Source organism: Pelobates fuscus, chromosome 3, assembly GCF_036172605.1.
Source record: "Pelobates fuscus isolate aPelFus1 chromosome 3, aPelFus1.pri, whole genome shotgun sequence".
Lineage (NCBI taxonomy): Eukaryota > Metazoa > Chordata > Amphibia > Anura > Pelobatidae > Pelobates > Pelobates fuscus.
The window spans coordinates 272,032,154-272,104,242 of NC_086319.1; the positions used below are offsets into that span (position 1 = coordinate 272,032,154).

General features: G+C 46.2%; 1 protein-coding gene across 1 annotated transcript; it reads left to right on the plus strand.

Moving 5' to 3' along the window:
- The first annotated feature begins 19,379 nt into the window (after positions 1-19,379).
- Positions 19,380-32,669, plus strand: LOC134603000 (peptidyl-prolyl cis-trans isomerase-like). Its single transcript, XM_063448542.1, has 5 exons — positions 19,380-19,553; positions 25,284-25,314; positions 29,718-29,806; positions 31,383-31,555; positions 32,246-32,669. The coding sequence occupies exons 1-5, from the start codon at positions 19,488-19,490 to the stop codon at positions 32,376-32,378; spliced, it is 492 nt and encodes a 163-aa protein (XP_063304612.1). The 5' UTR covers positions 19,380-19,487; the 3' UTR covers positions 32,379-32,669.
- Positions 32,670-72,089: the final 39,420 nt, after the last annotated feature.

A 72,089-nucleotide genomic window follows, 5' to 3' on the forward strand; every position in this document is an offset into this window, starting at 1 on the left:
AAAACACCTGGAGAATGTACGGTTTCTAGTATGGTCTTATTTATCAGAGTCCCCTGTGAGTCTCCATTCCGAATAGTCAACCAAATTGTACGGGGTTGATACTCAGGGCTAAAACACTTAGGTTCTCCTGCTCCTAAACTGCATACACTATAATCTATGCCTAAGTATCTACACTTAGATACATGTCCTTTACACTCATACTGTGAATGCCAAATAAGGGTCTGGGAAATGTGATTGCCTGTTTTCGTAGTCTTAATGCAAACCTCGCAGCCTGGTGTGTTGGTACCTCTACCTTCCTGAATAATTAAAAACACACATATATACATTATTAAACACATCCCTCCTGACATCTTCTTTCTAACTCTTCGACCGTGCGATGGCACCTCAGCTTCCAGGAAGGTGAGGGCTGCAGGGAATGGAGTCCTTCTGATCCTCACTTTCCTTCACAGAGATCCCTTCAAGACACTCTGACTATGTAACATAGGCAGGTGGTCAGGCTTTATTATGGCCGTCAAAACACCTACTTGCTGATCTCTATAGTTACTCTAGATGTCCCAATATCTCCTCGTTACTCCGACTGAGTTGCACGCTTCACCCGGATCTTGCAGGGATTCTCAGGATCTGGTGTAGCTTGCCAAGAATCTGCTGCTGCTGGTTTAACCCTGGAGTGATGAATCCACGGAGTCACTTCGGCCACCTTTATAGCTGTTGGGGTAGACAAAAGAACAACATAAGGACCCCTCCACTTTGGTCCCAAGGGTACACTGTTCCACTCCTTTATCCAAACTTGGTCTCCTGTATGATAAGAATGGACAGGTGGACAAATATTCACCTATCTTGTACCCATTTCTGTACCTCCTCCATAGTTTTACCCAACTCTACAATCTGCTGCCGGGTAATTCCTTCTCCCAACTGACTCAAATCCCCCCTTAAGTTACTAAGTACAGGAGGTGGACGGCCATACATAATTTCAAAAGGTGAGAGACCCATCCTTCTGGTAGGTGTACTACGAATGCGCAACAGAGCTATTGGTAAAAGAACATTCCACTTGAGTTGGGTTTCTTGACACATTTTTGCCAATTGGCTCTTAATAGTTCTGTTCATCCTTTCCACTTTCCCAGAACTCTGAGGCCTATATGCCGTATGAAGTTTCCACTTAATACCAAGCATATGAGTCAGTTGTTGTAGGCACTGGTGAACAAAGGCTGGACCATTATCTGATCCTATAGAACATGGTAGTCCATATCGGGGTATTATTTCCCGCAACAGAAATCGCACAACTTCTCCTGCTTTCTCTGTACGAGTGGGACATGCTTCGACCCATCCTGAGTAGGTGCACACAGCTACTAGTAAGTAACGATGTCCGCCGGATTTAGGCATTACCGTGTAATCTATTTGAAGATCGGACATAGAGAGCCCTCCCATGTACTGGACTCCCGGTGGTTTCACTGGACCTTGCCTTGCGTTGTTTTTGGCACATAACACACATCTTCGTACAATGGCTTGAGTCAAGTTGGACAATCTTGGTATGTAGAAATGCTTCCTAAGAGATTCTTCCATACTATCTCTCCCGGAATGTGTCCCATTGTGATAGTTCTGGACAATTTCTACAGCTAGCGATGCTGGAATAACTATCCTTCCATCTTCTAACTGATACCAATTATTCTCCAAGTATTTTCCAGCTTCAGTCTTTAACCACTCTTCTTCTTGAGCTGTATGAACTGGAGTCCACTGAGACAGAGGGGTCGGTATGAGAGCAGCTATACACTCCACATATTCCTGTTGTCCCGATTCAGCGGCACGCTTGGCTGCATTATCTGCCATCCGATTTCCTTTCACCACATCACCATCACCTTTCAGATGCGCTCGACAATGTATGATACCAACTTCCTTCGGTTCCCATACGGCTTCCAATAGTTGTAATATTTCAGCTGCGTACTTGATTTCTTTACCCTCTGAGTTCAGTAGTCCTCTTTCTTTATACAAGGCTCCATGGGCATGAGTGGTTAAAAACGCATACTTTGAGTCCGTGTAGATGTTTACCCTCAATCCTTCAGCTAATTGTAACGCTTGTGTAAGTGCGATTAATTCTGCCTACTGTGCCGATGTTCCTTTTGACAATGGCCGAGCTTCTATCACCTTGTCTATGGTTGTCACTGCGTATTCTGCATAGCGAATCCCTTCTTTCACGTAACTACTGCCGTCCGTATAGTACTGGACATCGGGGTTCTGGATGGGAAAATCACGAAGGTCCGGTCTGCTTGAGAACACTTCATCCATCACCTCCAGGCAATCATGTTGACTCTCAGTAGGTTGTGGCAAAAGGGTAGCTGGGTTCAAGGTATTGACAGTTTCAAGATGCACTCTCGGGTTCTCACATAACATGGCTTGATACTTCATACGGCTATTGCTAAACCAATGATTGCCTTTATAGTCTAGCAACGTCTGTACTGCGTGCGGGACTCGCACGTAGAGTTCCTGACCCAGAGTGAGCTTGTCAGCTTCGGCTACCAGCAGGGCGGCGGCAGCTACGGCTCTTAGACAAGGTGGATGACCACTGGCCACTGCATCCAGTTGTTTGGACATATATGCAACAGGTCGTTGCCATGATCCCAAGTACTGTGTCAGTACTCCCACAGCCATCCTTCTTTACTCGTGTAAATATAAGTAGAATGGACGTGTATGATCAGGTAGACCTAATGCTGGGGCGTCTATCAATGCCTTCTTAACATCCTCAAATGCCTTCTGCTGTTCGATAGTCCACAGGAAGGGATCGTGTTCTGTGCCTTTTATAGCTGCATAAAGGGGTTTCGCCAATATTGCATAACTGGGAATCCATATCCTGCAGAAGCCTGCTGCCCCCAAGAACTCTCACACTTGTCTTCTATTCTTGGGTGTTGGTATTTGGCATACAGCTTCTTTTCTCTCTGGCCCCATTATCCTTTGACCTTCAGAGATATGGAATCCCAGATACTTGACAGTTGGCTGACACAACTGAGCTTTCTTCCTGGACACCTTGTATCCTGCCTTCCAAAGAATGTGCAGTATATCATATGTTGCTTGCTGACATATCTCTTTCGTAACTGCCGCTATCAACAAATCATCTACGTATTGCAATAATACACATTCTCCTGGGATGGACTTGAAGTCTAGTAAGTCCTGACTTAATGCTGATCCAAATAGGGTAGGTGAATTTTTAAACCCTTTGGGGCAATCTTGTCCAAGTCATCTGGCGTTTCGAGCCTGTTACAGCATTTTCCCATTGGAATGCAAAGATACACTGGCTTTCTGTAGCAATTCGTAGGCAAAAGAAGGCATCTTTAAGGTCCAAAACTGTAAAGTGAGTAGCCCCGCCCGGAATTAAGGCAAGCAGGTTATATGGATTGGGCACAACTGGATGTATACTTACTACCGCATCTTTGAATGCTCTCAAGTCCTGCACAGGGCGATACTCATCTGTCCCAGGCTTTTGAACAGGCAACAGTGGGGTGTTCCAGGGGGAAGTACAGAATTCTAGGATACCATACCTTATGAACTTATCCAAATAAGACCGTATGTTCTTCTTTGCATTTTGGGGAATATGGTATTGTCTTAGGCTCACTGGATAAACCCCAAGTTTTAGTTCAATCCGTATAGGTGGGATATTGCGAGCAAGTCCTGGTGGGTTACTCTCTGCCCACACTCCTGGTATATTAAACAAGGATTCATCACTCTTAGGGTTTTGGTTGGTCAACACTGTATAAAGTTGCCAGTCTTCTTCCTTCGGTATTGATAATGTCATTATACCTGAGGGACCATTAAACTTCAAGGATATCGTTCCGTTAGGAAGAAATGTTATCTGTGCTTGTAACTTCGACAACAAATCTCGTCCTAGAAGTTGGACTGGACATTCAGGCATATAAAGGAACTGATGTCTTACTACGTGGCCTCCCAATGTACAGAGTCGACTTTTAAGAACCGGTTTAGCAGCACTCCTCCCAGTTGCTCCTATTACAGTGATAGTTCTTCCTGAAGGAGGAGCGACTAGGTTAGTCACCACAGAATGTTCAGCACCAGTGTCAATCATGAAAGAACTCCTTTTTCCCCCTATTGCTACATCGACCATAGGCTCTGCTCGGCCAAGGGGGATGGAGCCCGGTCGGTATCAATAGTCCTCCATGACAGTGTCAGCCAAACCCACAAAGTCTCTATCTTCTCTTTCTCGGGGCCTCTGCGCTGCTGGGTAATACCTATCCCCATGAACGCTTCCTCTATTATTCCCATCATTTCCTCCAGGGCCTCCTCTTCCTCTCGCTCTGCCTCTATAATTATTACTATATCCTGCCCTTGTTCTATCTCTCTCATATTGTTCCCTCTGTGGACACTCACTTCTCCAATGCCCTTCTTCCCTACAGTATGCGCATTAGTTCCTACTTAAAGGCTCCCTATTCCACTTATTCTCGCTTTTCTCAGTTCCCCTATACACTTCCTTTTCCCTTCTATCTACACCCGCGATAGCTACTGCTAACATGTCTGCTTTCCTTCTCATCTTTCGTTCTTCTTCCTTTTTTGTCTCTGTCTCCCTATTCATTTAAACCTTATTTGCTATCTCCATTAGTTGAGTTATAGACATCCCTACAAACCCTTCTAACTTTTGTAATTTTCTCTTTATATCTCCATAAGCCTGGCTGACAAAGGCAGAGTTAACCATCCAGGAATTCTCAGGAGCCTCTGGATTAAAGGGGGTATACAACCGGTATGCCTCCAATAATCGATCATAAAAGGCACTGGGCGACTCATCACATTTCTGCAATACCTCAGCCGTCTTTGACATATTGATCGCCCTTTTCCCTCCGGCTTTCATGCCAGCAATAATGGCGTCCATATAAGCTCTTAAATGGGCCATATCTGCGCCATTAACATTCCAATTCGTATCTGCATTTGGATAATGGGCTGCGGCCCATGCTGCCGGGTTGGCCTGATTTTGAGTACGGGCCACTTCTTCAAGCTCTTTAATTGCCGCCTGATTTATCTGAGTTCTTTCCTCGTTATTGAACAATGTCATAAGTAATTGCTGGCAATCAGCCCAAGTGGGATTATGTGTCTGGATTATAGAGGTAATCAAATCTGTCATGGCTTGAGGTTTATTTGTGTAGGAGGAGTTATGGGTCTTCCAGTTGAATAAATCAGTAGTGGTAAAGGGAACATATAAATACGGGATCAGCATGTTGTAACTGGCCCTCACCGTTAATATGTGTCGGGCCCGGTGTCAGTCGGAGAGGCATTTGATAATGTCGGGGTTGGAATGTACCGGTCAGTTGTCAGGTTAGTATGGGGCTTCGTTGAGGAAGGTCAGTTATGGGTTCCGGTCGAGGGGTAGTAAGACGAGGGGAAGGGGACGCTTTTTCTTTACTGAAGGGAAGATCAGTAAGTAAAATATTCCAGGCTGGGCTGGGAGGAGCCTGACCAGGAACCAGAAATGACGCCAAATCTGGATAGGTGGGGTTAATAGGGGTAGGTACCAGAAGGGGAGGGTTTAAAACAAGTGGGCTAGACTCTGAGCTAGAGGAGGGGGTAGGTGGAGACAATGGAGCAAGGGAGTGGTATTACTAGCAGCACCTCCTCTTCCTCTTCCTGCAGAGGAGGAGTAAGGGGGCGGCATGGGGATCTCTGACTCAGGGGGCGTGTCCAGAATGAGCGTAATCACGGCCCTGGTGGACAAACGAGTTCTGGCCAACATGAGGCGAGATTGCTCCTTGTGGCATACCCTGATCCATTTTGGCAAGTCATTTACGGCCCGCTTCCAACAATTGATATACGGAAACTGGCTGTAAAGTTCAGGCCTACCCGATACAGCCACGTGTACGCGCTGCACCAGATTAGGATCAAGACTACCACGTGGAGGCCATGCAGCCACCAAGGCAGGCCATTCCCTACTACATAAAGTAGTCAGGCGTGTTGGGGACATCTTTACTCCAAAATCATGTACATTGTATCCCTTTTTAAAGTTCTTTAACATACATTCTAAGCGATCAATGGTCTTTGAATCCGACGCACCCCTACTTAGCAACGGAGCGTCGTCTCCAACAGAAGCAAAACAAACACACTTCCAACAGTCACACTCGTTCCCCTTGGCAACAGCACCACGTGGTACAGTTACTAGGCCAAACGCACACAACAAAACATACAGGGAATTCCCGTACACACACAGCTGTTACACCAGTCACTAAATAACTATTACTATACCTTTTGGCGAAACTATACAATCACCCACGTTATAATTCTCAGTATTTAAATTACCCGTCTATAACATGCCCTAGTAACATCGTCTTTACAAACAGTAGTTATAGTACGGTTAGCATTGGTTAAAGTACAATTTTAAAGTCACAGTTCAGTTAGTAATGGTTATGATGTTAAACATACAACATAAACGACAGTTATTAGTTGTTATTTACAGTATCAGTAATTATAATACATGGTTATGGTACCGTGCGCTATGATACAGTTACACACTATTCACACTCTCGCTAGACGGCAGAGCTCACGCTATCTAGCAAGATATACACTCTACTACAATAATGTTTAACGCATTTACAGTTTCCCAACTAATCTATTGGCCAGTACCTCGAGGGACTACCTAAAACAATTTACATCCGTTTTGGTTAGCCGTCGCTGCCCAAGCACCACATATAGCGAACTAGAGGGCGGAATTTACACAGAACCCTCTTAGTCTATCTACTCCAGTGGTAGTCAACCTTTTTCTACCTACCGCCCACTAATGCATCTTTTTGGTTGAAAAAATGTCCTTACCGCCCACCAGTTTTCGCGCAAGTGCGGAATATTTTTTTAGAAAGGAGGGCGTTTTAAAAAAAAAATAAATGTACGTACATTTATCTTTTTATTTCTACTTAATGCATGTTTATAATGTTTTTAACTTTATAAAGTTTATTGAGAAAACAATAAAGTAAATTGAAATTACCTTTACTAGTGATTAATGAGATCCTTGAGGTTGATGCTGCAAGACTAAATATTTGATATCTGGTTTGATTTTCGTAAGGAACAAACAAAGGTCTCCTCTTTCGTTGATATTTAGACGACTTCTCTGTTTGCGCATAATATGATTTCTCATCTGTCCGTCAGCTCCCCTCCTCTCCCTCCTCAATTCCCCTCCCCACCTTTTTTCCCCCCTTTTTTAAATTTTTTAGCCTTCCTTATAGCAAAGCCCAGTGAGAAGGCTGAGCTAGGTATCCTTACACTTACTATTACTTACTATAGCCCACTATAACAGACAGGCACACATACATACAGACACACACACAAGACACACATACAGACACACACACTAGACACATACATACAAACAGACAGGCACACATACATACAGACAAACACACAGACATGCATACAGACACACACATACAAAGACACACACATAAGACATACATACAAAGACACATACACATACAGACAGACACAAGACACACATACATACGACACACATACATACAAAGACACATACAAACACAACACATACATACAAAGACAAGACACACATACATACACACATATATACAGACAGACACATACACACAAGACACATACATACATACATACAAAAACACATACATAAGACACACATACATACACACACATACAGGCAGACACACACAAGACATACATACAAAGACACATACACATACTACTTCCTCCCGCGCGGTCTGTGTGTTAGCTGGGAGGCGTGACGTGCAGTCACTTCCTCCCAGCTCTGTGATGTAATCACAGGGGGCCCGGTCGCGCTGTTAAAGCACCCAGCGCTGACCGGGCCCCCTTACAATGCACATCCATCGGGTGGCCCTGACAGCATGGGTCACCCGATGGACCCCTCCATATGCGGCCCCGGCGGTTTGCCGCGCGGGCCGGGGCCGCAAGTGGTGATGGCGGTACCCGGTCGCAGGGGTACTGCCGGCTCGCACCCGCCCGCCTAATCTCTCAAAATTAGAAAATCCCTACCGCCCACCTGGAACCCTGAAACGCCCACTAGTGGACGGTAGGGACCAGGTTGACGACCCATGATCTACTCTATCAATAGTCTAGTGGGTTCCAAATTTACACGCCTTCCCACTTAGCCAAGATAGGTTGAGATCTAGCGGACAGAATATACAACAGACTCCGCTTAGTCTCCCGGTCCCTCCGACCTAGCGAACGAAATATACACCCTAGATACGCTAGTCTAGACAAGACACCGGTGTCCGGCTTGGGCTATTTACACAGGACCCAGCCTGACTGCAAACCAAGATTAAACGGGCTGACTACAGGGCGTTTAATTACGAGCGGTGCGCCTTCGCTCCTTCCCTCTACTGAGGGGGCCAATGCCATACACAATACAAACCCCTTATGGGACTACCGCACAATCGGTATCCAATACCCCTAGTGGGTCCACCGTCTAAAACAGTAGTCGTCTTACCTCCTCGTTCCTGAACCTGAGTTCACACTCATCGACGGGGGCACCCCAGCACTTACTACGTAGAGGCCGATGATCTCCTGGACAACAGACCAGTGGCGCCGAGACGAAGGGAGGTCCACGCAAAAGTTCAGGGGTGCAGCCGTAGGGAGCGTGGGCAAAGATAGACATTCTCATGCCTCTGCTCTCAGCTTCCGTTGAACGATGAGATTCACGGCCAATGCGCCAAATGATACCGGAGAAACTGATGGAAGCCAAGCACAGAGAGATGGACACAGGTTTCTTCTGGAAGGAAGAGATCTTTATTCGATTCACCGACCTGGACTCAGAGGGACTAATGTCACCAAAAACAGCTAAAATCTGAGCCCCAATCGTACAGTGTAGGCACCTTATATAGACATACAGGGAGTGCAGAATTATTAGGCAAATGAGTATTTTGACCACATCATCCTCTTTATGCATGTTGTCTTACTCCAAGCTGTATAGGCTTGAAAGCCTACTACCAATTAAGCATATTAGGTGATGTGCATCTCTGTAATGAGAAGGGGTGTGGTCTAATGACATCAACACCCTATATCAGGTGTGCATAGGCAACTTCCTTTCCTTTGGCAAAATGGGTCAAAAGAAGGACTTGACAGGCTCAGAAAAGTCAAAAATAGTGAGATATCTTGCAGAGGGATGCAGCATTCTTAAAATTGCAAAGCTTCTGAAGCGTGATCATCGAACAATCAAGCGTTTCATTCAAAATAGTCAACAGGGTCGCAAGAAGCGTGTGGAAAAACCAAGGCGCAAAATAACTGCCCATGAACTGAGAAAAGTCAAGCGTGCAGCTGCCAAGATGCCACTTGCCACCAGTTTGGCCATATTTCAGAGCTGCAACATCACTGGAGTGCCCAAAAGCACAAGATGTGCAATACTCAGAGACATGGCCAAGGTAAGAAAGGCTGAAAGACGACCACCACTGAACAAGACACACAAGCTGAAACGTCAAGACTGGGCCAAGAAATATCTCAAGACTGATTTTTCTAAGGTTTTATGGACTGATGAAATGAGAGTGAGTCTTGATGGGCCAGATGGATGGGCCCGTGGCTGGATTGGTAAAGGGCAGAGAGCTCCAGTCCGACTCAGACGCCAGCAAGGTGGAGGTGGAGTACTGGTTTGGGCTGGTATCATCAAAGATGAGCTTGTGGGGCCTTTTCGGGTTGAGGATGGAGTCAAGCTCAACTCCCAGTCCTACTGCCAGTTTCTGGAAAACACCTTCTTCAAGCAGTGGTACAGGAAGAAGTCTGCATCCTTCAAGAAAAACATGATTTTCATGCAGGACAATGCTCCATCACACGCGTCCAAGTACTCCACAGCGTGGCTGGCAAGAAAGGGTATAAAAGAAGAAAATCTAATGACATGGCCTCCTTCTTCACCTGATCTGAACCCCATTGAGAACCTGTGGTCCATCATCAAATGTGAGATTTACAAGGAGGGAAAACAGTACACCTCTCTGAACAGTGTCTGGGAGGCTGTGGTTGCTTCTGCACGCAATGTTGATGGTGAACAGATCAAAACACTGACAGAATCCATGGATGGCAGGCTTTTGAGTGTCCTTGCAAAGAAAGGTTGCTATATTGGTCACTGATTTGTTTTTGTTTTGTTTTTGAATGTCAGAAATGTATATTTGTGAATGTTGAGATGTTATATTGGTTACACTGGTAAAAATAAACAATTGAAATGGGTATATATTTGTTTTTTGTTAAGTTGCCTAATAATTATGCACAGTAATAGTCACCTGCACACACAGATATCCCCCTAAAATAGCTAAAACTAAAAACAAACAAAAAACTACTTCCAAAAATATTCAGCTTTGATATTAATGAGTTTTTTGGGTTCATTGAGAACATGGTTGTTGTTCAATGATAAAATTAATCCTCAAAAATACAACTTGCCTAATAATTCTGCACTCCCTGTATAGCTCCTCCTATAATCAGTTCCACCCACACGTACTCTTACCCAATCAACAGAATAAAGACTAAATTCCTGTTTGACCACATGGCTTGCCCAGCACAATGGAGGAGGGGAATACTCGTATATCCTGTATTCCTGCACATGCTCCGTACACTACTGATTGTATCGTTGCCATGTGCAACCAACCGACCGATACATCAGCATATGCACGTGCACATACCACGTGGCAATCTCGGCCTACTAAATTTATTTTTACCGAGATTCCACCACAATTATGCACAGGGCCGGACTGGCCCACCGGGATATCAGTAAATTTCCCGGTGGGCCGGGGCACTTGGGGCCGCACAGTGCAGAGTCTTCTCCTCCCCCCACCCAGTACATACAGTCATGTCGGGGGCTTGATAAGCTGAGGAGTGAAGGTCCCCTCTCAGCTCTAGATCGGAACTGTACTTTATGCACTCGCGAGCAGCAGGCACTCCAAAATAAACTTTGAATGCTGTTCGCGAGTGAAGCATAAGGAGCAGGGGAGGGAGGTAGTCCTGTCCCTGCCTGACAGCCTTCGCACACAGGAAGCATGTGACCTGGCAATCAGGCAGAGAATGGCAGCCCACGCGGGTCCTCTGACGTTTTGCTTCCTGTGTGTAAAGTGCTGGCAGGCAGGGAGAGGAGTGAGCAGGAGGCCAGACAGAGCTGCAGGCAGGCTGCTTTTCAGCCAGGAGCTGAGCACAGATCAAGGAGCAAGGTGGGCTCAGTGAGCAGTGGCACCCAGGTATTTTATGTTCATTTCCAAGATTCTTAGGGTGTGTGTATATTTGAGTGTGTAATTGTTTTTGAAGGTATTATGTGTGTCAGTATGGATTAGTGTGTGTGTCAGTATGGATCAATGTATGGATGAATGTAAGTGCCAGTATGGATCAATGTATGTGTCAGTATGGATGTGTGTGTGTGTGTGTGTGTTTCAGTATGGATCACTGTTTGTGTGTGTCAGTATGGATGACTTTGTGTGTGAGTATATGTCACTGTATGTGTGTGAGTCAGTATGGATCATTTTATGTGTGTTAGTATGGATCATTGTATGTGTGTTAGTATGGATCATTGTGCGACAGTGTATGTGAGTATGTGTATATGTGGGCATCAGTCCGTGCCATTGAGTATCCATTAATCAAAAATCTTTGTTTTATTTATTTTTTTAAATGACATGTTGAATTAAAAAAATTTAATACAGGGGCGGGGCCTGACAGCCAAGATGGCCGGTCGAACTTACTGAGAGCTCCAGCACCAGTGGGCCCAATTAAGCTCTTTCTGACCCACATACTGCAGACAGCAGCTCACGGTGCCCAGGAAGTGACACAGAATCGAACGAGGAACGAACGGATACCTGTCATGTCTCGATACGGTATGAGACTGTCAGCACCGGCCATGCGGCCTAACCCGGAGAGGGACCTAGCGCCTGGGGGAAGCAGCCGATCCCCCAGCGTGGAACACGTTCACTCCCGAGGACCCAGCACAGCCCTGCTACCCCCCCTATGGACCGGCGGGGGACATCCCGGTCCTCGCTGGGGACGATTACCCCCACAACTAAGCCTGTAACTCAACCGAAATGCAGTACCTCCAAGGCTGCCACCATAACGGAGCCTGAGCAACCCGAGGTGGGGGTGGAGAAACTGACCGATAGCTACACTGAACAAGTAGACTACTCGGCAAGGCTAGAAGCGATCTTCGAAGCTTTCTGGCACAAACTTGAACGGCGCACACAGCATCACCCTGCTAATACACATGGTGTCAGCTCCTCAAAGCACACACGAGGTCAATACAAAATGGCCGCTGTGCACCAGCCCCAGCGCCCACAGGGCCAACGAAGCCGCCCAACCCTGCACGGCAAACAGAGGCCCCAAGCACCTGCCCGGAGAGGCAAACCTCCCTCTGAACGAGGAGCCCGACAGGACCACAGTCAGTCCCACCGTCCGCACACCCTGAGGGACTCCAAGGAACCGGAGCCCCAGAAGGCACGCGGCCCCACCAAGCTGAGAGGAGCAACCCAAGGACCCGGGGCAGTGATCCCTGCACGAAGTGGGACAGGGAGATCAGACCGGTCATTGCACCACTGCAACAACCTTCCAAGTTACCTGATGGGGTTTGATCTACGTCGGAGCCCTGCACCGTTAGGGGGTTGCAGCGCGGAGACATCCCCAGCATGGCCCGCAAGAGGGGTCGGCTGACCGGCACAGGAAGCAGCCGCTCACAACACGAGCAGAGCCCAGAGACACTCAGGACTAACCCAAACCAAGATGCAGAGCGCAACCCCCAGAGAGATATGTAACGTTAAATATGTGCCACTGACTAATCAACATGTGCCCAAAATCACTATGTGCCTACGAGTAGTATGTTATATACGCCTACTTTAGCATGATCCTAATGTTTAGCTATTTGTTTTGCAATCTCTACCTAAGCTTATTGGATAGCACTATAATGTCTCACTCGCCCATTAGTCATAACTCCAGAGAGCTTGCCACCTGCCATTTTCGAGCCGACAGGTCAGATTGCCTGGCGTCTCATTTAAGCCCTGTGCCCCTCTCACACTTGCGACTCATACACACACCATATAGTGAAAAAAAAGTCAAGCGTGCAGCTGCCAAGATGCCACTTGCCACCAGTTTGGCCATATTTCAGAGCTGCAACATCACTGGAGTGCCCAAAAGCACAAGATGTGCAATACTCAGAGACATGGCCAAGGTAAGAAAGGCTGAAAGACGACCACCACTGAACAAGACACACAAGCTGAAACGTCAAGACTGGGCCAAGAAATATCTCAAGACTGATTTTTCTAAGGTTTTATGGACTGATGAAATGAGAGTGAGTCTTGATGGGCCAGATGGATGGGCCCGTGGCTGGATTGGTAAAGGGCAGAGAGCTCCAGTCCGACTCAGACGCCAGCAAGGTGGAGGTGGAGTACTGGTTTGGGCTGGTATCATCAAAGATGAGCTTGTGGGGCCTTTTCGGGTTGAGGATGGAGTCAAGCTCAACTCCCAGTCCTACTGCCAGTTTCTGGAAAACACCTTCTTCAAGCAGTGGTACAGGAAGAAGTCTGCATCCTTCAAGAAAAACATGATTTTCATGCAGGACAATGCTCCATCACACGCGTCCAAGTACTCCACAGCGTGGCTGGCAAGAAAGGGTATAAAAGAAGAAAATCTAATGACAAATCCTTCTTCACCTGATCTGAACCCCATTGAGAACCTGTGGTCCATCATCAAATGTGAGATTTACAAGGAGGGAAAACAGTACACCTCTCTGAACAGTGTCTGGGAGGCTGTGGTTGCTTCTGCACGCAATGTTGATGGTGAACAGATCAAAACACTGACAGAATCCATGGATGGCAGGCTTTTGAGTGTCCTTGCAAAGAAAGGTTGCTATATTGGTCACTGATTTGTTTTTGTTTTGTTTTTGAATGTCAGAAATGTATATTTGTGAATGTTGAGATGTTATATTGGTTACACTGGTAAAAATAAACAATTGAAATGGGTATATATTTGTTTTTTGTTAAGTTGCCTAATAATTATGCACAGTAATAGTCACCTGCACACACAGATATCCCCCTAAAATAGCTAAAACTAAAAACAAACAAAAAACTACTTCCAAAAATATTCAGCTTTGATATTAATGAGTTTTTTGGGTTCATTGAGAACATGGTTGTTGTTCAATGATAAAATTAATCCTCAAAAATACAACTTGCCTAATAATTCTGCACTCCCTGTATAGCTCCTCCTATAATCAGTTCCACCCACACGTACTCTTACCCAATCAACAGAATAAAGACTAAATTCCTGTTTGACCACATGGCTTGCCCAGCACAATGGAGGAGGGGAATACTCGTATATCCTGTATTCCTGCACATGCTCCGTACACTACTGATTGTATCGTTGCCATGTGCAACCAACCGACCGATACATCAGCATATGCACGTGCACATACCACGTGGCAATCTCGGCCTACTAAATTTATTTTTACCGAGATTCCACCACAATTATGCACAGGGCCGGACTGGCCCACCGGGATATCAGTAAATTTCCCGGTGGGCCGGGGCACTTGGGGCCGCACAGTGCAGAGTCTTCTCCTCCCCCCACCCAGTACATACAGTCATGTCGGGGGCTTGATAAGCTGAGGAGTGAAGGTCCCCTCTCAGCTCTAGATCGGAACTGTACTTTATGCACTCGCGAGCAGCAGGCACTCCAAAATAAACGTTGAATGCTGTTCGCGAGTGAAGCATAAGGAGCAGGGGAGGGAGGTAGTCCTGTCCCTGCCTGACAGCCTTCGCACACAGGAAGCATGTGACCTGGCAATCAGGCAGAGAATGGCAGCCCACGCGGGTCCTCTGACGTTTTGCTTCCTGTGTGTAAAGTGCTGGCAGGCAGGGAGAGGAGTGAGCAGGAGGCCAGACAGAGCTGCAGGCAGGCTGCTTTTCAGCCAGGAGCTGAGCACAGATCAAGGAGCAAGGTGGGCTCAGTGAGCAGTGGCACCCAGGTATTTTATGTTCATTTCCAAGATTCTTAGGGTGTGTGTATATTTGAGTGTGTAATTGTTTTTGAAGGTATTATGTGTGTCAGTATGGATTAGTGTGTGTGTCAGTATGGATCAATGTATGGATGAATGTAAGTGCCAGTATGGATCAATGTATGTGTCAGTATGGATGTGTGTGTGTGTGTGTTTCAGTATGGATCACTGTTTGTGTGTGTCAGTATGGATGACTTTGTGTGTGAGTATATGTCACTGTATGTGTGTGAGTCAGTATGGATCATTTTATGTGTGTTAGTATGGATCATTGTATGTGTGTTAGTATGGATCATTGTGCGACAGTGTATGTGAGTATGTGTATATGTGGGCATCAGTACGTGCCATTGAGTATCCATTAATCAAAAATCTTTGTTTTATTTATTTTTTTAAATGACATGTTGAATTAAAAAAATTTAATACAGGGGCGGGGCCTGACAGCCAAGATGGCCGGTCGAACTTACTGAGAGCTCCAGCACCAGTGGGCCCAATTAAGCTCTTTCTGACCCACATACTGCAGACAGCAGCTCACGGTGCCCAGGAAGTGACACAGAATCGAACGAGGAACGAACGGATACCTGTCATGTCTCGATACGGTATGAGACTGTCAGCACCGGCCATGCGGCCTAACCCGGAGAGGGACCTAGCGCCTGGGGGAAGCGGCCGATCCCCCAGCGTGGAACACGTTCACTCCCGAGGACCCAGCACAGCCCTGCTACCCCCCCTATGGACCGGCGGGGGACATCCCGGTCCTCGCTGGGGACGATTACCCCCACAACTAAGCCTGTAACTCAACCGAAATGCAGTACCTCCAAGGCTGCCACCATAACGGAGCCTGAGCAACCCGAGGTGGGGGTGGAGAAACTGACCGATAGCTACACTGAACAAGTAGACTACTCGGCAAGGCTAGAAGCGATCTTCGAAGCTTTCTGGCACAAACTTGAACGGCGCACACAGCATCACCCTGCTAATACACATGGTGTCAGCTCCTCAAAGCACACACGAGGTCAATACAAAATGGCCGCTGTGCACCAGCCCCAGCGCCCACAGGGCCAACGAAGCCGCCCAACCCTGCACGGCAAACAGAGGCCCCAAGCACCTGCCCGGAGAGGCAAACCTCCCTCTGAACGAGGAGCCCGACAGGACCACAGTCAGTCCCACCGTCCGCACACCCTGAGGGACTCCAAGGAACCGGAGCCCCAGAAGGCACGCGGCCCCACCAAGCTGAGAGGAGCAACCCAAGGACCCGGGGCAGTGATCCCTGCACGAAGTGGGACAGGGAGATCAGACCGGTCATTGCACCACTGCAACAACCTTCCAAGTTACCTGATGGGGTTTGATCTACGTCGGAGCCCTGCACCGTTAGGGGGTTGCAGCGCGGAGACATCCCCAGCATGGCCCGCAAGAGGGGTCGGCTGACCGGCACAGGAAGCAGCCGCTCACAACACGAGCAGAGCCCAGAGACACTCAGGACTAACCCAAACCAAGATGCAGAGCGCAACCCCCAGAGAGATATGTAACGTTAAATATGTGCCACTGACTAATCAACATGTGCCCAAAATCACTATGTGCCTACGAGTAGTATGTTATATACGCCTACTTTAGCATGATCCTAATGTTTAGCTATTTGTTTTGCAATCTCTACCTAAGCTTATTGGATAGCACTATAATGTCTCACTCGCCCATTAGTCATAACTCCAGAGAGCTTGCCACCTGCCATTTTCGAGCCGACAGGTCAGATTGCCTGGCGTCTCATTTAAGCCCTGTGCCCCTCTCACACTTGCGACTCATACACACACCATATAGCATAATCATACAACACATGTCTGAGTACCTCACATAGACTGCCTTTGTGGCTCTACCATCCACGTCCTACATAAACTCTAGCTTGATATGTCCTGCAAGTATCATTAATGAATAGGGCTCTTGCAACACCATGTCACAAGCATGTCTATTATACCACAAAAATGTGCATCCCTGTAATGTGCCTTGCAACGAAAACTGATACCTACCCTGTCCGTTATGTCTGTTGCGCTGTCGTGGCACCACGGACCAGCCTGTTATTCTTGTTACAACAATTCCTAATCAGCGCTGACTTCGATGAAAGTTAGACATGGTCAATATTAAGTTAATGTTTCAGCTAAACAGACTAACAGATGTCAATACGCTAAGTTACGCCTAAATAATCTTTGCCCTATCTCGCAAATCGGTCTCCATGCTAAAGCACGTTAAGCGAGATCCTTATCATCACCGGTAATATGCCTGTCTCTACAGAGTGAACCCAATTTGCTAGCATATACGCTAAAACCGTTCCTCTTATGTGGAAGTAATCTATTTAGTTCTAGCATGTTACTAATTCCCACAGTTACCGCATTAATTTAAACATGTTTGTAAGACTTATACACCTATACCGATGTAATGCGATACCTTAATGCTATGTCTTTTAAGCCTGATAAAAAAGAAAATTGTGCCTGTTAAGAATATACCCCGCATGCTCGCGTGGGGAAAGCCTGAGGATTGCCTTCGGGGTACCTCATGCCTACCTGTAATTTATGGGTGCACTACAAAAATAGAGAATTTTAAAAAAATAAAAAAATTTAATACAGCTTTGCTTTATCTATGTGATTTGTGGAAGTATTATGCATACATACATACATATGCACAAATGGTATTATATCACTATATATATATATATATATCTGTGTATGTATATATATCACAAGCATAATTTTATTAATTATTATGTTTATAATATATAATATATTCATGCATAATACACTTGGAAATTACACACACACACACACACACATTATATATATATATATATATATATATATATATATATATATAAAACGTATGAAGGGTTTGACATTTGCCAAAGGGTTTTTACTAATATTTTTAATTTTAAAAAGTGAAAATCCAAATTTCATAATTTAAACCAAAATTTAAAATTTGAAACAAAATTTCAACTTGGGTATAGTGACAGCTTGACTATTGTAGACTAAATTTTGCAATTTACATTTTTATTCACAAAAATATTAGTTTAGTGGATGCCTATCTCTCAGTCTTTCATTCCCTGGTATCAAACTACATACAACGAAGAGTGCGCTCATTGGAATGAGGACTAAGCAAAATAACATTTATTTAAATCAGACGTGAGCAGCATTCAGTCAATGTTTCATTCCCATTACTGGATCTCTCAAAATTATAAGGATGACACGTTGAAGTAATATGTTGCACATCGGATTAGAATAAAGCAATATTGTTTATTTTAAATCCTGTGAGCGCGCTCCTTCTTGTTGGTTAAATAATTGTAACTGTATATCGGTCACAGCTGGCACAATTAATAATAGGGCTGCTATAACATTTTTCCAGGGCTGCTTTTTATTCACAGTCTGGCCCTGATTATGCCCAGGACATACTTGAAAACGAGAGAAATCTCGATGTATCCATGCTGGTAAAATATTTTATAAATAAATGTGCGATTTACACAGCTAAATGTTTTTGGTAGCCATCAAGAGCATGTCTAGCATTAACATAGACTGCGATCTCCGGGGTCTTCGATTATCTGTGTGACTCCAGTCCACCCTCATTGTCTGCATTGTGCGCTCATGGCGCTCTGAGTGTCGAGGATGCCAGGCTGGGCCCTGCAATGCACATGGAGGGAGGGGCTGTGCGCCAGAGCATTCATCGCTGCTCGAACTGCGGGCGTTCTGTATAAAGCGCAGTACTGGTGCGAAGTTATTTTAGTGCAGCGATCAGCAGCAACATTCCATCGGTTTCCTTGGTGACCATTCTACTTATAGAACGCTGCTCAATATCTGCTGCGGCTGCATTATCCTCTATGCAGTGACTGAACAGCCCTGTTTAAATGAGCCATGTGCTGCCAACCATCAGGACCTACCTAGCAATCCTGACACATGGCAACCAGTACAGACAAGCGCACACCCCCTTTGTTCTTACTGCCCTTGCTAACCTTACACATGATGGCGGCTACAGCAGCTGGAGCGCATCCCCCGGGGTTAGCCATTGGCGGCAGGGGCATTGCTTAGCTCTGCTGCGGCACTGCAAGGGTTAATCACAGCAAATTAAGGGATTCAGTGTAAAATGGCCCGTCTGGCAGTGCTGTGTCAATTAAAGCCGGGTCAGACACCCGGGGTCACTCGGACAGGCAACGTGCAGAACGGCCAGGACCCAGAATGGTCACAGCTGTCAATCAATTACTGGACACGCCCACTCCGCCTGTCACCCCCGGCCCGTACCGCGCCTTCCCAGACCACGCCCACCGTTCTATTCCGCGCGGAATCCGCCCTCCCGCCGCTTTTGTGTGCAGCGATTGGCTGTCGGGGCTGTCAGTCAGTGCTGTGCGCGCCGCTGATTGATAGTGTGCTGAGCGTGCGATGGGCGGGGCCGAGCCCTTCATATAACAGCCGAGGCGGTTTCCGTATTGGGTTCTTTTCGGTTCATCTTTCGTCCCGAGTTAACCAGCGGGGTGTTCACGCTTTGTCTCCTGTGTCAGCCCAGCCCTCCCGAGACCCGCACCATGGTGGTCAAGTGCTTCTTCGATATCGCCATCAACGACGTGTCAGCAGGCCGCATTGTCATGACGGTAATGGCGGGGAGGGGGTCACAATGCAGCACCGGGAGCGGCCCACACACCGTGACAGCCTTCACATGGCCTCCGGGCACTTCCTGTCCATACCGGCCCTCGGGGGCCACAGTTAATACAATAACAATGCCCCCCTCCCCCAGCCTGGCCAGGCGGCTCACTGTCACAATAACTGTACAGCAAGCACAGTGCCCGGCGGGCTGTGGGAGGCTGTGCCGGCCGGGCTGGGGTAGCGGACTCCATCTTAGGATGAATCCTGCCATGTGTGATGGGCTCCTTCCGCCACAAAATGTCTGCCCTTGGGCTGCTGCCAGCATTCCCGCCCATAGCGGCTCTCTGTGTACCGTGTGTTGGCGGTAGGCTGGCTGTGCACTGCCCGCCGCTCGGGGGGTGGCTTCCCGGGTGTTTTCTAGCGCGTTATAGAGAGCTGCCAGGCCTGCCTGCGGCCATGCTTCATTGTAGAGCGGGTCCTGCATACCGCAGAGCGCCCTATACCTGGCATTACAATGCCGCCATCTACTGGTGGCCGGTAGAAGCGCGCACAATGGGCAGTGAGATGCAGCGACTAGAGAATGCCCTGGGAATCGAACATTAGAACCTCTGTTCACACTAATTGCTTAATACAGGGTTCAAGGTTTAACTTCAGATTAAAAAAAATTCTGGACTTCATATGCTGTTACGTCAGTCTAGTGTTAACACTATTTACACTGAAAGCTATCAATTGCACTGCATTACCTGGTAACGTAACATAAGACTAGCCAGCATGTCACGTCAAGCAGTTATCTGACGCTGCAGTGCAGCCCTGGCTCTTTGTGAGCACTGATGTTTACTATGTCGTGCATAGTCTGAACTATGGTGTCTTGTATATTTAACCAGCAGCTTTGTTTTCCTGGCACTAACTGTATCCCTTTAAAATGACTAGTTCAATAGGTAGGATGGCCTTTGAGTAAATCTTATTTCTCATCCTTGGCTTCCTCTGTGTATAGCACATCCTGCTATTATCTGCATGAAATGAGCAGTCTGTTTACGTTCACACATTCATAGGTCCTGCAAAGTTCCTTTTAACACCACCTACCAGATCTTAGAAAATGTAGCTTGTCCTGCTACATAAAGGCACTTGTTAGTGGCAAACTGATTTTGGAACTCTGCTATCTACTTGTATCTCTTCTGAAGCCTACACTTGTTCAGGTTATGTGCTGACCCCTGAAATCTGCATTGTCTTAACTATTTACAGGCCTAGTAACAGTGTAGCCAAACATGTTAACTTGCTGCCTGTTTTGCTTTTATGTATTTCACATTGGTCTTGCATACTGTAATCGTGTTATACAAGCTACTAAGTGTATCAAGCTAATATGGAACGTTCATTTGTAGTAAACTATGCTTATTAAATAGCTGGTGTCAAATTCAAGCAACTGCAGAGAACTGCTCAATAGGTCAGGCACTCTATTCAACACCTTGTGCTTTTTAAATAAACTCCCTCACTATTAATGCAGAACTAGGTGTATATTAACCAGTAAGTTACAGCCTGGGGTTTAATTTCAAGAGGTATTGAATGTCTCTAAGTATCACTTAAAATAGCTGAACATTGCACCAGGACAGTTCTCACTAAAGCCTGATCCTCTTCATATGAAATCATTGACTCTTGTTAAATTGCATAATTGAGTCCAATGGAACTGTTTGGTGTCATGCTCTTCAAAATGGTACAAAATGTAAATTGTAAAATCGCAGGATGGCTAACTAGAGCGTTTAACACCAAATGTAAACCTTGCCACTTATCAGAAATGTCAGGTCTCTACATATTTTGATAAGGTCTCTGCACCAAAACACTACATTAAGATGCAGTTTTTTTTAGTGTGCTTTAAATTCACTTATTGGTCTTGACTTTTTCACATCCAACCAGTGCAGTTAATGAAGCTGTATTAATAACTGGGTCAGTCACTGCCTGTTTAACAGAGCTATAGTGCTTGCAGGAAGATTAGTGAAACCATTCCACTCGCCATCAGCCACTTCTGTATTTCTGGCTTCACAGACTTGGCGTGCAGTACCATTTCACAATTGACCAGGAAATTCCCTGCTAAATGGATTCTCTAAAATGGGCTTGCTATAACTCTCTGAAGGAAAACTAGAGTAGGGATCAACTGATATTGTTTTTTTTTGTTTGTTTTTTTACCGATACAACCTGTGAACATTCAGGACAATAGCAGATAACTTAAAGGAACACTATAGTCACCTAAACTACTCTAGCTAAATAAAGCAGTTTTAGTGTATAGATTATTCCCCTGCAATTTCACTGCTCAATTCAGTCATTTAGGAGTTAAATCACTTTGTTTCTGTTTATGCAGCCTTAGCCACACACCCCTGGCTATGATTTACCGAGCCTGCATGAAAAAAACAGATGTAATTTACTTTAAATAATTATATCTCAATCTCTAAATTAAACTTTAATCACATACAGGAGGGTCTAGCAAGCTATTAACATAGCAGGGGATAAGAATCTTAATTAAACAGAACTTGCAATAAAGCCTAAATAGGGCTCTCTTTACAGGAAGTGTTTATGGAAGGCTGTGCAAGTCACATGCAGGGAGGTGTGACTATGGTTCATAAACAAAGGGATTAACTGCTAAATGGCAGATGATTGAGCAGTGAGGCTGCAGGGGCATGTTCTATACATTAAAACTGCTTCATTAAGCTAAAGTTGTTCAGGTGACTATAGTGTCCCTTTAACAATATTTTGTATAGTTACCACTTTGAAAAAAATAAACCATATCTACTATTAACTGAACATGTTTATAGCTTTTTGCAAAAAATGTTTTAAGTGGTAAAGGCACAAAATATACATGCCAGTCAGATTATTTTGTTTTCAACAATATTTAGTGTACCTCTCCCCTCCCTGGTGTCTCATTACCTCTCGTGGAGCAGACCAAGGTACAGGAAATGGTTTCCTGTACCTGGCTGCAAAGACAGCAAGTGCTCTCTCGGTGAGCACTGTACAGGTCTGCTCTGGTCCACTCAACCATGCTACACAGAGTGACTGGTAGGGGAAGCGCTGAACGCTTCCTTCCTGCTGGTCACTCAATTCTTGCGCCCTAATGCAGCTGTGTTCCACCTTATGGATGCGCTAATTCTGAATTATACAGGGAAACCCATGGGCTGCCAATCCACATGTGTACCGGAAAACATGGTGGTCTGCTAACCCTACAACTAAACTCTCCCAAACCACTTAATGAAGCGTCTGGGTGCAGTGGCCTTGTCTTAACCCTGCAAATGTTAAACTGCAGTGTTTACATTGTAAGATTATGTGCAGTTAGTTACGGTCTTCCAGACAGCCACAAGAGGTGCTTCTGCCTCAAGAACAAAGTGAAATTTGGTCCTGCACTTGGCAATAAGAGCGCAGTTTGGCTGTGCATGTGTATCTCCAATCAAGTGATCCTCAACCAATTTAATGCTTCCCAGAGTCTCGACCTTGAAATTGAGGAATAAATGTTTAGATATTGAAAAATGTATTAAAGTGATGTGGTCGGTCTCTCCAGCAGTAGAAGGGAACCTGTAGTACAGTGGGAGAGGGGGGTGTTAGTATTGTGGTGTTACTATTACAGGTTTTTAAACCTTCTTTGACAGTGTCTCAAATCTTGGCATAACCAAACTGCTGGCTAAAAGCTAGCCCTGACATGCAGATAACTTCTGCAGAAATGCCAAGTGCACATACAATCAAACTTCCTAGATGCCAGATTGCCATACGTTCTAGGATTACTCACCCAGAACATGTCACTGCACTGAATGTAATCTCTTCTTGCTTGCCTCTCCTGTTTTCACCTTTTCGGGTATTTTTATTTTTTAACCCCAGTAAATGCCACGTCTCAATGTGGTGGTTTTTCTTTAAAGGTTCTGGCACTGTGTAACAATCAGCAGTTACTATTTTGCCATGAGTTGGACCCTGGAATTGCAGCTCCTCTCTGCTGTATGCAGGAAGGATTCACCAATGGCAGGTGATGGTACTTTATTTCTCAGTGGGTGGCAAGGGATGGGGCTGAGAGTATCAGCATATCTGCTAAAAATTCATCTTACTGCAAATAAGGAGGCTGATGACAGCAGTGTTTAAACCACTGCAATACAGTGTTTACATTTCTGATCATTACAGGAACACTCAGATGCATCAGACTTTCAGTGTTGAAGTCTTGAGTTGTCAGGTGGAAATGTTTGGTTTTTAATGAAGATAATCATAACTTGATATAACTGTACTTGCTAAATCTCAAATCGTGTGACCTCAATTGCATTGATGGTCCTTTCTGACAGCCTTCTATCTCTCTTTAAATACAATTTGAAAGTATTCAATAGTTTGCTATGGTGGACTGTTTACAAACAATATGTAATGCCCTATTGCTTTAGCATTAGAAAATGCATTGACCGAGGGAAAGGAGGGCAAATAATTGTCTGTCCAATAATAGATAGAGAGATATAGAGCATCTTACTTTTTTAGATTTTAGAAATATGAACATAAACAAGCTAACACTAATTTATACCATAACCAAACCTGGGCAGAGGGTTCCTCATTCACCTGTCTTTAAAGGAACTCACATTCCTGACCCTAAAGTGTTAAAGCCACCATCTGCCCCTCCTTCTGCTATCCCCCTAAATATAGCAAAATCCTCCTTTTGTTCAAGTTGGCAGTTGCTGCCTCGGCCACTGATATTCCTCCTTGTCTGACAATCAGAAGTGATACTCTGATCCCATCACAATGCTTTCCCATAGGATTGGCTGATACTGGCAAGGAGGCAGAGCCAGCCAAGCCAAACATGACCCTGGCCAATCAGCATCTCCTCATAGATGGCACTCCCTGCATCTCTGAGGAAAGTTCAGGGTCTCCATGAAGATAATGGAGGTGCTGAAATGGCTAGGAAGCACCTAGAGTGGCCAGTGGAGATATCCTAGTCTCTGAAGACAGTGTTTACTATGAAAAAGCATGATTTCTACAATAAGCTGTAGTTCTGGTGACCATAGTGGTTTAAGATACAGTAAATTCCTTAGATCACAAAGTGTTGCTAGCAAGCTGCTTGCATAAATCTGGTCAACATGAATAGAACATGTCCCAACTTTTCTAAAGCCTCTAAGTCCCTAACCCATGAGGGGACTGGACCAAAAATAAATGTAAATGTTGTTCTGTCTTGTCTGCTAACTTCATGTCATTTTATATGGCTTGCCACAGCTGTCTGTCCCTTCCTTGATCACTTGCTGCCTCTGCTATCCTACTTAAACTAAGCATTGCTATGGAAATCCCACAAATCTGTCAAGTGGACTACCACTGCATTTGCAATACTCTGTAGGGCTCAAACCTGCCTCATATAAATTATGTTAATCGTGCCCTGGCCAGCCTTATAGGGTAGTGGGTAGTCTTCTTGCATAACTAGTGAAGCCAACATAACAGATGCCAGTGAATGACACTTCATGGCAATATGCTCTAAAGCAAAAACTTATCCTGCACCTGTGCATGTCTTTAATGTGTTTAAGCCTTTCTAGATTTGGGACATGAGGTCTTGAATGAGATTTATTCATGAGCTCCAGTTTGAAGCTTGGGCCACACAACAATCTAAACATATGTCCACTGTGGGCTTTCTTCACAGGCACTAGTCCTCCAGGTGCAAATGAGCACTGCTGACTTTCCTTGTACAATTGGCACTTATATTTATATGGTATATTGCTATAATGCTGAATTATTTTCTTTTTTCTTTCTAGCTGAGAGATGATGTTGTACCGAAAACAGTTGGTGAGTAACTGGCATTTGTTTCAAATTATTCTAACAGTCTCTAAACTGCTAGCAATAAGAACTACTTGAATGAAGTCATGCCTTACCTGGCACTCTTCTACCCTGCTGTGCTCTAATTAAACAGGTGGGTGTTGCACTTCTGCAGCAACCACCTCCAGTCCACCTGTGCTCTGTTTCTGTGATGTCCCCTGTTTGGGGACACTTCTCCAAAACAGAGCAACACTTCCTCCATGACACTGACACACTGGCTTAATTGCCATTGTCTGTACAACCACAACTCCATTCCTGTACTCCCTGGCCAGTGCTATTAGCACGGTCTAGATGCCATGGCACATGCACTGTGGATAGAGGACAGAGGCACATTCTGTGAGAGGTCTCCTCATTGCTATGGAGTGTCTGCTAAGGATTTGAAACAGATTAAGTATTTTTGTAGCTGTTTTCCTTTCCAAATCATAAATTTGCTAGTACAATGTATACTTGGCTTTTTTGTTTTAACATTTTTGGGGACGAGAGGGATTCCCTCTAAACCAGATGTACATGAAACGCTTGTCATCTTTTTTTTATTATTATATAAATTCTTTATTTTTGAGTGCATGAAAAATGATCCATATATGCTGGTAATGCCACAATAGCAGATACCGGCCATTTGAGGGTAACAGAAATATGGCAGAGTAAGACTGCACAAATTTTTTATTATATGAACAAGCTTGACTTTGGGTAAAACATTAGCAAGAAAGCATATAAACAAATATGGAAATCAGCTAAGCAGACTGCCATTAAATAAAGTGACATGTCTGAATATCTATAGCAAGTGGATTCGGCCCGGAGCTTGTTGGTATAGCAGAATATATGAAAAAACTACGCAATGTAAAAGATGTATGTTGAGCATTAATAAAAATATACGTTTGCCTGGTTAAACAGATGGCTGAAAACATGTTGGTGAGCCTGAGGAGAGGCATGTATGGCCCTGACATTGTCAAATGACTAGCATAATATATTAAAGGTGGCTAGGAAAAGAGAACAGACTCCCAATGACAAATAACCAACCTTGTGGACGCATATCTACACTCCAGGCACAGCATAAGAGATCACACCTCGAGTCGACATATGCAGAGCTACTGGAAGCCCGGAGACCGCTTCAAACACACATGACGACCCGTCACTATCGTTCATTTCAACGCTCGAAGGCCTTCTTTTATCAACATGCTAACAAAGGTGGGAGGCTACTGGCCAGGATGCTTAAAGGTCCACAGGGACTAGCCCAGGTCAACAGACTACGGCAAGCTGATGGCACAATTACACCATTTCCGGATAAGATCGCCTTGGAATTTCGGACATTCTACTCCTCACTGTATAATATCCCACAACCGATAACCAAATGAGATGGCGGATAGGAACGAAAAAAATGTGGAACTATCTCGAAACCTATGTGGGGACGAGATTGCAGTGAGGGGAATCTGAGGACTTGGAGGTACTGATCGCGGAAGTGGCAAAGCGGCTAAAACAGGTCAAGCGCCAGGCCCAGACTGCTTCACCCTAGAATATTATAAGAAATTCCAACACCTCTTAATCCCAAAACTTACTAATGCATTCAACACTCTCATCGAAGACGCTCAGTTCCACCAGGAGTCACTGGCGGCTTTCATCATGGTTCTCCCGAAGCCAGGGAAAGACCCCGAACTATGCAGCAGTTATAGACCGATCTCCCTAATCAATGTGGATGTAAAACTACTGTCCACCAGGATCAGAGGCCTGTAACGGAACTGCTGGCACCCCGACCGGGTACCCTCCGCTGACGGATGCTCCTAGTGCTTTCCGAGGTCTCCAAGCACTCCACCAGACACCATAACCACTGTAGACTCCCACGAACCGCCGCAGCTTGGTTGGGGTCTCGCCATGCTACCCACTCTGGACCCAAGACCAGGGTCTAGCTTCCAGTAGATGGACCTCTCCGAATTCCAGAGAGCAGGCACAGGAACAGCTCTTAGCAGAGCTCAGCGATAATACCCTGGGGAGTATAGTGATTATAGCAATCCCCAGAGTGTAGTTCTCCAATCCCCCAAACATGAGCCGAAACTTCATGAAGGTACAAGATGATCTGAGGTGCTAGCACACCCAGTCTGCTTTTATTTCCATCTTACACATAAAAGCCTGCCCACAGGGGCGGGGTAAAACAGCCAATAGCATAACGGTTACAACCCACAAGTTCCCTCCCCTCAGATAACCAGTTAACATAATTATTACAGCCAGGGAAAATACAGTTTTTATACATGTGCTATAACTTTAAAACCGTACATCCAATCTTCCCAAAAATATTCCACATATTTGGAATCAGCACACTTTAAACATACACCCTTCCAAAAATCAGCCAAATCCCCCCAGTGGATCAAAAGTTAGCTGGAGGTCCCTTTATGACCGACCGCAAGCACATTTTCCTGCCCAAAACAGTTCCATAGATTTGGGCTGTGCGGCCGGTCAATTTCATGCGAAAAAACGACCAAGTCCCATTTCGAACGGGACTTAGTCTCTGGAGCTGCAAGTTCAGTATGGAAGAAGGTAAGGGTCAGCGGTGTTCGGTGAAATGTGTAGCCGATTTCAGTTCCACAGAATCTTTAGCATACACCGCTGACCGCATTCGAATGAACAAAGATGGCCGCCGCCACGTGCAATTAACCTGCAGTAACCTCACAGCCTGGGAGGTAAATTGCCTGCACACTTTAACTTCTGGGTGGTCCGCCTGTGTGGTACTTGGTTCAGTAAGCCCTATTTATTGAACCAAGTGGGAGAGAGCCAGGGGCAAGTTATTTTACAGGTCTGTGGACATAGTCTTAAAGGGACATTGTTCACCAAAGTTACAAGATGTCCCCAGACGGTTCTTAAAGGGCCATACACACAATAAAAGTTCATACTTTTCAGGGGCCATAGTCTTAAAGGGTATTGTTACCCAAAGTCTCAATATGTCCCCAGACAGTTCTTAAAGGGCCAGCAGTCGCACAATAAAATACAATATGCCCAAATATAGTTCTCTAAACGTACCAATTTTCAATGGGCCATAGTCAGCAGGTAGGAGGCGGGCAAACAGGCTTCTCCAATGCCCAGTGGCGAGGTTGGTTTCGTCACAAGGCCTACTGCCGAATCTGGTCCACCCAGACCAGACGGGATTCATACCTGGACGTGAGGCCAGAGACGGCACTCTCAGGGTCCAATCCATCCAACACCCGGCAAGGCGGTCGAAAGACAAACTCCTATTGCTCTCCACGGATGCTGAGAAAGCGTTTGACCGGGTAAACTGGCCGTTCCTTACAGCTATGCTGCAGGAAATGGGCTTTGGGGAGAACATAATGAAGTGGATAGGAGTGCTATATCAGTGCCAAAGTAAGAGTGAACGGTGCACTTACCGAACTCTTTCAGATCCGGAACACAAGGACATTATCTACAAAGTAGTGGCGTATGCGGACAATCTGTATGCCACAACCGCCGTAGCTTAACTGGAGCCGCGCCGTCTTCCTTCCACCCTGAATGAACCTCCAGCATTCAGGACCGTGTGGGAAAGACCTCTCCTCCAAGGAGAGCGTAACAGGAACAAGTTAAGTGATTAAAGCTCAAGGGAGTATGCAGAGCATAGCAATCCCCATTGTGATATAGCAGTTCCCTCCAATAACGAGACATGGCTACATATTGAGGGTCAAGAAGAACTCTAGTTTAATTACACACTCTGCTTTTATGAGATTTCTCCCCTGCAAGGGAGACGCCCACATCCAATTAAACATTACCCAATCACACAATGGTTACCTCCCACAGATTCCCTCCTCTTAGCCTGAGAGGTAACCCAATTATAACATACAGTTTAAACATACATTTTCATAAATTTCTATAACTCCAAAACTATGCATTCAATCTTGTGTAGTGTGTATATAATGAATGCGTAGTGTGTATATGAATGCAGAGTTTGTGTAGTGTGTATAGAATGCAGCATGTTTGTGCAGTGTGCATTATATACAGTGTGTGTGTGTATATAATGGTGTGTGTGTGAGGGGGCATTTTTTTATTTTTTTTAATAATTTTTTGTTGTCCTTTGGTTTTACTTTGGACACTTATTGCAAAAGGTCCAGTGCTGGCTACCAAAGTGGAAATGGTAGAGTAATGAGACAAATATATTAAGCAGTGACAACATGACTAGTGCTTTTCTGGGTTTTACTGTGTTAAGTTTTGCATTTATTCAGCCACTAGATAAATGGTCCAGGCCTTCAACTGCCGTATCACAACTTAATCTGCTGCCATAATTGTCTAAATGTTCTGAGTAGGTGTTCAGAACTGACTTCTACAAATGTCTCTGCAACAAGTTTCTTTATCCTCTTGTAGTAATGTCTGTATCTAACTTTTTTTTTTTTTTTTTTTTTTAGAAAACTTCCGTCTTCTGTGTACTGGAGAGAAAGGATTTGGATACAAGAACTCCAGCTTCCACAGAGTGATCCCTGAATTCATGTGCCAGGTATGGTTGGTCTACAAAGCTTATGTGGTGCTGTAGTTCTATTGTGCTAAAACATGCACTTAAAGTACAGCCTTCTGTAGAGCTGTACCATCAATTTTCTTAGATTACATTACTTGGAAAACAAGCACAGAAACGGGGATACTGTGTATAGAACAAACCTATTCTGCGGTGCTTTACTATTACTGACCCATCTCACAGGTTCAAAACTAGAACGCTAGTAAGTGTTCATTAAAGACTTGCTGCCTTAACAAGAGCATGAGGAACCTGTTGCTAATACAAATTCATACTGTACTGGCTGTTAAAGGGACAGTTTAGGCACTTCACAACTTGATCTAAATGAATTTATGGTGCCAGGAAACTCCTTGGTCCACACTTGCCTCAAGGGGTTAAACCGTTTGTCAGTCTGCAGCAGCACTCTGCACTTCCTGAAACAAATGTCAGAAGCTGGATGCCATTTGCATGAGTTGAGATCTATGCTGGAAGCAACTCTGGGCTCAAAAAATGTTAAACTCTTGAGGTAAGTGCATCTGGGGGTCTCCTGGCACCATAACTTAATTTAGATTACATTGTGGATGGTGCCTTGTGTCCCAACTCGATAGGTTGTGACTGTAAACTTGTCAAGCTCAGTCTGTTGCCTTGGAGCTGCCCTTGCTAGCAAAAGAGTTGACCTTGAATAGTAACCCAGAAGCTTTCCAAATAAGTTTTAATCTATATCTACATGGTTAACATTTGATGGTGTGTGGAAATGTACTGCAAACCACACAGTGTAAAGTGAACAGAGCCACATCACTAGATCTATTACTACTTCAGGGTTGGTTTAAGTCAAAGTACTCTTGCTTAATAGCAAGATCGTGTGATAAAAACCTAGTCTCTCTCTGCTACTGAATTCATACACTTTGATACAAAGTTGCATGCAAAGCTTTGTACCAGCAAATATTTTGGCCTTGTTTGGCTGTATTTTCCTGTACAGTAGTCACTTACTTGACCAGTCTTTCCTTACTAAACCTAAAGATGTTTGCATATATGTCCTCTTCTGGTAACAGTCTAAATCACTAGAGCCTGGACCTTTTTTTTAAGATGTTGGCACACATCCCTTTTTCATGAATAGAAATCTACTCTTAAAACACCCCTTGGTAACGATGGGAAAGGTACTAAAGCAACAATGTTATGGTATTCTTTAAAAGCAGGACTGACATTTTGCTGGAAACTACCATTGATCTAAACTGAAAGTCACTCAAGGTTTTTTGGTTTTTCTCAAACCATTAACAATCCAGTTCAGTAAAGGCATAGTGCAAATTATGAATGCTTCTAGTAAACCATCTTTAATGGCAGAAAAGGGTGACACTATCAAAATAACTGACATAGCTTGGATGGAAAGCGCCTAGTTCCAGGATTGATGTATTAGCAGTGCTTGTGGATTGGTTATAAAACAAATTAAAAAAAAAAATTCAAGAAACATACTATGAAATTGTCCTATATCATAACTAGCCGTAGCACTCTCCCCAGCCTATTCTGTTTAAATTGCTTTGTTTCTCTTGTAAACTGAGTCTCTCAAATTTCCTAATCCTTTCTATAGGGGGGTGACTTCACCAATCACAATGGAACTGGAGGAAAATCAATCTATGGCAACAAGTTCAGCGATGAGAACTTTACCTTGAAACACACAGGACCCGGTATCATGTCCATGGCTAATGCTGGCCCAAACACAAACGGTTCCCAGTTCTTCATCTGCATTGCAAAGACCAGCTGGTCAGTCCACATATTTGCTAGTCATGCAGAGAGAATGTTGGTAGTTCTAGATGTTGGATAGCTAAAAATCTATTCTGGTACCAGCAGACTTGCTGATGGTTCTTGCGTTTAAAATGTCATTAAATGTGCTTCTATTAAGGGAAAATGGAGAACTGCCAAATAAGGGTACATTCCTGGCTGACACCAGGCCCCCATAACTCCCTATCAAAATCTTATGGGGGAAGAAGTCACCAGGCTCATTCTTGCTAAATAGTAACTCTGAGGTTTTTGACACTTGGTTCCTTGGCAGCCAGTGTTATCTGAGGCCTCTACCACCAAAGATGTCCCATACAGTGATCACAATCTTTCCTTATGAAGAGGTGTTGGGCAAACTGTCTAGCCCAATAAGTTGATAGCACCCAGGGACCCCATAACTATTTTAGATTAAGTTGTGGAGTGGGAGTGTCATATACTGGGTAATTTAGGTCTGAATGGCATTTAAACTGGCAAATTAACATATGGCACACCTGGCAAGTCAGTGACATGAGTGTCCTGTTATTTGCAGGCTATATTCAAACAGCTGGAGTCATATACACCGCCTTTCTTCAGTGCACAATCTAAAACAGACTATAAATTGCCTACTTTTATTGTATGCTGGCATTTGACTCTTAGCACTTGGCCTAAACTTATATTTTATTTTTTCTCCTGCAGGCTGGATGGTAAACATGTTGTGTTTGGACAAGTTACTGAAGGCATGGATGTTGTGTACGCAATGGAAAAGTGTGGCACTCAGAGTGGAAAACCAAACAAAAAAATCACCATTACCAATTCTGGCGAGCTCTAAGAGCACAGCCAGCTTTCTTTAGCGTATCTTCCTCTGGTCTTAACACCACAAGCATTCCATTTCTGTTAGCTGGTGGCTTCAGTCCCCCAGGTCCAGTACTGAAATTGTGCTATTTGAACTGCTGCATTTTCTGTGGTGCTTAACCACCCCCTGCCCTGTCTCCTCTGGGGTTGTTTTTGTTGTTTTTTATTTTGTTTTTGGGTCCCATTCTATCCCATTCACCCTACAAATTCTGTGGTCAACAGAATGGCATCTAACAAGACAAATTAAATGAAATCACATTAAAATGTCTCTTGTTTTACTTTAATTGTGTTAAAGACGTTGTGGTACAGTGTGTAAGCACATGACTCTCTACTGAAGACGGTTTCATATACAAAAATAGTTTTCCGAACAGTCAGTAATACCAAATGTGTAGTTGCCTGCTCCTCAAAGGAAAGTTGGCGTTGAAACAAAATGCAGTTCCCCGGTCTCCTCGCGCGGCGGGAACTCCCCTTTCCGATGTCTTTCTCAATGCTTTCCTATGGACGGCGGCAACTTCTCACTGTGAGAAGCGGCTGTCAATGAGACAGCCGCTAGAGGCTGGATTAACACTAATGTAAACATAGTTTCTCTGAAACTTCTATGTTAACAGCAGGCAGGGTTAACCCTAGATGGATCTGGCACCTAGACCACTTAATCTGGGTGCATATAGTGGTTCTTTTAAGCACTGATCTGAACACTAGTTGGGCCATAAGACTTTCAACACAAATCTCAAATTTGCAGTGATGTCCCTACTCTAAGGGATTCTGGGTGGTTACATATTAATTAAAATCACATTTTTACCTCATTCCATTTTAAACATGGGTTCCTTGGCATATGCTGTGTAAATTACTAAAAATATGAGGTTTCTGTGGGAAGTGAGTCATATAGCTTGACTGGTGTGCAATATATTGTATCCACTGACTTCATTTGGAAGGGGTTTTAATTCCTAGTGTGTGGCACATGCACCTTAATGCCCTACCATTGGCTGATTGTTGTAGGTGAAACACAACCCAATGCAGAGGAACTTGAGCACTGGAATAGGCTATGTGAATAACAGGCTTTCTTAATTTTTTTTTTGTGCAACAGGTGGGGACCAGAAGGCACACCGCTTTATATTCCTAACACTACTTCTACTTTAAGTTATGGGAATGTTTATCAGCGTTCCATGCCATCCTGCTTTAAATGGGCTTAAACACAGTTGCAGCGGTATGTAAAGGCTTTGAGCCCCCACCTCCGTGATCTGCTTCTGGGGGACTGCCTGACGGCCCAGGCAATCCTGCCTTCACCCCTAATATATACTGTATATAATATAATTAAGCAAAATTTTCATTCAACTGTATTTTGATGCCAATAAATATTATCAAAATACCCTTGGAATGAAAGTATAACCACTAATCCTTTCATCATGCATGTTGAACTTAAATATATGTAGAATTTAAATATATATATTTTTTTTTTACATAACAATGATTTAATAACTTTGAGGGATCTGCCTGATGTCCCTGGCAATAAGTCCACAGAATTTACTTTGCAATTGCTATATTTAACCCTGCACCTTTCCAATACACCATAAAACCTGTATATGGGGGGTACTGTTATACTCCAGAGACTTTGCTGAAAACGAGTTTCAAAACTGTATCCAACGATCACCAGTAAAATAAAGCTATTTTTGCCCAGTGTTTTGACTAAATGACTATGGGGAAAAAATGTAGACAAACCCATTTTGAATACCCTGAGTTTTCTAATTGTTAAAATGGTATCCCATGGTGGGGGTTCATTTTAATTTCTGGCCTGCTATACAGTGTCAAAGGCAACAACCAATTTGCAAAAACTGAAATGGGAAAAATCTTGTATTTGGCCCTGTAACGTTCCAAAAACACTAAAACCTGTACACGGGGGTACTGTTATATTTGTGAGACACTATTCTACACAAATATGAGTTTTATGTCAATCGTATTTTATTAGGTTTTCACAGGTAACAGTAACAGCACATTGCTCATAAGTCACACAGAAATGTATATTTAACATTTGGCACCAATGAAACAGCTAAACAGGTTTCGGATCATTATTAAAGCGGCACTGTCATGCCGAATTCCGTTTTTTTGTTTTTTTTTTAAATTCTTTATTTATTCCAGTGCAAAACATCACAAGCAATACATGCACAGTAGTACAGAAATTCCAAACATAAAGCAAGTATATTGATACCGTTACATGAAATACCGACAAGAGGAGTGAACTAGCATGAATTTCCAGGTCACCCTGTCTCGTATCCCCATAAGCATGCCCAACTCCCGTTCACTACAGAAATCAAAAACCCCACAGGAGCTTGGATGTTCCGCCTGGCTTTTTTGTTATTATATAAAACAGTAATCGGTTAACCGATGAATAAGGTCGGCCGCACCTCCATCGCAAATTTGAGGAAAGAAGCATCTCGATAGAGTTTAGCACCCCAGCGTACTACCTTTACTGTAGCATTAGCGTCACTCAAAAATAGTTCCGCTACGTGCGGCTCAGCCGTAAGAAGATTAAGAGACAGGAGAAAAGAGAAAGATGAAAGGTAGAGCCCGAGAGGTCGGGGCCTTAGAGAATGGGATAGAGAGAGTGGGGGGGGGGGGAGGGGGGGGTATCCGAGGAGTGAAGCCCCTCACGAAGCCTCGTGAGGGGTATGATGCCCGCTCACCACTATCTCATACAGGATTAATTAGTTCTTCTCCCTGTAGGTCGTATCTAGTCCGCCTAAAAAAACCGCCTAACACAGAGGTCCCCTAGTAACATCTAGACGCCCCAATCAGTCCCTACCGTCTTAATCGCTGACAGTGCAATCTATCCAGGGGCCCCAAAGTTTGTCAAATTTCTTCGTTGTCCCCCTCACCCGAGCTGTCAACTTGTCCATCAGAAAGGTGTCTTTTATTTTTTGTATCACCGTCGCTATCGTAGGGGTCTCCCCCTGTAGCCATACCTGCGCCAGAGCTCTCCTAGCCGACAGATTTATCTTTTGGACAAGGGCCTGTTCCATTTTCGTCCAACCATCCATGGATCTAGACAGTAGGAACACCCACGGGTCTAGCCTCACTTCCCTGCCTAAAATTTCCCTCAGTAAAGCAGCTACTCGTTTCCAATAGGCTTGCGCCTCCAGGCACTCCCACCACATGTGGATATACGTGCCCTTGTGACCGCAACCTCTCCAACAGAGGTCCGTCGGGTTTTTGCCCATCCGGTGCAGCGTTACTGGGGTTGTGTACCACCTGAATAACGTCTTATAGGATTGTTCCTGCAGCGAGACGCACACCGACGATTTTGCCGCGGCCTCCCATATCTCTTGCCATTCTATTCCTTCCAATACCTCGTTAAGATCTGCCTCCCACCTATGTATGTATGTGATGTCACCCCATTCTAGCGTACTTGTGCTCAAGTGGGAATACAAGCACGAGATCAGGCCCGTAGGGAACTGTTCCCTCTTACACATTTTTTCAAAGAATGTTAATTGCATCGTTGCAGCCGCCTTGATCCTGAAACCCCGGGCAAAATCTCTGAGCTGCAAGTACCGGAAGTAATCAAAGGGATGCAGAGGAGCTCTGCTCTGTAGTGCATCGAATGTGATGAAGGTGCCGTTTTCAAAGAGGTCGCACAACCGCTGTAATCCTGAGTTTTCTATACCCTTGAAATCTCGAGGGCACATGCCCGGTATAAACTTTTTATTTCGCAAAAATGGGGTCATGGGTGATGGTACAGAAGCCAGTCTGTATTTAAGTACTGCAGCGTCCCAGACCCTAAGGGAAGTGTGAATCGCTGCGCAATCCACTCGGTCTGCTGGTCTATGTTCCTTAGGAATCCACATAAGAAATTGTGGTCTATCTGGGCCCATCATGGTGGATTCCAGATCCACCCACCTCCGCTCCCCTGGGGGGGAGTGCCACAGTGCGATCTGAGTCAATTGAGCCGCCACATAATAAAAATATAAGTTCGGGAGACCAAGGCCTCCCCTGTCTTTTGCCCTATACAGGACGTTGCGGGAAACCCTTTGCCTTTTATTCTGCCAGATAAACCTTCCTATGGCCTGTTGAAGCGGTCCCAAGGCGGATTTACTCAAGTGGACTGGCAGAGCCTGGAACAAAAAAAGTATCCTAGGCAGCACATTCATTTTTACTGAATGCAATCTTCCGATCCACGAGATCGGCTTGTCTGCCCATGTCTCCATGTCAGCTATCAACTGTCTAATCAGTGGGATATAATTTTGCCTATGGAGTTGAGAGGGGTCCGCTGTCAACCAAATGCCCAGGTATTTAATCTGGTCCTTCTCTATCCGTAGGTGATAGGTCCTCCCTATAGACGCTGCGTCTTCGTCCGTCATACCTAAGGGGATCGCGCTCGATTTATGCAGGTTGACCTTATATCCCGACACCTCCCCGTAGGCTTCCAGCATCCTAGTCAGTGCCTCCATGGAGGCCTCCGGTTCTGTTAACGTCAACAAGACGTCATCTGCGAAACCCGAAACAACGTATTGTGTGTCTCCCACCAAGATACCCTTAACATCAGGAGCTTCTCGTATGGCCTGCATGAGGGGCTCCAGCGAGAGTACGAATAGCAGCGGTGAAAGAGGGCAACCCTGCCTCGTACCATTGCTCAGGTGGAACGGTTCGACTCGCGCTCCCGAAATTTGAATCTGTGCCCTAACGTTGGAGTACATAGCTTGAATAGTTGTAATAAACGGGGCCGGCACGCCATAGTGTCGCAACACCTCAAATAAGTAAGGCCATTTCACTCTATCGAATGCCTTTTCGGCATCTAGGGACAACAGTAGTGTCGGGGTGCCCTTCGTGACCTGCCTCCCTATGAGATCTATATTGCGTCTCGTGTTCTCGAAAAGTTGTCTCCCAGGTATAAAGCCCACCTGATCCGGGTGAATCATACCCGTAAGGAGTGGGCCTAATCTGCCCGCAAGCACCTTTGCCAAGATCTTTGAGTCGTGGTTGATCAAGGAAATAGGGCGAAAGTTCTCCGGGACCGAGTCGTCCCTTCCAGGTTTGGGCAATAGAACGATATTCGCCAAGGACATATCTCTATCAGGCGTCCCCCCATCCATCAACTCATTAAACCAGGGTTCCAAGTGAGGGAGGAGTTCTTCCCGGAAGGTTTTATAGTAGCTCCCCGAAAAGCCATCAGGTCCAGGTGCTTTGTTGCTTTTCAAGGCGGATATTGCCGCGTCTATCTCCTCTCCTGTGATACGGCTTCCCAGTACATCCGAAACCGCTGCTTCTAGTTTAGGGAGTCGTAATCCAGATAGGAAATTCTGAATCCCTTCTAGTTCCCGGCCCGTGTCCGTGGCGCCTTCCGAAGAGTGGTTATAAAGTTTAGCGTAAAAATCTGAGAACACCGTGGCTATGTCTGTGGGGTTTGTCTGGTAGATACCCGCTTCATTCTTGATCCTCGTAATGAGTGTGCTCCTTTGCCGTGGTCGAAGGGATCTGGCTAGCAAGGTATCCATCTTGTTCGCCTTCTCATAGAAGGTACGCTTGGCCCATATCATAGCCCTTGCGGTATCATCCAGGAGCGTTTCTCTAATCGAGATCCTTATGTTCTGCAATGATGTCAAATTGGCAGGTGTAGGGTCCGATTTGTGTCTGTTTTCCGCCGTTCTCAATGCTTCCAGTAATGTGGCCAATCGTTGAAATTTACGTCGCTTCCTCAACGTCGCTTCTCTGATCAGTACCCCCCTAATGACCGTCTTATGGGCTGCCCACACCGTAGCCTTCGTAACTCCTGACTCCGCTTCCCTTTCAAAGTAGTCCCTGAGTTCCGAACGAATAATCTCTACAATAGCTGGATCTTGGAGTAGAGACGTATTCAACCGCCACGACCAAGGGGACGCCGCGCTTAGCCTGTCTAGGGTTAGGGAGATATCTGCGTGATCCGACCAGGTTATGGACCCCACCCTGGACTCTGATACCCTGGGAACAGTTAGTGAGTTTACAAGAAACAGGTCTATCCTTGAATACGTGTCGTGAGGTGGCGAGTAGAACGTATAGTCAGTATCATCTGGATGTTGGGCCCTCCATATGTCCAGCAAATCAGTGTGTTGTATAAAAGTGTGTAACAATTTATCTTGCCCTCCCCGTTTGTGCGATCTCGGAGCTCCCCTACAGGGCCCCCTGTCCATTGCTGGGGATGGAGCCGCGTTAAAATCCCCCCCTACGATGACCATACCATGTGGCAGCGAGTTGACCACGCGGGTCATCTCTGTCCAGAATTCCCTGGACTGCTCGTTAGGGGCGTAGAGATTGAGAACATGGATAGTGTGAGAGTGTAAGGACCCTGATACTAAAACATAGCGTCCGCTCGGATCCGTACTGACCTTGCTAACCCTGAGCGGGCATCTATGATGTATAAGAATAGCTACCCCGTTCCTCTTATTGAGTGCTCTGGCCTCAAACGAGGTTCGAAATGTATGATCTTTAAGGGCAAACTTAGCTGATTTCGGCAGGTGCGTCTCCTGCAGGAAGGCTATATCCGGGTTCATGCGCTTCAGTTCCCGAAACATGAGACGTCGCTTTTTAGGGGCATTTAGACCCTTAACATTAAGGGACATTAGTTTCACAGGCATAACTCATCTTGTGGAATATCGCTATTGTGGAGCCTACCGACACTACCATCTGTGGCCAAGATACTGAGGGCGTTCCTCGATTCCCCCCCCAGAGGAGAGATATGATGGGAAAGGGCAGAGTGGAGAGGGAAAAGAAAAAGTAGAGAGAAGAAGAAGGAAGAACAACATAACATATTGTACAAAAGTCGCCTGGTCTTACCTAAAGCCAGGCTTATCCGGGGTATATGTCCCGTCATCCCCATAACTAAGAAAAGGTTCTGGGATGCTCGGGACATGGACCAGCCAATAATGGCACTACTTGAGTGCCAACTGAAGTTAAATATAGGAAAAAACACTGCAGACCCTGCATAACCCTTAACGGCAGGGAGGGCAAACAAAACCGAGTAAATGAGCCAGAGTATCTAATATCTTATGCTCCAATATGCATAACCAGAGGAGACATAGTTGAGAAGGTATTAATCGTAATTGAACAAATGTATTTCTTTTTGTTGTTTTATTTTGTATTTTTTTTTTTCCCTTTTTCTTTTTTTTTTTTTTCTCTCTTTTTTTTTAACTATTATTCTTGTTTTTTTTTTTTTTTTTTCTAATATAAGATATATAGTTTTTTTTTTTTTTGCTAAGTAGAAGTCGTACACACCAATAAAGCAAGCCTAATATAAGGCAATGAATAAACGAATAACCCGGTGCTGAGAGAGTGCTGCAAAAGAAATAAACGAATGAGTACATAGGTATAGTGCAAGAATAAACTCGGGCGGATGGCCGCCGGTGCGGAGGGGCGTCCCCCAAGGTGAGACTACGTTCCCAAGCCGGGGATAGGAGGGGCCAGGAGCAGGGAGGGGAAGGTCACTCTACCCCATACTACCTAGGGGGATCCCGGCGCCATCTCGTGGCTCCGGCCCAGACACCACCCTCCCCCACCCATACGGGGACGAGAGAGCGAGCCCACGCTTCCATGCCCCCTGTAGGGCCTAACCATCTAAGCCAACCATAGCAATTACACCTCAAAAAACTAGGGCCCTATTGCCTACCCGGCTCCCCACGGTTCCGTCCCCCACCCGTGCAAACATAATACAACGCAATACAATTGCGCAAAAAAGTACATAGCGACATACATAACAGTAGCCAGACATCATCCCCCCACCTCCCTCCTTGCGGCCGTGGGTTATATAAAAACAGTAGCCCGGGAGAGAGAAAAAAAAAGAAAAAGGGAGAGGGGGGGGGGGACAATATCGTCTAAAGGCATGATAGTTCCGTACTCTACTTTGAGATGCTGGCTAGGAAGCAAATGACCCCCAGTCCCGATCCTCTCCGATCCCCGATCCCCGCACCCCAACATGAGAAAACAGAAATATAAAAATAAACGGTGAATCTGACCACCCCGGCGTGCAGCCCATAAAGAAAAAACATAGGTGGCACGCATAATCAATGAAGGGGCGTCATGTCTCCGCAACCCTAACCCACCCAATAAGGGGAATAGGTGCTCCACGAACCCACCCGGGCCCGAGGGCCTTCTCAGGGACCCTCACGGGAGCTCCCCAACCATGCCCCCACTGGGTGAGCCCCAATGGAAATTAGGCTCCAAAAACCCGCCATACCATCCGCATCTTAAGAGCCCCCCCTCCGGAGTGGAGAGACAAAAAACCCGATCTCCTCTCCGCCAACCACCGCCGGATCCGGGTCGGCCTACCACACCGGGACTCACTCGCCCGCCGTGTCCCACTCACCGGGGAGGGGACGCAGCTCCTCTACGGCAGGAGGAAGCTCCGACAGCTCGATCTGGTCTCGGATATCCAGGCTCCTCAGAAACGCCGCCGGGTCACCGTCCGCGTACAAGGTTTTGGTGCGACCATCCCGGAACGCCAACAAACGGAATGGAAAGCCCCAAGCGTATTTCACTCCATGCCTCTGTAGGAGCCCCGTCACAGGGCGCCACAGCCTTCTTTTTTGGAGTGTGGCCGGTGTCAGGTCTTGAAACAGGGTGAGTTCTACCCCGCCATACCTGATTGGGCCCTCTCTACTCCTCTTCAGCAGGGCTTCTTTCGTCTGGTAGAAGAGAAACTTAATAATCACGTCCCTCGGGCGGTTGTCAGTCGCTCTTCTTGCCCTGAGAGCTCTGTGCGCTCTCTCGATATGCCACTGATTATCCGGCATGTCCGGCAGCAAAGGCTTCAGGATCTTAGTGACCACTTCCAGCAGCGGGCCCTCACCTTCCTGTTCGGGTAGACCCCGAAGTCTGATGTTGTTCCGCCTGGACCTGTTCCCCAGGTCGTCCAGGGCAGATTCCGCCGCGGTCAATCTGGAAGACAGCTGGTTAATCTGAGCCGTAGCGGCATTGTGGGCCACAACCGTGGACTCCACACGCTGCTCCAGCACCGCCGTCCTCGCTCCCAAGGCCTGAATTTCGGCCTTGACCTCGTGTGTGTTTCTGGTGATTTCCGCAGCTAAGTAACCGCGAACCTCCGCCAGTTTTGCTAGGATTTGCGCAGTATTAGCTTCCGACACTTCCGAGGCCGCCGCCGCTCCCGGGCTAGAGGGTGATCTCGGAGCCATCGGGCTTTCCCGTCCGCCATCTTGGGCTTGCGATCGCATGGCGCGGGAGGCCGCAAACAGATCAGTCACCGTGGCTCCGTGTTCCGATGGCTTTTTGGACTGTTTCTTCGGTGCCCGCCTGTCCATAATGGCTCCCCCGGTTATTTTCTCGTCCAGGTCAGTGTTTTTAGCGCTATTGTAAGCTTATGGCATCGTGGTCCTAACGGAGCTTCAGGAGGACACGTCCATCTTGCTCCGGCTTCAGACCACGCCCCCCCGTTTTTTTTTTTTAACCCCCCTCCCGCCTCAACTACATCCAATCGACCCCCTAGTCACCCCCAAATGCCCCTATGCCCCCCACATTACCTATTTATTTTCTGCCCCGATCTATATTCAGGGCGCCGCCATCTTTGTGTGGGTAGGTGAAGTCCCTGTGGGACACGTCATCTACCCACACTAGATAGCCCTGAGATTCCCCGCACATGCCCAGTGAAACATCTGGACATGCGAACGGGAATTTCACCCATTCATTCATTCATCAGACAGACGAATGAATAGAAAAAATCAGACTAACAAACTAACACTGTGTATCAGTGTTCATTTGTTCGGTTTATTACAAGGAGGGAGCTACCGGCGTGCAGCTCCCTCCTTGCAATATGTAAAGACAGAAGCGGCAGGGAGCAGTGCTCCCCACCACTTCATAAGCCCCCAGGTCCCCTCCTCACTCTATGGGGGTCAATATGACCCCCATAATAGCACAAGGGAGATTAAAATCTCCCCAATGCCCCTACTCGCTATATAGCGAGTAGGGGCATGTCCACTAAACAGTGAGCAGCCTGTGGCTGCTCACTGTAAAAAAAAAAGGGGTAATAAGGGGGGGGACGGGGGACCTACTGTCCTCCCCTCAGGCCCCCACCCCTGGGCGGCGGGTGGGGGCCATAATAGTAATAAGGGGGACCTACTGTCCTCCCCCCCGGCCCCCACCCCTGGGCGGCGGGTGGGGGCCATAATAGTAATAAGGGGGGGACCTACTGTCCTCCCCCCCGGCCCCCACCCCTGGGCGGCGGGTGGGGGCCATAATAGTAATAAGGGGGGACCGACCTACTGTCCTCCAGCCCCCGGCCCCCACTCCTGGGCGGCGGGTGGGGGCCCTAATGGTAAAAGGGGGGGGGGACCTACTGTCCTCCCCCCCGGCCCCCACCCCTGGGCGGCGGGTGGGGGCCATAATGATAATGGGGGGACCTACTGTCCTCCCCCACCCCTGGGCGGCGGGTGGGGGCACTAAGTAAATTTCCCCCCCCCCCCCATCAAGGTGACTAGGGGTGCCCAAGCCCCTAGTCACCCACCCCCCACCCAAATAAAAAATGCCCCTACCTACCCCCCTCACCCTAAAAAATAGTGAGGGGGGAATAAAATTGCTAACCTGTAAAGTAAAATTAAACTTACCATTCGACGTCTTCTTTTTTCTAAAATCTTCATTTTCAGCCCCAAAAAAGGCCAAATAAAAAACCATCATAGCCGTCGAACTAAAAATAAAATAAAAAACCCGAGCGCACAAAAAAATAATCCATCTTCACCCATGGAGGGCTCCGCGCAGACTGAGCTCCGCAGGGCGAGGCAAGGCTTATAAAGCCTTGCCCCGCCCTGCAATTAGCCTAAGAACACTCTGATTGGTGGGTTTAAGCCAATCAGAGTGCTCTTTGTCATTTTACAAGCGTGGGAAAATTCCAAAGAACTTTCCCACGCTTGTAAAATGACACAGAGCACTGTGATTGGATGGATTTCAAGCCATCCAATCACAGTGCTCTGTGTAATTTTACAAGCGTGGGAAAATTCCAAAGAACTTTCCCACGCTTGTAAAATGACACAGAGCACTCTGATTGGCTTAAACCCACCAATCAGAGTGTTCTTAGGCTAATTGCAGGGCGGGGCAAGGCTTTATAAGCCTTGCCCTGCCCTGCGGAGCTCAGTCTGCGGAGCCCTCCATGGGTGAAGATGGATTATTTTTATGTGCGCTCTGGTTTTTTCTTTTTCGTCGGGTTTTTTTTTTTTTTGCGCTCGGGTTTTTTATTTTATTTTTAGTTCGACGGCTATGATGGTTTTTTATTTGGCCTTTTTGGGGGCTGAAAAATGAAGATTTTAGAAAAAAGAAGACGTCGAATGGTAAGTTTAATTTTACTTTACAGGTTAGCAATTTTATTCCCCCCTCACTATTTTTTAGGGTGAGGGGGGTAGGTAGGGGCATTTTTTATTTGGGTGGGGGGGTGGGTGACTAGGGGCTTGGGCACCCCTAGTCACCTTGATGGGAGGGGGGGGGGAATTTACTTAGTGCCCCCACCCGCTGCCCAGTAGGTCCCCCCCCCTCTTATTACCATTATGGCCCTCACCCGCCGGCCAGGGGTGGGGGCCGGGGGGGAGGACAGTAGGTCCCCCACTACTATTATGGCCCCCACCCGCCGCCCAGGGGTGGGGGCTGGGGGGGAGGGCAGTAGGTCCCCCCCCCTCTTATTACCATTATTGCCCCCACCCGCCGCCCAGGGGTGGGGGCCGGGGGGGGGAGGACAGTAGGTCCCCCCCCCCTCTTATTACCATTATGGATTCCACCCGCCGGCCAGGGGTGGGGGCCGGGGGGAGGACAGTAGGTCCCCCCCCTCCCTACTACTATCATGGCCCCCACCCGCCGCCCAGGGGTGGGGGCCGGGGGGGAAGACAGTAGGTCCCCCCCCCTTATTACCATTATGGCCCCCACCCGCCGCCCAGTGGTGGGGGCCGGGGGGGAGGACAGTAGGTCCCCCCCTCATTATCTTTATGGCCCCCACCCACCGCTCGGGAGGGGGGACAATAGGTCTCCCTCCCTTATTTTACTTTACAGCCCCCACCCGTCGTTTAGGGGTGGGGGGCAATATTTTTTTTTACAGTGAGCAGCCACAGGCTGCTCACTGCTTACTAGACATGCCCCTACTCGCGGTATAGCGAGTAGGGGCATATTATTTACTAATACCAAGTCATTTTTACTTGGTGTTAGTAAATTTGGCTGAAAGACCAATTTAGGTCTTTCAGCCTTTTAGTAGATATCTCCCTGATACCGTGGGAATTAGGGAGTTATCTACTAAGCGGCTGCAAGATGCAGCCACAGCAATGAAAAGGATCGGAGTTTCATTCATTAGAATGAAATTCCGATCCGAACAAAGTACCGAATTGCATCCTAACACCAATGGAGAAACAGTGCTCATTCTGTTAGGATGCAATTCGGCAGTTTTGCCGGCGTTCTGTCTAAGTGACAGGACGTTCGGCAATACTGACAGGAAGCATTGTGGGAACTGGGAGGAAAGCTAGGGATCATGGGAAAATTGGTCTGACCAGCGGAAATGAAGCACACTTTGCTCCTCCGCTGGTCAGAGCTGGTCAAGCGGAGGAATCCTCCATAAGACAGAGTCCCTACTTTGTCTTATGATTTTAAAGAAAACTAAAGAAGACAGGAAGAAAAGAATAACAGATCCCGAGAGAGGGGGAGAAGAGGAAGAGATTGAGGAAAGGTAAGTTCGGCATGACAGTGCCGCTTTAAAGAGCAAATTTCTAGGAAACATAGTTAGCTAAGTTGTCTTTGACATATTCACTTGACTACTTCCACCTGGGTTTGCCTGGTAACAATTGGGTGCTTCTGAAATTGGCAGTACCCGTTCCCAATTCCCCATCTACTGGCAACGTATTTCCTGTATCTACAGCTCGGGGGCATCCCCATATTACCCCAATACCTATGTTGTAACAGGTCAGGAATGCTCGGTACCTGCGTGGGTACATCGTGAGGGACCAGTTTCCGTAGGCTATGTTTTAGTATTTGGACCAATGCGTCCCCCCGGAGAGTAAAGTAGGGAGTACGCAGCCCCTTGTGATTCCTCTCTCGGTGGGGTGCCTTTTCAGGGCTATCAGCTGTGTCTAATGGTCCGAAGTTGTCTGTGGGTTCGTGTCTAAGCGATAGCTAACTGTTGTGTCTATATCCGTATTGATTACTGTTCCGGTTGTGTAAGTCTACCCAATTTGGCATTATTCAGTTCTATGTCATGCGGCCAGGTTTCGATTCTGATCCTTGAGTGTAATCGGGGTTACCTGTCTGTCTGTGTAATGTCTTGTCAGTTGGGAGCCAGATTCCTCTGGTGTCCTGTAGTGTAGAAAGTCCGTCAGGTTGAGGCTTGGTACAAGGGAAGTGGGGGGGGGGAGAGCGGGGTAGGTACAAGAGGGGTACGGGGGGGGTCAGGAGCCCGGGTGAGGTCTCCTCATTCTAAGCAGTTTCCTTGTCCCGTCTGTACGGGGTGTGTTCCGACCAGTCTACACAGCTCAGATAGCTACTCTGAGCTCCTTGCCTGTCTCGGAAATTTTACGCGATCCCCCTGGAGACAAAAAGCCTCCAGGGGTACCATTGCAGTGCGCACTTGTCCGAGCGTCCCTGCAGGGAGGCTGTCAGTATCTCCATATCATAGATGCTCTCCACCTTGTCCACCCATTGTCTGAATGAAGGTGCGGACGTGAGTTTCCAGTGCAGGGGAATCAATGCCTTTGCAGCATTTAACAGATGAATGGTGAGGGAGTGTTTATATTTCTGCGTGGGAGTGTGATGTAAGAGCATCGTCATAGGTTGTAAGGGGATGGTTTCTCCTGTAACTTCTCTTATTTTTGTGTTTATCATCTACCAGTATGTTACTATGCGCGGGCAAGACCACCATATGTGTAGGTTCGTTCCCAGGGCCGTGCCACACCTCCAGCAGTCGCCCGCACCAGTTCCGCCGAAGTGCATGAGGGTATCCGGTGTTCGATACCATAGTGATAATAATTTGTATCCGGTCTCTTGAATCTTCGTGCTGATCGAGCATTTGTGGGTTAGGCGGACTATCTTGTCCCATTCTTGGTCTGAGAGTTGTGTGCCTGTTTCCCTTTCCCACTTGCTCTTGTATCCCAGCGGGCAGGTGTCCAGGACCCTTCTCAGGGATTCGTACATGCGCGATACCCCGTGGTCTATGTGACACCTCTTCGTGCATATCCTTTCAAAGTCCGTTAGTTGCCTATGAAGGTGGTCCCTACCGGCTAGGCTGGCGACATACGATTGCACCTGGTGGTAACGGAAATTGTCTAATTGTGTGGGTTGTGTGTTCCCCATCAGCTCAGGTAGTGGCCGGAGCTGTCCTCTCGAGCACCACTGATCCAGATATACCCAGTCCGCCTGTTGGAAGTTCCGCAGCGCCGCTGGGTGGAGTCCCCCAGCCAGGTTCGGGTTGCAGGCAATCGGGGTCAGCGGGCTCGGCGATGTAGTTAACTGATGGGTGTAGCGGACTTTGCACCAGACATTGAGCGTCGCGTCTATCATGGGGTTGCCTGTACGCAGCTCTGCGAACGTGGTGCCCCCCAGCCACAGTCTCGAGGGGATCTTACCCCCCGTTTGCTGTAGCTCCATAGCCACCCAACGTTTTGGGCTCGTGATAACATGCCAGTCCGTGATCCTGTGCAGGTGTGTGGCTTTATAGTACGTGGATGCCGAAGGCAATCCCCGGCTAGTTTGGGTCTCTCCATCGTTGACTTGCGGACGCGCGATGGTCTATGGTTCCAGACGAACCCGCGGATAGCCGTATCTAGTGATTTGAAGAATGATTGTGGGATTAAGAGTGGCAGGGTGGCAAAGAGATACAGCAACCGTGGTAACACGTTCATCTTGATCGCATTAATTCGTCCGAACCAGGTGATGTAGTAGGCCGTCCAGCGTTGGAGATCCGATTGTATTTTCCGGAGGAGGGGCAGGAAATTTAGTTGGTAAGTTTGTGAGAGGTCTTTCGGCAGCCAGGTACCGAGGTACCGTATCTTCCCCGTGCACCACGAAAAGGCAAATTGGGTGCCGAGTCTTTGGGCATCGCCTTCGTTCTTCATTATCGGCATTGCTTCCGACTTGTCAAGGTTCAGCTTCAGGTTTGACACTTGACGGAAGCCATCGAAAGCCTTTAGTAGGTTGGGCACTGGGACCAGGGGTTGTTCCAAGAAGAACAACATATCATCGGCGTATGCCGCTACCCTATGTTCCTCCGTGCCCATGCGAACCCCCGTTATACCCCCGTCCCGCCTGACCGCCTCCAGGAAAGGTTCCAGGGTGAGGGCAAACAGGAGGGGGGACAGGGGACAGCCTTGTAGCGTCCCATTACATATCGGGAAAGATTGTGTGAGGGCTCCATTTATCCGTATCCGAGCAGTCGGTGTAGTGTACAGGGCCGAGATCCACGCGCGCATATATGTGCCAAAGCCCAGGTGATGCAGCGTTTCTTTCAGGTATACCCAATCCACTCGATCAAACGCCTTTTCGGCGTCCGTCGAGAGGAGGACGATGTCCCGTTTCCTGGCTTGTGCGCTATGGATTATGTTCAATGCCCGTATGGTGTCATCTCTGGCTTCCCTGCCTGGGATGAAGCCCACCTGATCCAGGTGGATCAGGTCCGGCAGCATCCGGGATATCCTCAGTGAGAGGGCCTTCGTAAACAATTTTAGATCTGCGTTTAGCAGTGAAATTGGCCTATAGCTGGCACATTTACTCGGGTCCTTCCCTTCCTTGGGGATCACCGTGACTATGGCCGCTAGGGTGTCAGTGGGGAACGCACCTCCATCCCGTAAGGCGTTTAGGCTCGCCAGAAGTCTCGGCAAGAGCTCTTCCCGGAATGTCCGTAGGTACGTCAGGGGGAAGCCGTCGGGGCCCGGCGCTCGGTGCGGTTTCGATTGTTTCATTGCGGCCGCTAATTCTTCCAGGGTGAGGGGGTTGTCAAGTTCCTCTGCGAGTTCCGGTGTAAGTTTACGGGTGACATGCTGAGCCAGGTAGTCCGTTACTCGTCGGTAATGGGTTTGTGCTGCGGCTCCTTGTTGGGTCTGGGACTGGTTGTACAGGTCCATATAATAGGTCCTGAAAGCGTCCAGAATGCCTTCAGGCATCCCTGTAGTTCGCCCATTTTGTGTACTGATCTTGTGTACGTGTTGGGATCTACGTTTCTCCTGGAGCATCTTTGCCAGGAGTTTACCACTTTTGTTGGAGTGCTCATAGAAGAACCTGGCGGATTTTCGCATGGTGTGCAGTAGGCCCTGGGAAAGGTGATTCGTGAGTGCCCTACGGGCTTCTGTGAGCCGTAAATGTATGTTGTCGTCTAGCGTGTGCTTGTGTGAGTTTTCTAGGTCGGCTATCTGCTTCGTGAGGTCAGTAAGTTCGCGTGCCCTGTCTTTTCTGCGCTGCGTGCACACGGATATAAAGTGCCCTCGGACAACACACTTATGGGCTTCCCACAGTGTCAGTGGGGACATGTCCACTGTGTCGTTTTCCACAAAGTAGTTCGTGATAGTCTGTCGGGCAATGGTACAAGTCTCTAGATCGTCCAGCAGGGACTCATTGAGCCTCCACTGGCGTTCCATGGGTTTGAGCAGTGGGGATTTTATTCTCAACGAGACTGGTGCGTGGTCTGACTGGTGTATGAGTCCTATTTTGGCCTCTCGGAGAAGAGACAGGCTTTCCTGGGGCATGAATATGTAATCTATCCTGCTGTATTGTTTGTGCATCGGAATAGTAGGAAAAATCTTTGTCCTCAGGGTGTGCCACTCTCCAACAGTCCACTAACCCAGCTTTGGTCAGGGATCGTCGGATCGATCTAAGGCAGTGCGCCGGGACCGTGCTTGCGCCCCGAGAGGAGTCCAGTCGTGGGTCAAGAGGGACATTAAGGTCCCCAGCCAGCACCAAGAGGCCTTCCCTGAACCTGTCTAGCTTGGTCAGTGTCCTGGCTATGAATGTGTGCTGTTTTCGATTGGGGCTATATATGCAAGCGAACGTGTGGGGAACATCTCCTATGGAGCCTTTAAGGAAGATATATCGACCCCCAGGATCAGTGAGTGTAGCCTTGTGTTGGAATTGTACAGTGTGGGCGAATAGGATTGCCACTCCCGCCTTCTTCACGTCTGGGTGGTTGGCAAAGTAACCCTGTGGAAAGCGCCTATTCTCCAGTTTTGGAGCGTCAATACCTCTGAAATGCGTCTCCTGCAGGAACGCTATGGACACTCTGTCAGCCCAAAGCCTGCGCAACAGTTGAGCACGTTTCTCAGGGAGATTAAGACCCCTAACATTGTGGGACCATAGTTTAACCCCTTAAGGACCAAACTTCTGGAATAAAAGGGAATCATGACGTGTCAGACATGTCATGTGTCCTTAAGGGGTTAAGCAGCGCCGGTTTAAAGGACTCCATAGCCGTCCCGAGAGTGTCCCCCGCCCGGGCTCACTGGGGAGTAATGGAGGGTGAGCCCCTTCGGGCTGAGTCAGGTATATTCGGGAAAAAGGAAAATTGGGGGGGGAGGTGTAGGTCAGAGGTGTAGTCGACTGTCTGGGTTAGTCAAGTCAGTCGGGAAACAAAAAGCAACTTCGAACCTTGGTCAGGAATAGAATGTCGGGGGAACTATAGTAGAGCCCTCTCCAGACACAGACCAGTATTTACAGTGTAGGTCAGTTGCGTGGGGTGCGAGGGAGGCCACCTATGGTGTCAGTCGCCTTCTCTGGTAGGTGAAGTCATTAGCGGACTCCCTCAGCTCCCAACCCGCTGGGTGCATCCTCAGTTGGGTCAAAACCCGATATGTCTCCCTGTCCTAAGTATCGTGGGGTACCCATAGTGGTCCGAATCACCCTCGCGGACCCATGAGTCGGTCGTGCTATGTGCCGAGAATGGGTAGAGACCTCCGTTTTCTTAGGCCTAGCCTATTCAGTAGTGATCGGGGACCCTGCAGTCCCTAACTCCATGTCTACATGGGCTAGAACACGTCCTGAACCTCCCCGCTTCCTGGAGTGGGTACATAGCATACAGTGTTAGGGGAGATCCCAGCGTCATACTGGGTAGCCAACTTGTGGGGCTAGTAAACCAAAACCATATCAAAACCAGGTAAAACATGAACATAACATTCAATTACGCGAGCCTAAAATCTCTCCATCCCGCGTTATCTACGAGTTCCCCCGGAGACGCAGTCGTTCCGCACCGCGTCCGACTCCGCACCCGCCAGAGCAGGGCCTACGGCCGGAGCCTAGTCGGCCGCACGTGCGTCTCGGGCGCGTGGCCAGGTCCCCCCTCCCCCCTTGCCCGCACCCCTCCCCCCCCCTGGCCCCAACAGCGGCCCGGCCTTATCAAATCAGTCATATAGCAGTTAATGTCCGGGAGGTCTTCGGCCCCCGTACCCTTATCTCGTGGCCGGTGGAAGGCAGTGTCCAGCAAACACCCCGTCCCCTCGTGGGTGTTGGGTCCCTGGGCCGACAAGGCCGTCCCCCAGTGTCCATCCTGGACCCACCACCCAACCTATCGTATCCCCGACTGTGTGTTTGCAGGACCCCGTAATGGTCGCTTGCTAAACTGCCTCGGTATGCTTAGCTTCCCCTGTCCCGTACCCCTCCCCAAAACACTGATCCCCCATGAGGGGGGGGGGGGGGGGAGCAGTACATACCCCTGGTGAACAGTCTCGGTGTCTCTGGGCCACTGCGTACCTTCCGATGCGATGGGAGGCGATGAGCGTTCCGCCGCTCAGGCATGGCGGGTCTAATGGCGTGCAGATTTTTCGTCAGTGGGGGTTCTGCGTCCCCGGGGCTCGACCGTAGCTTATTCCTCCGGTGCGACCGGGCCACCCCTGCGTTGGGGGATTCCAGGCAAGGCTCCTACTCTGAGCATGTCGGCCGGAGTTGTTGGCCCAGTAGGCCTTGCGGGTGGATAGTCCAAAATCCAGTTAGGTACAGGCATGTCCGGTAGGCCCAACGCGTGTAAGAAGCGTGGGACTTCAGTGGGCCATCTCAAGACGTGCCACTGGTTTCCAATTCTTGCTTGTAGACTGAACGGGTATCCCCATTTATATTGAATCCTCTTCTCTTGTAGCGCATTTGTGATCGGTTTCAGGGCTCGCCATGCATCTAGGGTAATGGCGGACAGATCTTGGTATAGCGCAATTGGCGATTCCATGTACCGGAGTGAGCGTTGCGTTCGGGCAGCCCTCATTATGGCCTCCTTTAATTGAAATGACCGGAGGCAGCAAATCAGGTCTCTCGGTTGGCCATCTCTGCGCGGGGCTCTGAGCGCCCTGTGTGCCCTCTCGAGTCCAAAGTCTAGTGGGGCTGCATCACCCATGATTTGGGCAAACAGGCCTTCAAGCAGCTCCCGTGGTGATTCACCGTCAGATTCCGGCATGCCCCTGATGCGTATGTTGTTGCGTCTACCTTGATTATCGAGGTCCTCCACTTTGCGTCTCAAATCTAGTAAGATATTGCCCTGCCTTGTGGCTGCCAGCTCTGACGCCCGTTGATGCTGGGTGGCCTGTAGTCGATGTACCTCCAGATCGTCCACTCTCTGTTCCAGCACCGCTAGGTCTCGCCTCACAGCCGTGATTTCTTCACGCACGGCTGCTCGGAGCTCCGCAATGAGTTCCGCTTTATCCCCCCTCGTAAGCATGTTTGCCGCAATAGCCGCCATGTCCGCGGACAACTGGGTGAGAGTGTCTTTCTGGGGGTCTCTTGCAGGGGATCCCCGTGGGGATTCAGTGCGGCTGCTCATACCTGGGGACGCGGGCGCCATATTGTTTGGGCCTCGTGCGCCGGCCGGCGGTTGCGGGGTGGAGAGGTAATCGTCCATAGGTCCCGTCGAGTGTCCCGAGGAGGGTAATGTCGGCCCGGGAGTAGCCCCTCTTTTAGTTTTCCCCATCAGCGTGGTTGTGAGGGTGTTTAACGCTTTGTTTTAGGTGCTTTAGCGGGTTAGGGCCTGGGAGCTCAGAAAGCGTGCGTCCTACTCCATCTGCAGCCAGGCCACGCCCCTCAAATATGAGTGTTTTAGAGCAGAATTTGGATATGGACATAATCAGTGAAAGGACAGTTTATTTGTAGGGAAAAAGGTAAAAACTATGAATGCTAACTTTGGCCAGTGTTAATCTAAGTAGCTATTAAAGACTGGACATACCCCATTTTGAATACTGTCTGTTTGCAAATGGTATGCAATGATGGGGGTCATTTTCATTCCTGGGCTGCCATATGATCTCAAAGGCAACATAGGCCCAGCAAACCAATCTGGCAAATATTAATATATAATAAATGGAGCAAGTCCTATATTTGACACTAAATTTTCAATACCCCATAATCTGTAGATGGTGGGCACTGTTATATTCGTGAGACATCACTGAACACTGTTTTATTGCAGTAAAACAGTCTTATGACATTCATCCAATTGTACAGTGCTACGGAATTTGCTGGCGCTATATAAAAAAAAGTAATGGTTAATGTTCCACGCAGCACTAAGAAAAGATCAATGTCTTAATTCAATTTAGATTTTATTCACATTAAATTCGCTATTTATATAGCGCCAGCAAATTCCGTAGCGCTGTACAATGGATGGACTAAGATACGTAATTGTAACCAGACAAATGGACACACATGAAGAGGGGTTAAGGGCCTTGCTCCATAACATTACCTGCTATATAAATATGTGAGAAATCAAAGCCATATATCTCCTGCAGAAAATTATATATATATATATATGTGTGGTTGCACTTAATATGAAAGGTTATTTGATTGAACAGACATATAGCTCAAATTCTAGGTTTAGTTTTGATTAAAACATATACAATTGGCTTTGTCCTTAAGGGGTTAAATTAGGGTGTATTTTTTTTTTTTTAAATTGGTGCCAGCTTATTTACCATTATAAAATGGGAATTGTTGATGACCAGTAACTTACAGATGGGATTTTTTTATGTGCAGTTACAATCACATCATTTATGCGTATATTGAGCACAAATAATGCTAATATATTTCAAGATTGTTATATGCACTTTTTCTGCTTAAAGAAAAATATAGTAGTTAACATTTTTACTATGTCCATGTTGCAGATGTTATACAGATGGGAAATCTTAAAATTATACTGTATTAGGCACTGTTACAAATCCACCAATTATACACTATAATGTACTGAGTTAGAAAGCATAAATGAAAATAAAACAAAGCTAACAAAGTTAATTCAACAGATAACGAGAAGCTGTTTTGGCATATCATCTGAGCATGAGACCTGATCGGTTTGTCAACTTATTCCAAGGCATGGGACGGTATAGTGGCAGATTTGGCTCAGTCCAGCATAACAGGCACAACTGTATCTTTGAACTCTGCATCCATGGCCCCAGGTTTGTATAGGAACCAGCACAGAATGTCCAATTACCCTGCCATCCCTTGTGTGCAAGTCAAAGTCTTGAGTCAGTCCTGCATTATGGAGAGCCCCTTGGGCATACAGAGAGCATGTGCGGATAATTCTCCCTTCTGTTCCCAACTCAGGAACAGAAGGGAGCCCCAGGTGTCACCTGAACAAGATGAGAGGGGATGAAGTTCCCTATCAATGGTGTCGTATTGACTTGCAGATAGATTGATGGAGGATTATTGGTGGGGGAGAGGGGAGATGAGTTCAGTTTAAGAAATATTAGGTTTTAGAAAATGGGAAGACATCTAGTTAGTTTGTGACACATTCCAGGAGAGAAAAAGAGAGATCAGGGGAAGGAGAAGTTAAGCGGAGTATCGTCAACATATAGATGGTAACAAAATCCAAAGGAGTTAATGTTATCAAGAGATGCAGTTCTACTGCACCCTAACCATTGCTGTTCAACTCCCCTCCCCCCCCATATGTACCAGCGGGGTTATCCTGGTCCCCCCATGGCTAGCCCCACATGCCCACATCGCAAGCTGGCGACCGACACAGGCAGCATGGAGCACCCGACAAATACCCCAAAGATGGTGGACGTGCTCTTTATACAGAGGCTGGCGATGCACAGGCTGGAGACGGTCCTACTGGGCTCGGTGGACCACATACCCCAACGCCTGGATGAAATTCTGGCAAAGGCTGGAGGCTAGGATGTCGACCCCACAAGCTCAGTACCAGGGAAGTGAGAGTATAAGGGCGAGAGCCGCGGAGAGCTTGGGCCCCCTAATGGCAAAGCACCTTCGCAAGTAACGGCGAAACCTAATCCTGGCATATCTGCGCTGAGGGCCACCCCGGCTAAGACCGTAAAACAACAACCATGCCGGCGGAGATTAGCACACAGAAAGCAGCGGCAGACCGCACAAAGCCCCCACAATCTCCCAAAAGGGAGGGACTTGGAGCACCACGTTGCTAGGGTCCATGGACCCCAGATGCAGACCCCATCTCAGACGCAGGGAGGTGCGGGCGATACCCTGGCACACCCTACTCAAGCTACATTGCCCGGAGTGTCCCCCACTCTATTGAGCCAAGGCATTGGCTGACGTGGACAAGTCAAACCGAGAAAAATGCCATCAACTCTCAGGGACACTGATCAGAGCTACATCTCTATAAGCTGCAGCTGCTGCCATAATACTCCGTTGTCCCCATTTAAAACCAGGCTGATGTTACTACTAATCATACACAATTACTTTTTTTTTTCTGAATGTATGCTTTCACGTGAACACATTCCATGCTAAACTGGGGCTGCTCAGGGGTTAATTCCACGATTAACACTGCACAGGCACATCTAACCAACTTACTGCATGACACATACCTTATAAGCTTACACTATGTACAAACTCCAGCAGAGTTTTAAGCTACCCACAATCTATTGTTGCCTAGGCTAAAAGAAAACCATCATGTTACTCACTAACATCTTGTTACTAACTTGAACTAAACTACATAACCCTCATGTAATACATTCCTCTATCACATACATACCAAACTTCACTATGGAAATTAATGAATACCGCAAAGCTTGTTCATGTATACTATACTTTCTATTTTCGTTTATTAAAGTTACAGAGACGCAATGCCAGCTAGGACTAGACTTGATTACTCTGTTGACAAGCCTATTTGTATTTTTGTCTATTACTCTTGATAAAAAAAAAAGTGCAGCATACCATGTTTATTCACAGTGATATAATGTTAAATCTCTTATGTCATGTGACATTGCTCAAACATGTATTTAAATCTGCACTCAAAAATAAAGAATATATATAAAAAATATAAGAGAGGCCATGTAGATGGAGAATAAAAGAGGACCAAGAACTAAGTCTTCATTGAATACTATTCTACCAATCTACTTCCCTTACATTTTGTGTCTCTTTACCCTACTCCCTCTAGCATGTAACTCATTAAGCAGGGCCTTCAACCCCTCTGTTTTTGTGTGACAGACTTGTCTGGTTACAACTACATGTTTTTTAGTCCACCCATTGTAAAGTGCTACGGAATTTGTTGGCACTATATAAATATAATAATAATATAGCCTTGAGGAACACCAACTAAGACAGGCAGTGGGTAGGATGTGGCACCAGAGAAAGAAACACTAAATGAGCGTTCAGAAAGATCGGATTAAAACCAGGAAAGCAGCGTCCCTGAGTTCAAGGTTGAGGAGGCGGTAAAGAAGAAGAGAGTGGTTGACAGTATCAAAGGCAGCAGAAAGGACAGGGAGAATTAATGACCTTTAGATTTTAGCAGTGATAAAGGTGTTAGTCACTTTGGTAAGGGGAGTTTCAGCAGAATGAAGGGAGTGGAAGCCAAACTGAAGAGAGTCGAGAGAGTTAGTATTGAGAAAGTGAGTTAGACGGGTAATTTCAAGAATCAAGAAGCTTAGAAGTGAAGAGGAGTGATATGGGATCTTAGAAGGAGAGGTAGAGTCAAGAGGTTGCTTTTTCGGATGGGATTAACAACTGCATGTTTGAGGGAAGTGGGGAAGATGCCAGTAGACAAAGAGAGGTTTCAAAGGTACTGAATGGGAGCGGAGAACTGGAGAGGAGGGAAAAAGTGACTGCATTCCAAATTTGGTTGATCTTGTTGGTAAAGTGACATGCAAAATCTCTAGCTGTGAAGTTAATTAACAGCAGATGGAGATGAGTGAAGTAAAATTCTATTGCTTGAGCAGTGCAATGGCAAGGAACTGGGTAGAAGTATAGGAATGTAACATTAATTTTGTAATGTAGGAAGTCAGATGTGGTGCCAGACTTTCTCTAGCAACATTCAGGAGCATCGTTGGAGATACCGGTGCCAGGGTTGTGCCCCGCCACAGCCGCGAGTCACTTCCTGTTAAATAACTGGAGCCGCAAGTAAGAGAGGACACTGTGAGAAGAGGGCGGGAGTGCCAGAGCCTAACTCCCATCGAGCACACTGGACCCCAGGGAAGTCAAAACTGGAGGGTGGCTATTCAAGTGTAACTTCTGTATGTCAGTCTGTGTAAGTATGTTTGATCTGTGAGCAAGATATTACTTTGCTGCAGAGGGATTTAGATAGACTGGAGGACTGGGCACTCAAATGGCAGATGAAATTTAATGTTGAAAAATGCAAAGTTATGCACTTCGGCATAAAGAATACACAAGCAACGTATACCCTTAATGGAAGCGAATTAGGGATAACAACACACGAAAAGGAGTTGGGAATTGTTATAGACAACAAACTGCAACAATGTGCAATGTCAATCAGCAGTGGCCAAGGCCAGTAGGGTATTGTCATGCATGAAAAAGGGCATTCATTCTCGGGACGAAAATATCATTTTGCCTCTTTATAAATCACTGGCAAGACCACACATTGAATATGCTGTGCAATTTTGGGCACCTGTTCTAAAGAAGGATATTATGGCACTAGAAAAAGTGCAGAGGCGGGCTACAAAATTAATAAAAGGAATGGAACATATCAGCTATGAAGAAAGGTTAACAAATTTAAACCTATTTAGTTTAGAAAAACGTTGCCTGAGAGGGGATATGATAACATTATACAAATATATTCGAGGCCAATACAAACCATTGTGTGGAAATCTATTCACAAACCGGACTTTACATAGGACACGAGGTCATGCGTTTAGACTAGAAGAAAGAAGATTTTGTCTAAGGCAAAGGAAAGGTTTTTTTTACTGTAAGAACAATCAGGATGTGGAATTCTCTGCCTGAAGAAGTGGTTTTATCAGAGTCCATACAGATGTTCAAACAGCTACTAGATGCATACTTGCAAAAACAGAATATTCAAGGATATAATCTTTCAATGTAGGGTAATAACTGCTTGATCCAAGGATAAATCTGACTGCCATTCTGGGGTCAAGAAGGAATTTTTTTCCTAGCTTGCTGCAAAATTGGAAGTGCTTCAAACTGTTTTTTTTTGCCTTCTTTTGGATCAACAGCAAAAAACATATGTGAGGAAGGCTGAACTTGATGGACGCAAGTCTCTTTTCAGCTATGTAACTATGTAAAACTATGTGTGTTATTATGTCTATCAGTGTATGTGTCTGAGTTTGTGTGTCAGTATGTCACAAACACTGCTCAGTGCTAAATACAACCCTGCAAGCATTGCAAAATGATAGAGCCCCAGTCTGGCCAACCTTGTGAAAGGGGTGCCAAACAAAAAGTCTTGCACCAGGGTCCTCTCTATTTATTATCGCCATTTATATAGCGCCAACAGATTCCGTAGCGCTTTACAATATAATGAGAGGGAGGATTTAACTATAAATAGGACAATTACAAGAAAACTTACAAGAACGATAGATTGAAGATGACCCTGCTAAAACTAGCTTACATTCTATAGGAGGTGGGGTGTAAAACACAATAGGACAGGAAATAGCAATCAAATAAGGTGGGGGTGAAGCAGAGCTGGAGGAGAGAGTAAAGTGCTGCCCTTTAGAAGAGAGCAAGAGACAGGTATGTGAGGTAGAGGTTACTCTGGGAGGCCATAAGCTTTCCTAAAGAGATGGGTTTTAAGGCACTTCTTAAACGATTGAAGACAAGGGGAGAGTCTGATGGCGGTAGGCAGGCTATTTCATAGGAAGGGACCCGTCCGTGAGAAGTCCTGCAAGCGTGAGTTGGCCGTACGGGTGCGAACAACGGACTGGAGAAGGTCACGGGCAGAGCGAGAGATGAGAAGGGACATACCTATGGATCTGTGAGGAGATATACGAGGGGCTAGAATTGTTCAGTGCTTTATAGGTGTGAATTAGTACCTTGAATTGACTCCTATAGGATACAGGAAGCCAATGTAAGGACTGACAGAGGGGTGAGGTGTGGTGTGCAGTCTGGTGGCAGCATTCGTTACAGACTGTAGCAGGGCAATACGGCTTTTGGGAAGACTCTACTTTAGTTCTGCCACTGCATTGAGGTGGGGTAAAGACAGCCCTGCACAGAGTGCTACTGCTGACTTGAGAGAAAGGCTGTCAGTTAATCTGGCCACCAATTTTATGGGTGGATCCCCCCATTTCATGGGCTCCTCTGCGCAGCGTGTTCCCTTGTCTGTCCATCTCCATTCAGGAGGCAATATTAACAGGTATACCTATATCACATAGCAAAATACAACTTGAAAAATGGTCAGTCTACGCAGACGACGTACTCCTCACACTTACGAATCCAAGCCAATCAATGGCTCACCTGGCGGGACTACTAAAACATACGGGGACGTGTCAGGATACAAGATCAACCTCACCAAATCCGTAGCACTACCTTTCCACATAGCCGACCAAGACATACAACTGATCAGACACATACACAAAATCAAAATTAACACGGAAGCTCTCACGTACCTAGGAGTGAAGTTAACGGCAGGCACCAACACACTATTTCAACTAAATTATGCACCCCTATTCGCAAAACTAAAATCCGATTTGGAAAATTGGACGGAAAAACCCATATCCTGGCTAGGCGGCCTACATTCAATAAAAATGAATATCTTACCCAGACTGATGTTCCTATTTCAAGCGCTCCCAATTAAAGTAACCAAAAACGACTTAAAGGACATACAGAGGGCAGCAGACGGGTTTATATGGCAGCGGAAAAGACCTAGGATAGCCAGAGCCACACTGTACAATCCGAAATGGAGGGGGGGACTGGGCCTGCCACACCTCCACCACTACTACGTAGCGGCACAGATAGCCCAAATAGCATATTGGCACTGCCCCATAGACCAACGTAGATGGGTGGACATTGAAGCACTAATGATGGGTGCGGACCTACCGCAGTTTCACATTTGGACGCTAAGGGAACACAGAGTGCTCCTGAGGACCAGGTGTCCGGCCATTCTAAACTCCATTAGCATATGGGACCGATTTGCACAAAAATATAAAATAGCGGATATCCCCTCACCAATGACACCGGTGCTGTGCAATAGGGCATTCCCCCCAGGGATAAGGGCACAAGATTTCAAAGGCATAGAAGCAACAGGCTTACATCGCTGGAAGTCCATTCCATTGCTATTATTCCCTATTAGGGGAGATACGCCTGAATTCATCTTGACACATCGCTGGAAGTCCATCCCATTGCTATTATTCCCTATTAGGGGAGATACGCCTGAATTCATCTTGATTTTGTGAGTTCTCTACCACCCCCACCCTCCATATGTGTTAACCATATTACACTATATATATTTTATATCCTCTCTATAGATATCTATATTTGAATACATCTAAGATATCCAGTTTGTATCATTTTTATTATCACTTTATGGTGAAACACACGGTTTTTTTCCTTTTGGGTTTTTTTTTTTCTTTTCTTTCATTATTATATTGTGAGTGTCTACAAGAGAACACTTTAAAGACCCTAGGACATTCTGTGTAATATAGCACTACAGTTAACTCTTTGTTCTTTCTATATTTACAGAGATATACCCACCTCTACACGGGCGACCACTTAGTCTCATATGAACACCTACAATCCCTCGCCCCACTACAAACCCGCGACTTCATTCGGTACATACAGCTGCGAGATTTCGCGCAAACAAAAGAGGTTAAAACAGCCACAGCGAAACCCCTAACTTTCTTCGAACAAATATGCCTAAAAGAAAAAATGCCAGAGAAACTAATCTCGCAGCTATATAACCACATATGCACGACATCGGGAACATGGGGAGCTCAAACATACACGGACAGATGGGAGGAGGACTTGGGGGAAACATTGGAGGGGACAGACAGCAGGACATATGGGAGGCAAACGCAAAGGTGTCCATCTGCACAACACTGCAAGAACAAGCCTTCAAAATAATGTTACGGCGGTATACCACCCCAGTGAAACATATATGGGGTGAAACATATATGGGGCATATATGAAACAGAGTCCTACAGACACATGCTGGTGGCTGTGCGGAGAGAGGGGCACATACATCCCTATGTGGTGGCTGTAACGGATCACCTGGCACCCCGACTTGGTACCTCCGTTAATGGATGCTCCTAGCACTTCCTGAGGACTCCAAGCACTCTGGCAGACACCACAATCACCGAATCTGAGAAGCATATGAATCCTCTCAAGCCTCTGAATGCTGTAGACCATTGAATAGGAACCATACGAATAGGCTTGTACTCCTAGCAGTCAACTGGAACAGCATGCAATAAATCCTTCCCCCAATAATGAGACGACACATCACTTTGAGGGTAAAACAGGAACTCTGGACTGGCTCATCCAGCCTGGCTTTTATTACACTAATACACATACAGGCCACACCCAGGGGGAGGCATAAAATATCCAATCACATACATGGTTCAGCCCACACATCCCCTCCCCTCAGATAACATTAAACTCAATTATCCGGTACACTTTTTCAGCCAAGTTCTGGATGTACCCCAAAACCCGGGGGTACACCTTTAAATCCAGCATCGCTGGATAGCCCTTATTCAGGGGGACAACATATCCAAAATTCAAGTAATTCGGATGAATGGTTCGTGAGATATGGGGTTCCAAAGATTTGACCGACCGCATGGGTAAAGTATCCGAAAACAGTTCCATGCATTTTGGCCCTGCGGTCGGTCACAAACAAGGGAATGAAAACAGGCGAATTGCCTGTGTTATAGAGCCTGGAGAGGGTTTGAATGAATTCCCTTGTTTATGGGGTTCTTTCTACCGAACGGCGGGTCATTCGGTAGTTTCCATACGAATTTCTGGAAGTATGGAGGTCTCAGCGGTGTTTGCCTAGTCAAGTGTCCGATTTTAGTTCCAGACACTCGACGGCAAAACACCGCTGTTCGGTAGTTTAAGATGGCCGCCGCCACGTGTTTGTTTCCCGAATGGCGGCCACCCAGAGGACAAAGAATACATTACACTGATTGCCAATTACCCGTTTGCAACATTGTTGCAAACTGTAATTGGAGGCACACTTATTCCTGGGTGGTCTGGTTGTTCGGTAGTTTCACTCAATATAATAAATGGAGTGATTCTACCGAACAATCAGCTGAATGCTGCATACATATCCCAGGTTAAACTTAATACACATATAATATTACAGGCAGTACACTAGAATATGTATCACAGTCTTAAAGGGACAGTAGTCCCAAAAGTCCCAATATGTCCATAGATGCTGTTAAAAGGGCCAGTAGCAGCAATATACAGTACAATATGCCCCAAATAACCCAGGGGCCATAGTCAGTAGGTAGGAGGCTAGCAAACAGGCTTCTCCAGGGCCCAGTGGCGAGGTTGGTTTCGCCACATTTCTCCCCTTTTCCAAACATACTAACAGGGTACCTGACCTCTTGCCGGTCAGTGCCCTTGTTAGTCCAGCAGCCCACCCACAAAACAGAAACAGCAGTACAGTCCACCCACAATGAATGGTTACTACACCTGAGTAATGGAAAAACTTGTCCAGGTCCAGGTGCCTCACCCCGGCTGTGTGGGGGACTGGTAGGCTGTTTTGGTGGGTTGCTGAGTGGGCAGAGACCAGCGGTACTCTGCCCTGGTGCCAGCACTACTACAGGAGTAGTCTGGTTTGAGCCTGGTTGCTGGAGACCGACTGTCTCCCCTTTAGCTGCGCAGCTCTGCTGCTGGAGACCGACTGTCTCCCCTTGAGTTACACAGCTCTGCTGCTGGAGACAGACTGTCTCCCCTTTGGCTAAACAGCCCTGTTGTGGGGGGGCAGGACCGACCGTCCCTACCCCCTGTGCTGGAAGTGCAGAGACCACGGTCCCATCTGCACAGGTGTGGGGCTTACAGTCTCCCCCTGGTACATTAAGCTGCCGCTGGGGAGAGGTGGTAACCAGCTCCTCTCCCATTAGAACACTCTGCCCATTGATGATCCGCCGCTGGGGAGAGGTGGTAACAATCTCCTCTCCCATTAGAACACTCTGCCCGTTGATGATCTGCCGCTGGGGAGAGGAGGTAACAATCTCCTCTCCCATGCCTACTTTCAGTCTTTGTGGAGGGAGACCGACTGTCTCTCCTCCCAATTCAGTGTCCTGCTGCTGGGGAACGGAGACTGGGCTCTCTATTCCCAAAAAATCACGCTGCTGCTGGGGGGTAGGACCAACTACCTCTGCCCCCTGTAACTCAGCCTGCCGCTGGGGAGGGAGGACGCTGCTCTCCTCTCCCTGCACTTCACACTGCCTTCCCGGCATATCACTCTGCTGCTGGGGGGTAGGACCAACTACCTCTGTCCCCTGTAACTCAGCCTGCCGCTGGGGAATGGAGACTGGGCTCCCAATTCCCTGCAATTCACACTGCCGCTGGGGAATGGAGACTGGGCTCCCAATTCCCAACAAATCACACTGCCGCTGGGGAGGGAGGACGGCCCCTTCAGCTCCCTGTAACTTGGGCGCAGAGACCACGGTCCCATCTGCGCTGGTGAGGGGTTTACTGTCTCCCCTTGGTGGGTTAGGTTGTCGGTGGGGAGAGGGGGTAACAAACTCCTCTCCCTTACACACCTTCAACCGCTGGGGAGAGGGGATAACAGGCTCCTCTCCCTGCACCGTAGACTGCCGCTGGGGAGCAAGAACGGCACTTTCAGCTCCCTGTAACGCACACTGCCGCTGGGGATCTGGGCCGACTGCCCAGCATCCCTGTAGGGCCGGTAGAGAGACCGCAGTCCCATCTCCACCTGCCATCTGTGGGTCTTCCCAGGACCAATTCGTGAGGCCCCTCAACATTTGTGAGTAAGGGCCACCTGCTTCCCCACCTGGCAACTCTGGCTGCTGCTGGGGATCTGGGCCGGCTGCCCAGCATCCCGGTGGGCCCGGTGGAGAGACCTTGGTCCCATCTCTACCTGCCTGTTGTGGTTCCTCACAGGACCAGTCTATGAGGACCCCCACTTCGGGTTCCTCCCGCCGCCTCAGGGAAAGACGGCTAACCTCCTCGGATGCAGCCTCTACTCGGCTGCTGTAACGCTCCTGCTGCTGAGCATACTTCCTCTCTTTCGCCAACCGGAATTCTCGGTCCAGCCTTGTGTTTCGCTCGGCCATGACCTGGTTCCAGATCACCCGGCGTGTCTCCATGGGTATATCATCCCCATACTCGGCCACTCGCTGCCTCACCTCGGCCAGCCAATCATCTCCGGGCTGCTTTACCTCGCACTAGGACGCCATCCCACCGCTTGCCACCAATGTAACGGATCACCTGGCACCCCGACTTGGTACCTCCGTTAATGGATGCTCCTAGCGCTTCCTGAGGACTCCAAGCACTCTGGCAGACACCACAATCACCGAATCTGAGAAGCATATGAATCCTCTCAAGCCTCTGAATGCTGTAGACCATTGAATAGGAACCATACGAATAGGCTTGTACTCCTAGCAGTCAACTGGAACAGCATGCAATAAATCCTTCCCCCAATAATGAGACGACACATCACTTTGAGGGTAAAACAGGAACTCTGGACTGGCTCATCCAGCCTGGCTTTTATTACACTAATACACATACAGGCCACACCCAGGGGGAGGCATAAAATATCCAATCACATACATGGTTCAGCCCACACATCCCCTCCCCTCAGATAACATTAAACTCAATTATCCGGTACACTTTTTCAGCCAAGTTCTGGATGTACCCCAAAACCCGGGGGTACACCTTTAAATCCAGCATCGCTGGATAGCCCTTATTCAGGGGGACAACATATCCAAAATTCAAGTAATTCGGATGAATGGTTCGTGAGATATGGGGTTCCAAAGATTTGACCGACCGCATGGGTAAAGTATCCGAAAACAGTTCCATGCATTTTGGCCCTGCGGTCGGTCACAAACAAGGGAATGAAAACAGGCGAATTGCCTGTGTTATAGAGCCTGGAGAGGGTTTGAATGAATTCCCTTGTTTATGGGGTTCTTTCTACCGAACGGCGGGTCATTCGGTAGTTTCCATACGAATTTCTGGAAGTATGGAGGTCTCAGCGGTGTTTGCCTAGTCAAGTGTCCGATTTTAGTTCCAGACACTCGACGGCAAAACACCGCTGTTCGGTAGTTTAAGATGGCCGCCGCCACGTGTTTGTTTCCCGAATGGCGGCCACCCAGAGGACAAAGAATACATTACACTGATTGCCAATTACCCGTTTGCAACATTGTTGCAAACTGTAATTGGAGGCACACTTATTCCTGGGTGGTCTGGTTGTTCGGTAGTTTCACTCAATATAATAAATGGAGTGATTCTACCGAACAATCAGCTGAATGCTGCATACATATCCCAGGTTAAACTTAATACACATATAATATTACAGGCAGTACACTAGAATATGTATCACAGTCTTAAAGGGACAGTAGTCCCAAAAGTCCCAATATGTCCATAGATGCTGTTAAAAGGGCCAGTAGCAGCAATATACAGTACAATATGCCCCAAATAACCCAGGGGCCATAGTCAGTAGGTAGGAGGCTAGCAAACAGGCTTCTCCAGGGCCCAGTGGCGAGGTTGGTTTCGCCACAGTGGCAATGCCCTAAGATACAGGAATACTGGGGAAAGATAGTAGACTTATGCTCACAAATTTTAGAACGACGACTGACGCCGGACCCATGGGCATGCCTCCTCTCGAGACCCATGGAAGGGCTCCACAAACATGACCAAAATCTTCTAAATATGCTCTACCTAGCCGCTCGAAGAGCGATAGCGCAACACTGGATAAACCCAGAAACACCCCCACTCACCCTGGTCAAGACAAAAATTAGGGACAACTACTTAATGGACAAAATGACAGCTCAGGTGAGAAATACCACCAACACATTCCGGAAAGTCTGGGCCACATGGGAACAATACGACATATAAGACAAATAGAATTGACAGAACAGGGAAGGCGAAATCTCACTTGTGTATTGGAACTACTTAGTTATATTTAATTTCATTTTAATATGGTTTATTATGTAATGAAACGTTACAATGTAAGTAAAGAGAGACAAAAGGAAAAAGCTGACAGATACAGTAGCAATAGACACCTCAACAGGCCTCTGCGCAGGCCACAGGCTACGAAACTCAAAAAGGTGCTAATAACACTGTGATACGTGCATTCATACCTACCGCTGAAATACAAAACAGGCTTCTGCGCAAGTCACTGATGTCTTTTTGAATCTGATCAGCACGAAAAATAAAGAATATATATATAAAAAAGAAAAATGGCAGTCTGTGAGGATACTCTGTGGTTTATTTAAACACAATTTGCAGTAAATTAAAACACAAATTACAAAGCGCAGGCAACAATAGCCGATAAGGGAAACATTCTCCAACTTGGCTCTAGCCACATCTTCACTATGTTATCCTAAATCTTGTAATTCACTTTGCAATTCAGTACATTTTGCTGTGTACTGAATAATCACTGACTATAGGTTCTGTCTGTAAGAGCTTTTAAGGGATGGTTTAAAACAAAATTCCCTCTGCATGTAAAATCCAGCTTTTCCTGGTGTTAGATATAAATGCCACAAGATGGCCCCCAGACAACCATATAAATGACCAATTAAAATATCACTGGGAAGACAATATTACACATAATATATATTAATATAGTTTAAACCTACAATTGACCAGTTTCATTGTTTATATAATGATGTCTTATATTGAATATTATACATCTTCAATAGATTCGTATATGTTTTGGACTATTGCTATGCTAAATAGGGAATTGTTTATTGTTTGTAATAACTACATTGTTTGATCATAAACATTTGGATGGATGTTTAACCCCATATTATCCCCCTCTTTTGTTTTCTGTTTACCCCTTTTTGTTTTATTTAAAATGTTTATAAAGTTATATATTGAAAATCTTTCAATAAAAATTATTTGACTTAAAAAATTTTTTAAGAGAGATATTTCTCATGATAGCTGGGTTTACAGTGGGGACTGAATTATATAAGCAATTTCCAGAATTTAGAATTTAAAGGGTTACTCCAACCCAGGGCTGCCATCAGAAATGTTGGGGTCCTTTACACAGCAAGGCCTGGGCTCCAGGGGTGCAACATTTAGTCTGGAGGGCCCACTCCAACTAAAAAACAGTGTTTTTTTTTTTTAGAATACTGGTTTTGGTTAGTGTAACCAAACGTGGTTCTCCCTACCTCCCCACCGTCCCTTCAAACCTATCACTTAACCTATCACTTCGGTTAAGTTGACACAATTGTTTGGACAACTACATGAAAAAAAAAAACACAAGTGTTGCAGAAAAGAAATCAAATATACTTTTGTAGATGGCTACATCCCTAAATGCCTCACTACAGTGAGTTGGCTGGAATACAGAAACAGCTAAGCCGTTAACAGGGGGTCACTGTGTGCATCAGCTGTCAAGCATTCTTTCTAACTTAATTCACCAGAAAAAATTGACAAGAATGCATTTGTTTATTTTTGGCATTAGGTACTTTGCAATTCATTCATGTTCGGAACTCTGACCCCTCTAAAAGAGACAATTACATACATTATAAAATGCCTGCATTCAAAGGGAATAATTATAGAGTCTTTCATTGCCCAATAATATTTTCTTAAAACAGAATAAAGTTATTTTTAACCCCTTCAGGACCGGACTGTTTTGGCCATATTGAACGTTAAGGACCAGAGCTGTTTTAACACTTTTGTGATGTTTGTGTTTAGCTGTAATATTCTACTCTCTCATTTACTGTTCTCATACAAATTATATATTGTGTTTTTCAGGACAAGAAGGGCTTTCTTTACATACAATTATTTGTATCGTGTCATATAATTTACTTTAAAAAAAATATTAAAATATGGTAAAAATTTGAAAAAAATAAACATGTTTTTTTTACCTATACTTGGAAAAAAAACACCCACCCAGTGTTTACATGCTTTTTTGCTGTTTTTTTTTTTTTGTTTGTTTTGTTTTAGCAAGTTATAAGGCTATAAGTACAAGTAGGACATTGCTGTTTCAAAATATAAATATTTATAATTTATTAATAGTGACATCGTAACACTGTTATCTGTCATAAATCTCTGAATCACACCTCACATGTACATATTTTTTTTTAAAGTAGACAACCCAGGGTATTCAATATGGGGTTTGTCCAGTCCTTTTTAGTAGCCACTTGGTCACAAACACTGGCCAAAGTTAGCATTTATATTTGTTTGTGTATTAAAAATACAAAAAACTATTATGAACGCTAACGTTTTCCAGTGTTTGTGAGTAGGTGGCTATTAAAAAGTAGGTGGCTACTATCAAAGCATAGAATATCCATAAAGGTGTTTTCATGAGACTGAAGGTCTAGAGACTAGGGATACCTTTACCACAGACCTCTGGTAACCATAGAGAGGTGGATTTAATTTGGTTATATCCCTATTACTTATCTCTCTGTATATACCCTTAATTTTATATATATTTCCTGTGTGCTTTTTTCTCACCATTTAGCATATCTCTCACTATTTTTTTTATGTTTCAGTTTTTGCTTCTGGAAGATCACACTAGGCTCTGTTGTAACCAGTGTTGTATATACTTCCATGAGGGCTTAAACACATAAAGGGGGAGATTGTTACCTCTTCAGTTAGTTCTCGTACTGCCAATCCATACCCGTTTGGAACTAGCATGGTATGCTTTATTATTGACTATCTATTATTGGGTATCTCACTCAGGGCTGCCCCCCCCCCCCCCCCCCATATCAGGCTACACTGTTAAATTTGTCCTAGTGTGGTGGAATCTCGGTAAAAATAAATTTAGTAGGCCGAGATTACCACGTGGCATGTGTACGTGCATATGCTGACGTATCGGTCGGTTGGTTGCACGTGGCAAAGATACGATCAGTAGTGTACGGAGCATGTGCGAGAATACCGGATATAGTATTCCCCTCCTCCATTGTGCTAGTTCTTGTTCGTTTTGATTGGTTATGAGAATGTGCGGGTGGAGCTTAATATGGGAGGAGTTATGTGCCTATATAAGGAGCCTGCACTATTGTCCGGGGCTCAGAACTTGTATTTTGGTGACATTAGTCCCTCTGAGTCCCGATCGGTGAACCGAATAAAGAATCTCTTCCTTCCTGAAGAAACCTGTGTCCATCTCTCTGTGCTTGGCTTCCGTCAGTTTCTCCGGTATCACTAGTACTTTTTAGAGTTGCTAATAAAGTTCTTTTGTTATTTATTATTGTTTTCTCCTTTAGGATCTTATTGGAGTGGATTTGGAAATTTTATCTTGTGGTCACTTTCTATTCAAGTGACACCTTTGGTTCTCTACTATTTATTATATAGACATATTATATACTGTCTGTCTGGGCTGTTAGGCAGTCCCCACAGACCCGGAGCAAGTAAATATTACTGTTATGATGGTTCAGGACCGTCATCTGTCCTTAAGGGGTTAAAGAAGGGATGAATGTATAGGTTGATATATATATATATATATATATATATTTTGACGAAACAGCACTTTTATTCGCAATTTCTGTTCATCAATCCCTTTAAATGGATCTAATCTAATGCACCATCGAATCTAATGCACACCTAAATTTTTGAAAACTGGAACCTGAAAAATAACAAACACAACTGTCACATACAATATGTATTACCAGTGATGACACATTGATATAAGGAGGCTAAAGAGAATGAAACAAATTATGGAGAGCAACAGTTAGTCACAAGCTGAAAAGTTTGTGAAAGAATGGATTAATATAAATAAGGACGTAAAGTCAAACACCAGAATACCAATTATTTCAACAAAACATTGACTAAAGGGCAATGGGCATTACAGATTGAGAAAACATTGACTAATGTGATGAATCCTGATTCCTTCAGTCTTACACAGGCTGAATATGTATGATAACACAATTCTGTGATGTACAACTCATACCTCACATCGCAGCTCTGTATAAACCAGATGCTACAAGTTTGTCTGACTGCTCCAGAGTTACCACATGACTAGTTGTCAAACCTCTAAGAACACTATAGTCACCTAAATTACTTTAGCCAAATAAAGCAGTTTTAGTGTATAGATCATTCCCCTGCAATTTCACTGCTCAATTCACTGTAATTTAGGAGTTAAATCACTTTGTTTCTGTTTATGCAGCCCTAGCCACACCTCCCCTGGCTATGATTGACAGAGCCTGCATGAAAAAAAACTGGTTTCACTTTCAAACAGATGTAATTTAACTTAAATAATTGTATCTCAATCTCTAAATTGAACTTTAATCACATAAAGGAGGCTCTAGCATGGTCTAGCAAGCTATTAACATAGCAGGGATAAGAAAATCTTAATTAAACAGAACTTGCAATAAAGAAAGCCTAAATAGGGCTCTCTTTACAGGAAGTGTTTATGGAAGGCTGTGCAAGTCACATGCAGGGAGGTGTGACTAGGGTTCATAAACAAAGAGATTTAACTCCTAAATGGCAGAGGATTGAGCAGTGAGGCTGCAGGGGCATGTTATATACACCAAAACTGCATCATTAAGCTAAAGTTGTTCAGGTGACTATAGTGTCCCTTTAACTAGTGTCGGACAACTGTAACACTCCAACAGTATCCATTTGCAAGCTATTTGGGATGCTGAAACAAGAGCCTAACTTATAATAGTAGTAAAACACATATGCCACAGTTCAAGGGACACTATAGTCACCTGAACAACTTCAGCTTAATGAAGTTGTTCAGGTGAGAACAATAGCTCCCTGCAGCCTTTCTTATGTAAACACTGTATTTTCTGAGAAAAAAGCTAGGAACTCAGACGGCCACCAGACGGACTTCCGAGTTCAAGGCTGCCTAACTCGCATTCATCAGGTTTGACGTCTTCATGCTGGGGTGAATACATCAAGCGTGATATGAGGAGGCAGGAGGCACTGTGAACGCGCCTCCTGTGCCTGTCAGCACTCAGAGCCGACAGTATGTGAGATAATGATCTCCTGCACTCAGCGTGGGCTTGGGCTGACAGGCTGAAGGCAGGAGACCGAGCAGGAGGATCTACTGACTTGAAACAGTAAGTAAACTTATTTTAAAAATTGAGAGTGAGTGTGAGTGTGAGACAGTGTGTGAGTGAGAGAGTGGTGTGAGTGAGCGTGTGAGTGAGTGTGTGAGAGAGTGTCTGAGAAAGAGTGTGAGTGAGTGTGAGAGTGAGTGTGTGAGATTGAGAGAGTGAGTGAAATAGATAGCTAGATATAGATGGATAGATAGATAGAAATATAGAAATAAATAGATAGAAAGAGATAGATAGATAGAGATAGATAGAAATACATAGAAATAACCCCGGTGAAGCTGTGTAGGATGAATAGGTTGTCTACGGACGTGTGTTGGAGAGGTTGTGGTCACAAAGGGACCTACTTGCACATGTGGTGGGAATGCCCTGAGACCCAGACGTTTTGGAAAAGGGTGGCGGACTTACTGAAAGATATCTTTGGCAGGGAGATTACGCTGGACCCATGGGTTTTCCTTCTGGCCAGACCTCTAGAGGACTGGACCAGAACCGAACAGAAGCTGGTAAATAAAGTGAATTTGGCGGCGAGGCGGGCCCTGGCTCAGGTATGGCTTCAACCCTCCGCTCCCCCACTTCATATGGTGCTACAAAAGATTAAGGACACGTTCCTTATGGATAAACTTACAGCGAAAATCAGAGGCACAACTGCAAAATTTGATAAGGTTTGGGCACCATGGATAGATAGTGGCGTGGGTGACTAGGAGACGCGGGAGCTGGATCTGGGCCTCCGCGCCCCCTTTTTCTGTAATCATGTTCGGGTACCGAATACTTACTTGACTTACCCCCCTACAGAGGGTATAATGGGGCACTAGGGAGCCTCCGGGATACGGACGGCTTTATGGGAGATGTAATACTTTATGCTAGGAATAGCATGGCAAGGTTGTGATCGAGGGCACTGCCTCATGGGCTGGTGTTGGGGGACACGTGACTACTACTTTCCCTCCTATCCATATAACCTCCCCTCCTCCTTCCTTCCTGACCCTTTTTCCTGTATTCTTTTCTATCCCCGCTTTGCTATATCTTTACTGTTTTTCTTTCTTACCTTCCTTCTTCTTTTAACCATCTGAATGGCTTCGTATTCTTATCTATATCTATATCTTGGCTCGGACCTTGTCCTGTCTGGACTGACTGCATGGACTTTCTTTAGGACACTAGGCTGCGGTCTGGATGGATACAATCACCCCACGGCATGAAGAATGGCCTCCCTCTGTTGAAAAGCATAGTTTATAATAGTTTTACACAGCACCTACTAACGATGATTATGTAGCTTCATAGAATGCCATGAAGGTGTTTTTGCAGCAAGCATTATATTTATATAGCCAGCAGCAATTGTATAAGTGTAGCCATTGTACCTTTCTCTTTGTCTCATAATTTTCTACAGCAACCACTAGGCAAGCATTCAAATAGCCTGACAACAGCTAATCTCACACTGACATGTCTGGTTACCTAAGAATCTACCTGTTTATTCTCCTTTTTCAATACTCATGTCTCACCAG

Coding starts and splice junctions, on each gene's coding strand:
- LOC134603000 (XM_063448542.1), top strand. CDS start 19,488: ATGGTGGTCAAGTGCTTCTTCGATATCGCCATCAACGACGTGTCAGCA. Junction 19,554..25,283: donor CAGGCCGCATTGTCATGACG/GTAATGGCGGGG, acceptor TTTTCTTTCTAG/CTGAGAGATGATGTTGTACC. Junction 31,556..32,245: donor TGCATTGCAAAGACCAGCTG/GTCAGTCCACAT, acceptor TTTCTCCTGCAG/GCTGGATGGTAAACATGTTG.